This window comes from Bacillus rossius, chromosome 1 (assembly GCF_032445375.1).
Source record: "Bacillus rossius redtenbacheri isolate Brsri chromosome 1, Brsri_v3, whole genome shotgun sequence".
Lineage (NCBI taxonomy): Eukaryota > Metazoa > Arthropoda > Insecta > Phasmatodea > Bacillidae > Bacillus > Bacillus rossius.
In genome coordinates this window covers 111051774-111123862 of record NC_086330.1, presented here as the reverse complement: position 1 = coordinate 111123862, position 72089 = coordinate 111051774, and the positions used below count along the sequence as shown (strand labels likewise).

The 72089-nt window shown below is 39.5% G+C and overlaps 2 protein-coding genes across 2 annotated transcripts; both read left to right on the top strand.

Moving 5' to 3' along the window:
* Positions 1-30798: 30798 nt before the first annotated feature.
* LOC134542145 (uncharacterized) lies at positions 30799-57274 on the top strand. The gene is made up of 4 exons (XM_063386162.1): positions 30799-30941; positions 47919-47983; positions 51767-51912; positions 55411-57274. Exons 1-4 carry the CDS (start codon positions 30908-30910, stop codon positions 55631-55633), a joined length of 468 nt encoding a protein of 155 aa, XP_063242232.1. The 5' UTR covers positions 30799-30907; the 3' UTR covers positions 55634-57274.
* Positions 57015-64722, top strand: LOC134534022 (uncharacterized). Its single transcript, XM_063371972.1, has 4 exons — positions 57015-57034; positions 57429-57663; positions 63089-64335; positions 64716-64722. Exons 1-4 carry the CDS (start codon positions 57015-57017, stop codon positions 64720-64722), a joined length of 1509 nt encoding a protein of 502 aa, XP_063228042.1.
* The last annotated feature ends 7367 nt before the right edge of the window (positions 64723-72089 follow it).

Here is a 72089-nt window from a genome sequence, read left to right as displayed (position 1 = left end):
TTTTTTGGTACAAAATATTTTTCAAAAATTAAGAATATTATCTTTAAATATAGGTATAATCTAATTTAATTCTGAAAAATTAAGCACAGTGATAAAAATGTCCAGACACACATTAAGGTTGCAGGTTTATTCTCAGTAGCATAAAAATAATAAAGGAAAGGCTTATATGTGATTTACGCATGTATTCGGCGCCAAAATCACAGTCTTACTGGTGACTGGCAAGCCGAGCCGGGTGGTTCATGTTGCGGCGGGCGGGGATATTGTTGCCTGGCTACGGCGAGTCTAGGTCACGCGTCGCTATTCGGTTTAGTAGAAATCGCGCGAAAAAATAAATACACGTGATATCTCTCTACACCCCCCTCCACCATTGTGATATTTCGTGATTTCCCCCCCCCCCCCCCCCCCCTTTTCGAGCCACACGTGATTAATGGACGATCCCTAAGACTTAGATCTCGTAACTTGTGCTTCCTTTTTGCCTTTTTTTTTGTTGATGGAGCTTCCAAATGTGCTTCCTTATTCGATGGTGCTTCCAAAATGTGCTGCCTTTATGATGGTGCATCCAAAATGTGCTGCCTTTTCGTTGGCGGTGCTTCCAAATGTGCTGCCTTTTCGTTGTCGGTGCTTCCAAATGTGCTGTCTTTTGGTTGTCGGTGCTTCCAAATGTGCTGTCTTTTCGTTGTCAGTGCTTCCAAATGTGCTGTCTTTTCGTTGTCGGTGCTTCCAAATGTGCTGCCTTTTCGTTGTCGGTGCTTACAAATGTGCTGCCTTTTCGTTGACGGTGCTTCCAAATGTGCTGCCTTTTCGTTGATGGTCCTTCTATTTTTAATGTTGTTTTGACTCTAGTATTATTGTAGATGGTTCTTGATTTGACGAGCGTATTATTCCATACGGTGCATGTATATAAGCGAGTCCTAGACAGCAGGACGCTCAGTTTGTTACTGATGTCGGCGGTGTAAGGATCACCTAGTTTGTTTAATCTGGTGCATAAATCGCGTAATTACCTGTTCTTGCGAACTCGATGGCATCTTTACCGACCTTAACGTCGAACTCGGAGGTTTTACCATCGACTACGGGAACCTTGACGACAGCTACGACGGAGAAGGTGCAGATCCCGTTGGCAACGACGACGACGTCAACATTGGAGGAGATTTCAACAGACGTGATACCACCAAAAGAAGAGACTACAATGCCGGTAGTGCTGACTGTACAGGAACCCTCGACGAACGCTGTTTCACCCTCGATGGAGACTTCAATGGATGGCGAATCGTCAACAAATAACGAACATCGATGTCGTTACTGTGACAAGATTTTCTCAAACATCAGCAATGCTCGTCGACACGAGAAGAGAGAATGTGCCAAGAACCCTTATCGTAGAATGTTTGGTTGTATTAAGTGTCGCAAGCAATTTACAAGAAATGCTAATTGGAAGCAACACTTGGAGACATGTAAAGGTCCTGCAGTGTGGCGGAAAGTAAAGGTTTCTATACAACAACGATGCATTGATGTGCATAAGAGTATGCCTGGAAATGGTACAGTTGCAGTAACAGCGACATCTGGTTCGGGTTTGTCTTCAACTAGGCATCCTTGTGGCTACTGCGACATGACGTTTGCATTTTTCCATGATGCACGAAGACATGAGCGGAGCAAATGCATGAAGAATCCTTCTCGCATGAAGTTTCGCTGTGACGAGTGTCATAAATGGTTTACTCGAATTGATAATTTGCGCCGACATGCGATAAACTGTAAAGGAGAAGTCCGTGCGCCTACTGCTGAACTACCTGCAGCAATTACGACTCCTGAGTTTAGATTGGTGACTCGTGAGCGTACAAGTAAAAAAACCGATGTGCAGCAACCGATTACTCGTGGCATCTGAACATGAAAATAAACCTAAGACTGTGATCGGAGCATTACAAGTGAACGATAATGGCTTCTACTTGGCGCAGTCTGCATTTCGTGGAACATTGAAAGACTACTATTATCCAAGTACGTTAAGTGAGTCGAAGGACATTTGTAATTTTGTTGATGATATCAGACAGGACATAATCAATCAGCTTACTGATGACGTAGCAACAAATGGACCTTTGAAATATAACTTGTGGTTGGACTGTATATATGGAAAGCCTTATCCGTTCGATGACAAAGTGAAGAAGTGTGCATTCATGACATCGGCTGCAGTAATTTACAGTTCTAACGATGTCAAGCAAACTGTTAAACAAGGTATCCAGAAACTCTGTCAAGAAGAGGAGTACTATGTCTGTAAAGGATTTGGTTGGACTCTGTCTTGTATAAACCGATTGGAGCTAAGAATTAGTCATTTCACACCGATGCGGAATTAAATGATTGATTATAAATTTGCTGGCTTTCGTAAGTGATCCTGTAGTAGAATAGAAATTATGTAATAAATATTATGTTTGTAAAAGAACTTGCAGTGTTTAATTCCTCGATCCTGTTACTATTATGTTAAATTGATGTTATATTTAATTTTTTTTGCATCATCCTAGATCGTACCAAGGACCTTAGTCGATCTAATAAATCAGTATATTGATTGGAAATTTATTTAATGATTTCTGAACTTTTTCCCGAATCTCTAGCACTATAATTACGAATTTTCGTAGATGGTGGTGTTGATGGCTTATAGGATGATGACAGTAGATGTTTTAAAGTCTCTTTAAGAATGTTGAACATGGTTTATTAAAATTATTATTTTTTAGATAAAATTAAACATTATTGCATCGATCGGGTATCGAACTAAGGACTGAAACTGATCGAATCAATATGTAAGTTAATGAGCGATTTTTTTGATGATTTTTGGATTTTTTCCCGCTTTTCTAGCTACATTATTACACGATTTCAAGATGGCGCCCAAATGACAAGATGGCGGGTGTCACAGCAATAATAAATGATTACTGCACTCTAGCAGGTGAGAATTCAACTAATATGGCGTCGGCGCACTCTAGCAGACGATACAATGATGATGGCTTCCAGCAGACGAAGACATGATGGCGGACATGACATCATACTAGTTGACCTTGTTATTGGTGGTAGGTTAGTCTGTAGGTGACTTCCGTGGAGGAAGGATCGGTCGCCATTTTTATTTTTTTTGCCCTCACCGGGTTCGAACCGAGGACTCCGAGCTCCGTGTCTATAATGTTTGTTTTTTCAATATTTTTTTTACTCTAATTTTATTAAGTGAATTTTTTTATAAATTTTAAATTTTTTTTCTTTAAAATCGGATAATAAATAAAAAAGTTAAAGATGGCGGCCGTAACGGAAATTGCATTGGTGACGTCATAATCCATGATGACGTCAGAGGCTTATCGTAGGCTGTAGACATGGATGCTTATGCCTACATATGGACATTTCTTGCTGGTGGGATTTTTTAAGGACTAAAAACGGGAAATTTTCCCTCGAAACGGGAATTTTTCCCTCGAAAAGAGAATTTTTTCCCTCGAAAAGAGAAATTTTTAATTTGTGGAATTTTTTGAGAATTTTTGGTGGATTTTTTTTCCTAAGAAATGTAAATTTTGGCAATTTTTGAGGAATTTTGGGCAATTTTTGCCCAATTTTGGCGTATTTTGAGGGTCAATGGTCTATGTCCTACTTGTCCCGTTACGCTGTGTCACGTTACGATCATCCAAGATGGCCGCCGTGACGTCACAGATGGACGTGACGTCAGAGAATTGGCTCGGCACTCGGCACCACACCCTTAACCCTGTGCCCGGACATACATTCCTATACTACTTATCGCAAGGAGTATATGTGTGATAATCATTGTAATGCCAGTTTTCTTAGATATTTTAAAACTAGAGATTACTTTTGCTATGACTATTTTAGTTCGGCAAATATATTCCGGGGTAGTTTCACTATCATAAAGTTTCATTTGACACACCAATACGTTTGGTATGTTCCCTAATGTTTACGAAAGTGACAATATACGGGTATATGTTGCCACACGTGGGTCCAACATCTTTGTGTCACATTTTCTTTCATCGACTTCCGTTGCATTTTCATCAAATTACCCCTACAAAATATCGAATGCAGAGAGATAAGATGTTTACGCATAAATAACATCGTCTATTTCGTTGCTGTGGGGCAGATTGCACCTTCCTCTCACCTGCTGCCATCCGGTGGCAAGTCCTGCTCGCTCGCCTTCGCGCCGAGCATCGAACCATAACAGTTCCGTGCCTCCAGGGCAGGTTATTAGACATGCCACCATGTCTTTTGTGCCTTCATTATGGTACGCGTACCAGTATACCATCAGCGTGGTACGTGAACCGCTGTATCGTGGCACTTGTATGCCATCACTAAACCTGGTGTGCCAAGCACCGTTGTGAAGCAGCCGTGGCTCTGCATATGTACCGTTATTTGACTGCAGCGTAAACGACAATGACGGTATGTCCTGATGCAGAGTGGCCTCACGTAACACCGCTTCGTGGAGGCCGTGACGCATCCGTGATGATTCTGCAAACTGCGATGGCTCGGCATTGATTTCTGTAGTTGTGAAGATAGGAGGATGACTCGGCTGGGGATAGAACCTAGGCCTACGGCTCACCAGTCAGAAGCTGTAACCGCTGAGCCATCACTTTTATTATTTTTTTTATTACAATTTTTTTCCAGGGTTAGTTTTTATTTATAAAAATTTCATAAATTTTACGAAGACGATAACAAATTCACACCCATGCCTTATTCGGGGCTCAAACCCACACCCCCTGCACATTCTGCGCAATTCGGACGTTCTAAATAATAGTTACTGACAGTTTTTTTTTAAGTTCATTGAAATAATGTGCACGAAAAAAAAATGTTTTAATTTAATCACCGGACATAAATCAGACAAGAAAATTATTTTTCTATTGATTTTACATTTTTAATTTTATTAATGCTTTGTCACACTCACAAAAGGCAAAAAGGAAACTTATTTCCTGGAAAATGTTTTGGAAGCACAGGGACAGATAAATTTGCTTAGGATTTCACTTATTGTCGAAATATAGCAAGTTATGCTAAGTAACTAAATTGTTGCCTTTTCGGTAAAACGTTAATTGCTTTCAATTAAAAAAATATCTGTTTTATATCAATTCCTTCCATTAAGACTTATTATTTGTAGATAAAAAACAAATGATGCATATTTAATACTCTTTTATAATTAATTTTGCTATCGGAATTTGTTACTTAACTTCACTTCCGTCAAGCGAATAGCAGCTTGCCACAATATACTTGAGAAAGTATTTATTATTCACACTACAACCACCTTAGCAACCCACAAGCTACCAAGTGACGTTTTAAGATTTAAAAGAACGGTCGAGTCGCCATCTTGCAATTTCAAATATTTTGAAATAAAGCTTCAGTACTTTTTGTTTTGTTTAGCATGACATAGTACTTAGCTTTGGATACTTGTTAAAATCAACAACACTTGTGAATTAGTGTGATTATTATAATAGTTGTAGTCACCCAAGTGAAATATTTTTTTGTCCTTGCGGCGTTTACAAACTAGAGCCTGTTAGTAAATATATGGTCGCAACAAGGTATAGAGGGTCTGGCAGATACAATTTATGCTCTGACATGCCAAAATTTTGGATAAATAGTTAAAAACTAGAATTACTTATAGCAAAAAGGTTTGAAAATTCCAAGATGGTGGGCCTAATCCCCCTTAAACGAACCGGTATTTCTGTGGAAATTCAACATCGACACCCGTCAATTCGGCGGGTCTTCTCATGGTATGGATGCTGTCTTCGGCCGCTCTCTCAGGTGGTTCGTGTCAGAGCCCCGGGCAAGCCGCACATCCGTCCAGGGCGCGACCAGCCCTGCTCATTGTTATTAACCTTGTTGGGCCAACATTAATTGAAAGAAAAAAAAGGAAAAAAAAATTGAATTGTTGCATGAAATGGTCAAATACATTTAGATTCAACAAGTTTTCATGATTTCGCATTAGAAAAGAATCGAAGTTTTTATTGCCTCATACAATACCACGATTTCATCGGAATTTTGTCGTAAGCAGCATAATAAAACCAACCCGAGAGTAGGATAAATAAGCAAAACCATCGGTGAAATTTTTTGGCTTAAAATCATTGTTTCAAAAAGAGTTTGGTTTTCAAATTTTCCGAACTTTTCATCTTGGGACTATTCCCTCGGTATGGCCCCATTCCAAAATATAAGGCTCCCGCAAAAATAAATTTCCCAAGTTCCCACAAAGTTCAGGGCTGCCACTGATATGTACGTGGTTACTTTTTTTCTTTGTAAAGGGAAAATAAATTTTCATGTAAAATTACAGAGATTTGTAGATTTGTACATTTATTGAAAACAACTGTATCATTACAAAATAGTGTTCTGAGTAATACTGGTTTCGGATTCTTGTATAGGCATTTATGCTTTGTGTTGTCTCAGTACCTTCAAAAGTTAAATATATTTGTAAACCGTTCCCTGAATAGCTTTCCAGTATTAACTGCGCACATTAATAAACATAATGAAACAAAATAAAGTCCAAGAATTGAATATCTGAGTATCTTATCCAAGGTTTTTTAAAAAATACATCAATAATAATATAAAGTTATGCGCCAATTTTCGTATTTTAGTAATATCTCCATAAACATATTTCAAGTAGACTATATGCAAAAATAACCATAGCCATGTGTTGTGCAAAGTTACAATTTCTTTCGTATAGTATTACAGAGTAGTTCTTGGCAACTGGTTTCCAAAGGATTCTTTTGTAAAAGTGTATAAAGAAGTTTTCTGTGTGTATTCCTTCGACTCTTTATGTTGTCCACCAGCTGGCGCCTCCCCTTTCTTCTCTTCTCTTTTCAATCAGTCAACTCCCTTAGGTCCCTTGGGCTCAGTCACGGTATGCTCTAGTGACAAGGGTGGTGAGTTCGATCCCGTCACTCTAACACGACTCAACTCAAGGGGTCAATACAGAGAAAAAAATTATCGGTACTTGTACGAAAGATTCCTTCGATTATCAGTTGCTAAGAATTATTTTGTAATACTACAAGAAAGATATTGCAGATTTGTACAACAGATAAGGTTATTTTTATATGAATTACGTTTTTCGAGATAATTCTGAGTATTTCTTATAAAAACGGCGTTATATGATACTTATTTATGTTTCATGAAGGCAAAAAATTCTAAACCATTAAGGGATAATAATTCGATTAATTAAGTTAATGAAGTTAATATTGGAAAGCTATCTAGAGAACGGTTTACAAGTAACTTGTAACTAGTGGAGGTACTGGGACAACTTAAAGCATAAATGTCCGAATGAGAATCCGAACCCAGTATTATTGCAAACATTTTTGTAGTGATACGTTTGTTTTCATGTAAATATACAAAAATTTTCATATAATTATATGAATGTTTACATTAATATTTCTGTTCCACTTACAAAAAAATATATACTGTGTAGGTTGTACGTGGTTCTGGAGTACAGTATTATGGGTAAAACCCTACCGTTCCTATCATTACCTATAATAATTTTGTCATATCTTCTTAAACCGGGGCAAACACGAAGCTACGTTATGATTGCGATGTTCGCTATGTTCGCTGCGCCAGGTGGCCAGACATTATAGTCTAGTTCACGATGCCAGAGAGATGCATGCCGTGGGATTCTAGTGATGGTTCCAACGATGATAATATTCTGCTAGCTCTCTCAGTATGTGAACGAAAAAAATAAATGGGTTAAAGAATTTAATATAAAAACATAAGGGTTTGAAGAATTTCATCATTTGATGAAGAAATGGCTTGTGATGACGAAACCAAATTTATGGTATGGACTATTTCAGGATAAATTCAACTCAGTTTGATAGCATTCCCTTGGAATCAAATCCCAGACATTGTCCTGCATGTCCTGCCTTCTATATTCTTCCTTCGATTTATTCCACAAACATGGATATTTTGTATTCTTTTAATTAACTTTTCCGTCGAATTGACAATATAAAGCACAATACTGAGAAAACTTCATAAAAAGCAAACGCATAAGTACAGCACATTTCCGCGCGAAACAGATGCTTTTGTTTGTCCGCGCATGCGTGAAGCCAGCGACGTTTTAAACAAACAGCCGAGAACCAAACACCTGGCGAGGTAGCCAACATAGCGAACACAGCTAACACAGCTTGGTGCGGCCAGCGACACCTGAGATGCAGTTGGCTACATTTTACTCGCGTAGCGTACTTAGCGAGCATAGCGCCCTGTGTGGCCGTAGTTTTATGCATTGTCAAATACAGCTCATCTTTATTTACTTGATATGTCTACCTAATATCACTCATTCTAAGGTGCAAGTATTTTTCGCGAATAAAACTTACATCTTATTAGACTTCAAAAAGGTAGCCTGTGCTAGCGATTGTAATTGGCGACCGTCTGCTAGAGAAGCCATTTCCTTATTTGGCCTGGCCAGTCAGGATGTGTTGGCTTCCTTACTGGATTACCATGATTGGTGTTCTGACATTAGACACGTGCCTGAAATAAACCCAGTCAAACACAAAAACACAGACAATTCTATGGAATTTTAACACACAGCTAGTTTAGAAATCTTTCCCCGTAAAACAACATGGTCCTACCCATACATTTTTCTTATTCATGTTTGAATTTCTGAATCAAACGCTGGTATGCGTGAAAGTTACCGCTGGGCATATATGTATTCTGAGGAGGAAATTCCACTGTTTTAACATTGCTTCCGTGACGTTGAACGTGCTGCGATATCATGGTGTTGTTCCACTCTTGCACGACGGGAAATGACCCAATGAACCAGCCTCCAGTCCTCGCACGCAACTGGAAATACTGGCTTCCCCGCAAACCAGAGCGAGAGTCCGCGTCAAAGCAACGCGTGACGTCATAATTGTAATAACAACGCTTCAACAGGCAGGAAAACTAATATATGTATTATTTCCAAGTTCCGGGGAAGAACATGGACGACGCTGGCTGCTGCGGAACTCGACCGGACATCCTGGAATCCTGAAATAGCAGTGCCGTGAATCAGCCTCTTCTGCCAGTTGGACGCGCCGAGGTCGGGAGTGCCGAGGCGGATACGAGTCTCGGCCCGACTGCCAAGTGATCTGGTAGGCAGGATACGAAATCAAAAGCGTCGTCTTATTCTATTCCACAGTCAGCGCTTACTGATACAAGCTTGAGCGAATATCGTAATCATTCACGTCAGCAAATGATTCAGAGTTGTCGTCGTACTTTGTCTTTGTTGCTTTGATTGCAGTAGGAACACTGCTAGTTCATGACACAAGATGACAAGAAAAGCAATTTCAACCTTATCGATTTTTTCTTCGAAATCATACTTGCCTGAATCAAACAAAAATAATTTCATTTTTTTAAAAAATAAATACAAACAAATACAAAACTTGTGAACTATTAATTTTCAATTTTTTTGAGTGAAAATGTACTTGAAATTCGATAGTTATTTAACAAACATTTATTTGAAATTTTTTAAAGTTAGTTACTGAAATTTCCGTAGTTTAATTCTTATTTTTACGTTAAATTATTCCTGATGAACATTTTCAATAAAAACTCAAACACGTACCTACATACCTTCATCTTAATAAAATTGACCTAGAAAATTATTTATTTCATTACAATCATCTGAAATTTCAAAGTTTAGTAATAAAGTCTCATAAATTTTGCCATCAGTTCACGTAATTGTGGAAATCGTCAAGAAGATTCAAGATTAATGGTAAAATATCTGTACCGTTCACATTTCTAGCTATGCATGCACTAGTACGCGTCACCTCATGTGGCGAGGGTGATGGGTTCGATTCCAACGGTTTTGCACGTCTCAAATTCGCGAACACCGAATCGGCACCGGATTGGTTGGGAGCTCAGTATAATCCTGAGGTCCCGTCACATTAATCCTGGGCGCAGAACCAAGTGACAAAAAACTTTATCAAGAAAAAAAAATGTTAGCTAGTCTTTCAGTACTCGCCAGAGATGTGTAACATCTAAACTCATAACGAGCAAATTCACGTGTGTCTGAGAGCTAAGCTGTTACACATAAAAAATGAGCATGGTAAGTTTCCGAATAATTTCTTACGTTGTACGGTTGGTAAACAATTGCTTTGCATGGCCGCTGAGCGCGCTGGAAGTGAAACCTCGTACTCCAGTAAGCCACTTTAACGATAAAACTATAATATTCTATAATTAAATTTAACGATCGACTGGATTTTCACTCTTGAGGTTTACAATATAATAAGAAAATTAAAAAAAAATCGAAAAAAAAAATAATAAGACGCGTTTTTCAAACTTCTCTCATTGTTTTTCGCAAGAATATAGCACGTCTCAAACAATGGCTTTTGAAAAACGATAGGGTAAATCCAGGAGAGCTGGACCACCTTTTTTGAAACTCTTATAATTTTATTTGTCAAGATATTGGTGAAGTAAATTTCGCTATGATAATCTGGTGAACTATGTATATGAAAAGCAAAGGTATATGTAGAAAATTTACGTTAACAAAGTGAAGAAAAATTTTGAAAAATGTTGCAGTACTGGTCCATCTATACCATATACCTAGGATTAGATGGACCAGTTTATATGGGAGAGATGGACCAGCATAGAGAAAGCTATTTAATCATTTATGACTAACTTTAAATTCAGATTTAAGCACTCAATTAAACAAAAATCGTTTCTGACGTACAAGTCTACAGTGCCTATACATTAACCTGATTTACAAGGTCTTTCTTCTTTCAGATGTAGTTTTTTAAAACCCGTAAAGATTTTAGTTCTTTTTTTCCACACATCGCACTTATTTTCGTAGTTTGTGCAGTTCTCATGCAACCAACGGGAACACACTGTGCATTTAATCCAGTCTTCTGTACCTTTTGTATTATTGTAGTCCTCATTACACCCAACACATTCCTCTTCGTCCCAGTCACCATCATCACTGTCATCATACAAAATTGGCTGAGCAAATCCTTTGGTGTTTGGTTTCTTATGTTTGGTAGTCCTAACAGTCCTAGTTAGGATAGCTTCTTCTCTCCGTCTTTTTCTTTCTTCTTTTTCTTTTATTTTCTTCAGTTTGTCATGTTTTCCTTGGGTAATACGTTGTACATTATCCTTAGAATTTAGTACTTTCGAAACACTTGCACTCTTACCACGGGCTGTAGTTTTTTTTGTTAAGATTGGAATAGGTGAGATGTTGTTCAAAATTTTTGTTGGCGTGGGGTTATCGACCTCTTTGACTCCAGAGACACTGGTGGGCCCTGACGAAATTCCAGGAGTCACCAGGCATTCATCACTGATAGGATGTTCTAAATGTCTTATAGGCAGAGCAGATTCGAGTGGAGGGGTAGACCCATCGGTGACTATGGTTGCTTCTTGGTTTGATGTCAAACCAATGTCTGGAGAGTGTAGTTGAACTAAGTTCGTTTCAGTAGCTTCAGAAAGTGACGTTTCACTAGAACCTCTTGTGTCAGGGGTGATGATTGTTGAATCTTCGCAAGGTGTCAGGTAAACATAGTCTGGTATTGCAGACATGTTTAGCGGAATAATTCCACCTGCCTTGAAGCCGGAAACTGCATTTTCTACAGTCACTGATTTGGACCAAGCACATCCTAGCAACTTGCCAAATTGCAGTCTCGTAATCTGCCGCAATTGGTTGTTCCTCATGAACACATTACATTCTTTGTTGTAGTTAGACTTCAAAGATTTAAAAAAGCTTCTGTCAAGTGGCTGCAAGAAATGGGTCGTGTGACTAGAAAGACTAAGCAAAATTATATCATTTTAATCAGCGAATTCAAGCATTTCCACACTTCTGCAATGGGAGGAGTGTCCGTCAAGAATCAACAGTACTTTTCCAGCAGGCTTTCTTTGCAAAAAGTGATGTTTCAACCAGTCGAAAAATAATTAAGAGGTTATGTAAGCAGATTTCACGTTCATTGCAATCATGGAACCTGGAGGCATGCCATCAATGAACTCCTGTTTCTTATTCTTCCCTTTAAAAATGCAATAGGCAATAGGAAGGAATGTAGTTGCCCTCGCCATTGAAACAACATACAACGGAAATGGTTTCACCTTTTTCTCCAGACGTAACAGTGCTGACATTTTTTGATCCTTTTATTGCAACAACCTCTCCTGATTTGTTGTTTAGTTGCAACCCACTCTCGTCTATATTATAAATGTGCCCAGGCTTACCTATCAAATCATTTTCAGTCAAAACTTTTTCTAGTAAGTCAAAATACTGTTTTACAACTGTGTTATTTATTCCGAGAGCTCTATTCTTAGAAATACCCTCTGACTTTCGGACTGAGAGTTCAGGATTACGAATCAGAAACGATTGCAGCCAATCATAACCTGCTTTTTGGGCGTCTAGGTCAAAGTTGTGTTTAATTTTCATTTGTTCGGTTAGCTGGAAAGCCATTGACCGCACACAATCCCGCGATGGTGTAAAGCCATGTGTTTGCAGTTTCTGAATGTGAAGTACAATCTTTTTTTCAATTTCCGTGCCCAACAATGAGGGAGGACCAAGAGATCTTTTCGAAAGGTCGTTCTTCTTTAGCCTTCTTTTCAAAGTTGTTTTCGGGATGTTAAAAGTATTTGCAGCCCTGTTTACTTCCATCACATTTTCTTTTACGGCATTCACCGCTTTATTTAGGTCATCTTCGCCCCAGTTACCTCTCGTAGAGCCCAGCTGTCGTGTGTATCTTGTTGCCATTTTCTGAAAAGAAAACAATAGGCCTCTAAACATTACCAATGGTTAAAATAGCTTGCTCTCAAACTACAAGCATAGGCAATTAATAAAGAAATAAGGCAGCCCTGCCGAAAAATAAACCTATATCTCACAAAAATGTGGTAGATGAACATAATTTTGTTATTGTAAATCTGAAATTACATGCAAAAGAACGGCAAGATGCCTAAATAATTTAGGAAATTATCAATGCAGTATGGTGGCCACTTAATCGGCAAAAAATTTATAATAAATAGTTAGTACAACAACAAATAAATAGAATTTACAAAGTTTTGTTATTGCGAATAATGTAAGCTTTTTATGTTCTATTTATGAACGTTAAAAAAAAATCATCAGATGCTGGGATCGTACCTTCAAACTCTGCCTTGTCATGCGGACGTGCTACCCACTAGACCAATAAGTCTATTACTGCATGTGTACTTTTAAATAAATTTATATCAGTACTAAACAAAGGTCAACATAATAGGCGTATTGATCTTCAAAATCAAATTTACATTCGAATATAAAATTAATTTTTATTCACAAATTGACTGCATTAGATTTCAAATGACTACAAAAAGTTGTAAAAAATTATTAAAGGCTGTACGAGGTAAAGTGAGCACTTCGCAACTTTTAAATACGGACAATAACACGCGAGTAATAAGAATACTTCATGTAATAGGCTCATAAGCGATTATTTATATCCTATTTAAAAGTGGCCGAAAGATAATAATTTGATCGAATGATAAAAGTAACTATGGCCTCAAAAGTGCTCACTTTACCGCATACAGCCTATATTGTATTTTTGTTTTTTAAGTAGGCCTAACGGAGAGAAGAATTTACCTTAAAAGTTTGGAAATTAACCTACAAATTACTTAATATGTTTTGTGACTATTTTTTTTGTAGAAACGACATTACAAATCTACAGCCTACTCATTAATAATACGTAGGCCCATTTAAAACGACGGTCCATCTCTCCCACGATGGTCCATCTCTCCCACTTTATTTTGGTCCATCTATCCCGATCGTTAGGGAGAGATGAACCAGGCCACCATTACGTCCCTGTTGTGCCCAGCGTAGCTACAGAACACTAGAAAGATACGTTTAGCTTATTTACATGTTGTAAGGAATGATGGTTCAAAAATATTGCAAAATACTGTTTCTACGACACAATTGCGTTCACATTAACAAAAATTTTGACCTACCTGTTTTCTATTTTCTTTAATATCTTCTCAATTTACTCATACAAAGGAACTAAAACAACACAGCACGCGCAATACAGTTGCCACGACACATTCATATCAACCATGGCGCTTTCTATTAGCAGGTTCGTGAACTATGCCACCAGTCCATCTCAACCGGTGGTCCATCTCTCCTGGATTTACCCTATATATAATTTTTTTTGCTTGATCGCAATACAAATCAAATGGGTCTGCCACATTTAAGATAAATCTTCTCGGGACTATAATTTAATTTTCCATACCTTCGAAGGATTCATAATTCTTGTCAATAGGATCCTTTACATTTCTCCAAATATTTTGCCATCTCTGAACAACACGTGGTGACTATGCAATCCTTATGGGTGAAAATAGTTTTAACCATTACCAGTTTAATTTCAAAACAGATTTTTCAGAATAATCAAATTAATGTTTTGCCACGTGCAAGCTCATACGAAAACTTTTTATGTGAAAAATTACTTATCAAAAAGTCAACTGTTTCGTTGCATTCGAATAAGCTTCAGACCAAATTAACATTACAAAGAATAACCTGCCAAGAGTATCTCAGTGGTCTTACATTCTACTTTTTTTTCGGTATTCCTCACCCTCCTCCAGAGTATTGCACTTTTCGATACGCCAGGGAAGGGGGGGGGGAGGTACCTTGAGGTCTGGACTTGTACCTTCCGGGATTAAAAATAAGAAGAAGAAAAAAACAAGTGAAGACAATAAGAAAATTGCTAGCTACATAAGGTCACAGTAAAATAATTTTTAAAGGTTTATTATAATCCTTAGTGGGCTACAATAATATTTTTTTCCCCCAATATAGTCCGACATGCCTCATACACAAAAGCGTCAGTAATTATGTTTCCAAGATAAGTAGTATATATATTAATGCCAGTTTGCATATGTGTTATTTACTCTAAGCATGTCTTTCAAACGATCTTGACATGTGTGTTTCATGAACTTAATAACATTAATACATTTATGTATTTATGACTTGTTTGAAAAAATCATCAAACTGACCTAAGAACAAAGTATTTAAAACAATTAAATAAAAACATATATAAAACGTTCAGTTTTCTTTTTGTAAAGCAAAATCATTACATAAATTGGTATGTGTAGACGTTGGAACTCTAAAAGTAGGTATACTATTCCATGATACTTCAGCGTGACAATCAATTTTCTTTTACAATCCAATCACGAAGAAAACTTACATTCTCCTTCACAAAATCCTGGCCACGGGCTTGGCTGCGCTCCGATGAGTGGTCCCCGCCGGCTGCAGCGGTCCCGCGCGCCGCTGGTTCGGCGACCTTCGCGCGGGCGAGGGGCGAGGGGCCACGCACTGGGTCGCGTCCTCGCACTCGCCTTGGCGTCCGGCGCGGTCCTCCCTGCTGGCTAGCCTTCTCGCGCCGGGAACCAGGTTTACATCTTTATCGTGCATCGATAACACCTAACATCGTAGCTCTCGGTACACGGCATTCGGCAGCAGTCATTTCGTGTAACCACATTGCGTAACCACTGTGCTGCCATCTGTGGCGGATGGCGCGGACCAAAGTTCACCAAGCCAAAGGGAAATTCTGTAGTACTATCTGTTTAATGAGTTTTAACAAGATGTGCGGTATTTTAATAAAATTGATACGCCCCTCGTGCCCTAAAATTATATTATTTTAATTTAATTAAAAAAGGCCTAGGAAACAGCTGAGCAAAATTATAAGGAAAAAACAAGTATTAACAGAGGGGCCACGAGGTGGTGAACAAGGCAATTTTATACTCCCTGCACACAGGCAACTTGGGAGATAGTGGATCGTTTAAATAGATATAGGTAAAAGATAGATAAATAAACACTACATAAGTAGATTGGTCTATAGTCTTTTTGTTTTCCCTTTGTTTTGGTTTCACAATAAATTGGTATTAATAAGTTACAAAAGGAGGGCCGGCCCGATAGGATTAACACACGTTATACTATACTGTTAACAACAACAAAAATTACATTTTATAGCAGGTTAGGTTCGTCCACTCATTTCAGTAACAATTTCACATTTTCTTTTTTGATAAGTTCTCTATGGCACTGCTCGCTGGTATTCGTTTAAATAATTTGTTTCGTTGGCGGTAGGGAGAAGTTATATGTTAAATATCACCCGGGGCTTCAAGTTGGACATCTGGCCGGGAGGAAGCTCTTATTAGAGAGAAATGAAGCTGGAGGTCCTGCACAACATGATGGGTGCAATTTCGGCGCCCAAATGTTGGACCCTGTCTGAAACACAAGCAAAATTCCAACGAATTAGACCTGCTTCCAGACAGTCAAACACAGTCGGCGCGAAAAGGCCAACAAACGACAATTCGGGGAGGAAGTCACTCACCAAACAGAGTGTAGCTCCTGGGCTCAGGAAATGTATCGCGCCGACATCAGAAGGGCGCGGACCGAGAATTGTGCAGATGACGCGGGAGAAATAACCATTTAGTAAAATTAAAAAAAAAATTAAAAATTTAAACTAAAACATGACTTGTTTTCTAATCACTACTACTGACTGGCTACTACTGAATTTTGAAGCTGGGATCACATCCCTTAACACAACTGACTACATTCCTTATTCCCACGAGTTCGTCGTTGCCACGGAAAAGCCTCTTAACCGAGGTGACGCCGAGATGACTCGGTAAGTAGCCGAAGTCAGAGTACTAAGTGCCGCAGTGGCGGACAAAACTCCTAATTAAAACGGGCAGTCGGCCCTAGGGAAAAAGAGGGGGAAGGTTCGGCTCTGGACCGAACACTTCCAGAGCTGACCGAGTGGTCGTAGCCACGACTTCAGTGGTTTGCGCCGAAGGGCGACTGCTGCGGTCTCTACCGGCAGGCACAGAAAGCAACATACAATCGACTTTTACAGGCCGCGAGGAGGAAGCATAGGGCCTTATGGTGTAGCCGGTGTAGCACTTTGGCGGCCTAAAGGGGACAGAAAGGGGGAGTTAGCAAGATCGCCAACAGGTGTCGCGGGGTCAGCTCCACTTGCTGTCGCCCAGAGCAGACGTTACTGTTTCTGCCGCTAGATGTCGTGGGTGATCCATCCTTGCACATATTTTTCCTATGGAAAATCGTCCTTGAAGTCGGCCAACGCTTGGCGGGGTTCACGGCAGGACAATGATCCTGGGCTAAATTCTTAGGATCAAGGGGGGGGGGGGGGGTGGAGGTGGAGTAAGGGGGGACAGAAAACGCAACCAGGCTGGGAACGAGCCTCCTAACGTGACTTTCGAGGAGAGAACCTAAGACGTATGCGTGACGGTAAAAGCTATGGTAAGCTCGTCTCTGATAAATGGTAACAACTCGTCGAAAGCTGTTGTATGCAGTTTTAGTCATGCAGGGAAATAATGTTACATGCCGGGAGCATGACTGTAAGCGGGAGAAATGTCATATGGGCTGCTAACGTCTACATTTGATTTGCAAAAGGTCATATTGGTCCCTGAGAAAAGGTGCCTCGGTCCACTGGCACAAAGTTTAACTATGTAGAGTACACTAGCCTAACAAAGTGTAAATAACCCTTTTGTAACTAAATTATATAGAAAATAAAGTTTCCAAAAATAATTTAAGATTATAATAACAATTAAAAAAACGTGCCGAAACGTCTAAAAATGTCTAAAATCATATCCAAAGTTCGCTTTAATCGGAAACGTTTCATTATAGAGTTTAAAATTTCAGTCTGCAAATTGAATTAAAATTCTAGCGGTGGGTGATTTTTCGTCCAGAAATGTAGTTGAAAACACAATTTTTGTACATTTATCACGCCCGGCATTATTTTAAAGAATTCTACGTTAAATTTCGTGTCCGAGTTTCGTATTATAAGTGTATTTGCAACATGAGAAGACATGAATTTGCTCGTTACCAGGGTTAGATGTCACACATCTCTGGCGACTACTGAAAGACTCAAACACTTTTTTTTCTTTCAGTTAAATCATTTTACGACAGTAACATGCTATTTAACAATGGATTTAATCCAGAGGCTTATGATTGTATTCAGAGCCGTCTTTACAAAATTAACCACTCACCGAAAGGCGTTGTAATATAAAATGCTCGGCAGAGATGCCTTTCGATTGTTGATTGTTTGACTGCTGGCTGAAGGAAGCCAACCTCTTGAAAGTGAATGTGGTCTGAAGCTCAATCAATGCAACGAAACATTTGACATTTTTGATACATAACTTTTCACTTAAAAAGTTTTCGCATGTGCTTGTAAATTCTAAAAGCATGTTTACCGCATGGAAAAAACATAATTTTAATGTTCTGTAAAGTCTGTTTTGAAATTAAACTGGTACGAGTTAAAAATCGTTTCACCCATAATAATTGCATAGTCATTGCAGTGTAGGGATGGCAAACGATTTGGAGGAATTTGAGGAATCATGTTGAAGGGAATTTTGAATTTTTCCAAGGTCTTAGAAATGAAATTTCAGTTCCGAGAAGATACTTTTGAAATGTGGCAGACCCATTTGATTGTATCGGGCTGAAGCATTAAAAAAATATATTTTCTCAGAAGCCATTGTTAAAAACGTGCTTTATTCTAAGAAAAAAACATTTGGATAAGTTTAAAAAACGGGTCTTTTTTACTTTTTATATTTTTTAACCAAACAAAAAATAACAGTTTTATTATTGGAAGTAAAAGCTACAATTTTAGGTCCCGTATCCATCGTCACACAAGTTACATCTATCTTCAATGAACAAACATGCATGGTATTTTCGGCGGGACACACGACAAAATACAATCGAATACTTTCTCACACGCATTCTGAGCAATGTTGCCAAATCTCTGCCGTAAGCGGATGGGAATAGGCTACCAGCTGACAATCACTCAAAATGCATTTATGAAGTACGAGAGGTGGGACAACTCTGGTGAATGAAAGTTGACTGCGCTTTCGAAGGACTACTCTGAATTCGGCACTCATAGGTCCATATTAAATATTTGATTTTTATTTGTAGTAAACCAGTTCCGATCTGGCTTCAAAAGTTGTATACCAGCGTTGGGAAGCAATTCAGATCATAAGTAGGGACCGGAAAAATTCGCGCATTCATTTCAAGATAGACTACAATTCAAATACGTATACCTTTGTGTTGCTTTTCTATTGGTTCACAGGTTATCTCGAGGCCTCTGGGGTTAATTAGAATTCATCAACCAAAGAAGTATCGAATAATGGACAACCAGTTGTGAAGTCTCACATGTCAGCAGCCAATGAGCAGGGGATGTTTGTTCATGTATGCATAAGACTGAGGAGTTCATCCCAGAAGTAACTGAAACGGCGAAATTTTCCAATTTATAATCATAAGTCGTATTGACAATTTATGTCGGTCGAATTTGACTAATCGTGTATATGCCTCAGCGAGAGTCTCGCTCATCATAATCTCTCACGAGCGCAAACCCCCGCTTTGGCTAAAGGCTTCTCTTTAGACCGGTGTCAAAACTATGTGGGTGAACCGGAGCGTTTACCTGTTGTACTCGGCGATTTCTTCTAGATCAGTTGCTTCCAAGTTCAAGTTTGGTGAACTTACTGGGTGCACTCTTGAGAGACAGACATTGTGCGCTCTAAGAAAATCGCTCGAAAGAATATACAGCCGAATTAACGCTGATGAAGTTTTAGCCGCACACAGAAAAATATTTTCTGCGCTTTCACAAAAGATTCTGTGGAAACCAATTGCCAAGATACTACAAGAAAGATAGTGTAACTTTGTATAACACATGGCTATGATTATTTTTTCATATATGAGATACTTTTTACGAGATAATACTGAGTATTACTTACGAAAATTGGTGCGTAATTTTATATTTTTATTGATGTTTCATTCAAGAATAATGTTTTAGAACACGGTAAAAGATGTTCGGATATTCAGTAATTAGACTTCATTTTGTTTTATTATGCTTATTAATGTGCGCAGTGAATACCGGAAAGCTATTAATGGAACGGTTTACAAATAACACAAAGCATAAATGCCCGGGCAAGAATACGAACCCAGTATAACTGCAAACACTATTTTGTAGTAATGAAGATTACAAATATCTGTAATTTTACACGAATATATCTTTTCCATTAACAAATTTTAAAAAGATGCAGTGCAGCGGCAGAAACATATAGCGTGCCACGTCAGTTTCTCTGTCAGGTCCTGCCTCTGCAGCTCGCCTGGTCGGTTGGGTCGCAAAGACGGAAACACGAGTGTGGCGTTCAGCCTCGGCGAGACACCGGTGACCGCGATCAGTGGAGGCGTGACGTCCACACGGCGGACGAGGGTTCGATACCAGTCTAATTAATCATCATCGGATGTTTCACTTCGTAAAATTTCGAATTTAAAAAGCAAAAAAATTGTTGTTGAGTCCGACGTGGCGAGCGAGGTGGAGCCCGATAAATGTCGTCCTTGGTCCTCGTTGGATGACCGGGATGACTTTGTGAAAACAGGTTGAGCTCGCAGTTATCTAATGGGAGGCGCTGGCGAGAGAGAGAGAGAAAATAAACGCTGATCCCGTAGAGGAGGGTGGAGGGAAAGTACTTGCAGTAGTGGATAAGTGCAGACAATTATTGATGGATCGTGATGGAACATTAACCACGGGAGAAGCTCTCCGCCTGTTCTCTCGACGGCTGCCCGGGTCGCCGCTCGCAACCACGCGCTGCTCCGAAGCTGAGGTCACTCTGGTTCAAAATACTTCAACTAGTGGACAGTTGGCAAGGTTAGGTTAGCTACATTAAAATTACGTTATTTAAATAATTCATGCAATGAGGAATTTAGATTTAATACAATTTCTTGGACATGCGCCATTGCAGTTTTGCACTGTTTGTCATGGGAAAAATGCAAAAAAAAAAAATAATAAAAATTGGAAACATAAACTCACAGAAAACAAGCCTAAATCAGATGATGTCAAACAGATAAACCCTACTTGCTGCGTTGTCCAGGTTTTTTTGTCTGCATTTACTCTTATTGTTGAAACTGTCTCGTCAGTTAGTCCACTGTGTTCGTCTGTGCTGTAATTTTTTTTTCCATGAATAAATTCTTTCCACGGAATCCTTGTGCTGTCTGATATTTACGATTGAATGTGTTCGTCTGTGCTGTCGTCATTGTGTTGTCCATAATACGTGTTTAGTTTCATTGGGTTTATCTGTTTGACATTAGCTGGTTTAGGCTAGTTTTCTGTGGGATTTTTTTTCATTTTTACATTAAAAGTTGTTAAAATAGTTTATGGTTGGTTAGGGTAAGATATTACGTTACGAATAATAATGGTTGTTTAGGCTAGGTTAGCCTATCTACATTAACAATATTGTAAAATTATTTTAGTGGTCGTTTAGGTATTACCAATTTAAAAAGTGCAAAAAACAAACTGTAACAGTGCAAAGACTGGCGGTAGTAGTTTATTTAATAGTTCGAAAGTAACGTAAAGACGCCACCATGAAGTGAGAATTGTTAAGCAAAGATTTTAACAAAACATCTCCAAGGAATTAGCGTTAACTTAATTATAAAGATTAAAACAAATTTTTTACATACGCAATTGCTGCTTTTTACTGCATGTCATAAACTACAAGTATACAAGATTATGAATACACAAACACAAAGAAATAAATCCCTTTCGGCACAGTCTACAGGCGTAGGTAGATTAAGAAGTACATATTTTATCTGGAACATTCTGGAAACTTAGATAACTTCTCCAGTATTCAAAAATGATTGAAAAACATTTTATTTTATTCCATTCAGCGAAAATGTTTTATATGTGTTTAATTCAATGCATTTAGCATTTAACAACTCAAAACTGATTTTATACTATATATGTCTACTAAGGTATTTATATTTATTTGGACTTTCTATCACATTTCATCCCTGATACTAATAAGTGATCATTTAAAAGTTATTTTTTATGTTTAATATAATAATTAAATTGCTTAAACTAAGTTTGAATAACGAATTTGATAGTGTGCGTATTAAGCAAGCTTAATGTTTTTTTTTTTTTTTTAAATTCAAATGCCTATGTTTTTAAACCCCTTGCAGTAACAGTTAATATAATCAAAAACGGTTTCAGCCAAAAGTTTAAGGTAATGTTTCGTTTTTTTACAATAAATTGTAACAGATAAATAGGTTTTTTTTTTTTTTTTTTTTTGTCTTTCAACCCTCCTCACTTCTACCCCTACCAGTAATGGTTGGTTATAAATACACACATTTACTTCAGTAAAAGGTTCAAATAATATTTAGAAGGTTTTAAATAAATAATAACGGATTCGATAATGTAGGTGATGAATTTTTATTAATTTCTACCCCAGTTTTTCAACCCCTTACTGTAGTAGAGATCCTCTAATCAAAATTTCTTCCGCACAAATATTTTAAATAATATTAATAATTTTACAATAAATTTTCGCCAGCTTGATAGTTTACCTAATAATGGAGCTATGATTTTTTTGGTCCTTAATTCGTTTTTTTTTTCACCTTTGTACAAATGGTTGGTTTTATCAAAAAAATTGTTCCCGTCAAAAGTTTTACATAATATTTAAAAGCTTCAGAAACAATTTGAAAAACTTGATAGCGTGCATACTAAGGGAATTATGATTTTTTTTTGTCATTCAACCCCTGTTTTTTTTTTTTTACCTCTTGCAGTAATGGTTAACAGTATAAACATTTATTTCAGAAAAAAGTTGTTGATAATATTCAGGAGTTTTACAATAAATAATAACGACTTTTATTACATACATAGTACGGATATTATGATTTTTGTTGGGATTTTAACCCATGTTTTTTTTAACCCTTACACTTATAGTTCGTCTTATCAAATTATTGTTTCATACAAAAGTTCATAAAATTATATTTATTAGTTTACAATAAATTTGAACGGATTCGATGGTGTGCCTAATAAGGAAGTTATGCATTTTTTGTCCTACAACACCTGTTTTTCCACCCCTTGCGGTTATAATTGGTCATATCAGAAATGTATTTACACAAAAGTTTTTGGTATTACTCTAACGAGATATCTTAACTTCATATTGATGGAATTCTTTTCATATTAGTGGAGTTATAGCGATTTTTCTGTTTTTAATTATTTCTCCATTTCTACACCTTTTGTCGGATTTTGCCCATTAACGAACTCGACTGAGATGATCCATTCCTATATTCTATGTATCAATTTGTAACTGATTTGTACAAAATTACGGCAGTTTTCGTTTACATAAAAATGTGATATATATATTTATACTGTATATATAAATTTTAAGTTGACGATGGTTTTGGGGTCTATGGACCATGAAACAAAAAAAACTATGCAATATTTAAAAAAAAAAAAACTTGTGACGGCTACAATAAGAAGAGTTTCTTCGAAATCTACCTATTAAGAACAAATCAACCTATGTCAAATGTTAAATTCATGGACAGCACAGAAACATCTGCTGATTTTGGCTAGTTATTCCTTGGAGTGTGTATTCATCTTTCTTGTACATTCTTGTGGTTTCCCTATGACATACAGTGAAAACCAGCAACGGTAAGTCCATTAATAGGTTTCAAATATACCTATATTCCCCGGTGCATGAATCATCCAAAGAAATAACCCACTCATCAATTCCTTGCTTCACAATGGAGATAGACTGATTCTTATCTTCGTGTACGAGGCCGCCACTCAGAACTGTCAAAATCAGCTGAAGCGAATAAAACCACTTGCGTATGTTTACTAATGGTGCTGAAAACACAAACGCGCACTTTTGTTAGAACTATTAAGAGTAAAGTAGTGATATATCCGGATATTATTGCTGTGTAACTCGGACGTGCAGACTGCGCGAGGATATGTCGTGAGCTCGACAGAGCCACAGCTGCGCCCCCCACGACACGTTGCGTGGTTCCGACCGTTCAGCACGTGGCCACACGCGCTCCTCTGCGCCAGCGCAGAGAGGGGCGCTCCTGCCCACGTCACGGCCCGCCGCGCCGTGTCCGCGAGACACCCTCGAGCGCCGCTGTTGCATCGCGGAAACTGTTCCAACGGATTGTGTAGTACGGCAGTGGCTTCTTTTTAACGACGGCAATTGTAATTCACACCTACGAGTGGTAACAATCATAGCGTAGGACCATGCATTTACAGCCCAGCTCTGCAGTGTATTTTTGAAGTGAAAACTTCTATAGGAAGGTTTGGATAGGGAGTAAATTCATGTAAGTCGTCATCGACATGGTCACGTGACGTGTATGTATGTATGTATGTATGTATACACACACATACACACACTTAGCGGTGCGCGCGCAGCCAGTAGGCCTACGCGTCTTCAGTCCCTGTATATCAGTGCTGTGCATATGTGAATCGAATGTGTGTATACAGTGTTCAAATTTCAGAACTCTATTGAATGTGTACAATCGAGTTTCTTTATTAAATTTACATGTTTTTTTTTCTTTTTTGTTTAATTTTTATTTTAAATCTTCAGTATTCGATTACTGTGCAGTAAAAAGTGAGTATAAAATATATTAATATTCTCATATACCTAGATATATAGTTTTAATAACGACGAAAACGGAGTCTTTGTAGCAATATAACCTAAAAATTAATAACATCATTATTTATTCTTTAATACCTACAATTACTATGCAATGCGTATTTTATAGTAATTTAGGAGTTATTTTACTAACGTGGTAAACGAATTTGTTGTGTGATAATATTTTTTCGTAACAATTGCGAAAAAGTCTCGGATTTTTATCAAAAAATATTTTCTTATGTTACACAATCATATTTTACAAAGTTAGTATTTCTTATTTCAAATTATATTTGTATTTTCTTAATTCTATTATTAATATTAATAATAGTTTCTTATATTATTATTATTAATTCTAACATTTAAAGTTTAGGGGAAAATGTTGTGTACATTATATTGTTATTGTCTCTAAATATCTATTATTAATATTTTTTTAGATCCTCGATTTTGTGTGGAAAACGGAGCTTTGTAACAATATAAGCTAAAAATTAAGAACATCATTATTTATTTATTTTAATACCTACAATTACTATGCAGTGCATATTTTATAGTAATTTAGGATTTGTTTTACTAACGTGATAAAACAAATTTGTTGTGTGATAGTATTTTTTCGTAAAAATTGCGAAAACGTTTTCACTTCTGTCGGCAGTCCTCATGACTGCTTTGAAATTATTTTTTGTAAATGGAAGATTATAGATGTTTACATGAAAACAATTGTACCACTACGAAATAGTGTTCGCAGTGATACCGGGTTCTGATTCTTACTCGAGAAATTACGCTTTGTGTTGTCCCAGTACCTATAATAGATAAAATTATTTGATAACCGTTCCCTGCTTAAGTCCAATTATTGAATATTAGATTATTGAATATTCCATGGTTTAAAAAAATATATCATTGAACGAAACATCAATTAAAATATTAAATCATATAATATCAAATTATTTCTAAAAAAAGTTTTCATTTATGCAAAAACTATAGGCTACATATCCATGTGTTTCATAAAGTTACAATAACTTTCTCTTAATATTAAAGACTATTTCTTGGAAACTGGTTTCTAAAGGAATCGCTTGTTGAAGTACAGAACAATTTTTTTTTGTGTAGCGTTTGCATTGTGGAAACAATTTAATGGACTGTATTTATGGCAGTGGCTTTTTTCTAACGATGGAAATTCTAACTCATTGATATGAGTGTTAATAATCATAAGGTAGAAAAAAATTATTTATTTATATTTATTTTTCATTGATATGAGTGTTAATAATCATAAGGTAGAAAAAAGTTTTTATTTATTTATTTTTCGTGAAAAGTTTTTGAGCCCAGGGTGCTTATTCTATGTTTATCGTTTCGATAAAATTTGTCTTTGCCTATCGATTACCGTTCGTTCTCGACAGTTTCTCATAGTCTATAACTAAAATTTATCTTTGTTCTACCAACAAATAGAATTTTTATTATAAAAACCATTTAATTTAATACAAAACATTTTGATTTCAGAAACAAGCGTTTTATTTATAATACTTAAGAAATATAGAATTTGTTTTTCATTCGGTACGTTGCCGCTGTGAAGTCATGCTCACTCTAAAGTCTCAGAGAGGAAATTAATTTTGAGAAACCCGTAATTACCCGAGCGACTGTAGCGTCTTATCGATTTCCTACTAAGAATACACCTTACTTGCTCTCGATATTTTCTGTCTTTAGAAATCCTATCGAGGGAACTCAACGTCGAGAAGACTGGGTGGCTGTGACGATATACTCAGAATAATCTCCCAGCCACGTGTTAAAACAATTTAGCATCGACTATATTTCGTGATTGGTTGAGTTTCTGTAAGGCACGTGTTTGCCTGTCGGCACACGAATCGCAGCCATCCAGTGCGGAAGCAAGCACGCCCTGTATGGCCCGGCCAAACAGGACACTGACTTCTCTCGCAGTCGCCCGCCAATTACAAGAAAACACTCGCTAGAGCGTGCATGCCCTCTTTGCTGTCTAACGAGTGATCAGATTTATTCGCGAAAAAATAACTGCACCTAATTATAAGGTGGTGGTTTCCAAAAAAAAACATTTACACAATGTTTTGGGTGTTTAAATATGTTGACTGCGAGGTAAGAAACTGACTTCAACTACAAGCCGTAGTCAATCATTGTGCACAATGTGCAAACATATTCCGCACTGCTATACCAGCTGAGATCAAGTATTAAGGCATGTTAACACAGCCACCAACTCTAAACATGTCATTACCACAGGCTGTTGTTAATCTGTACACAGAGTTTGCACAACTATCCGTACTGCTTATGTCACTGCTACAAGCTGAGGTCAAGCTTTAAGGCAGGTAAAAGCAGCCACCATCCATAAACGTTTATATTGCCACAGGCTGTATTCAATATATATGTGTGTGTGTATATATATGTGTGAGTGTATATATATGTGTGTGTGTTATATATACATATATATACACATATACATACAGTGTGCACCAGCTGAGGTGTAGCATCTGGCAAATATCTAAATATCTTTAGTGAGTCAAATACATTTGCACTTTTTATGGTGATATCAAGCAGAATATAGTAGATCTTAAGTAAAGGCATGTATTTTTGGCGAAATAATCTGATTGCTCATTATACTGTAATACGGCATGCCTGCGCTAGCGATTGTTCCCTTGTACCTAATTGCAGGCCGTCTGCAAGAGAAACCACTGCCCTATTTGGCCGGGCCATTCAAGACGCATTTGCTTCCGCACTGGATGGCTATGATTGGTGTGCCTAAAATAAACCCAGCCCACCACGAAACAAAGACAATTCCACAAAGTAGTTTTAACACACAGCTGGTCTGGGAATCTTTTCGCAAAATTACACGGCACTGTACATTAGCATACAGATGACAACTCCCACTGACCCCGTGGATCGTGCTGTTGGTCATTGTTGGGGACCTCGAGTGTTCCCCTGCGCAGTCTGTGCCCACACTACAGGCAAGTCTGCGCGCGCAGCAGGATGCTACACCAGCGTGACCTTGCAGTGCGGGCACTCGAGTTGGCCGTGCGGAGGACAGCTGGCCAGCTGTCGCGCGGGTATTGTATATCCCACAAAAAAGTGCACTTGTGCTGACGTGAGATCTTTTCTTTTGGAAACTCTGAGCAACATTGAGTTTTATTTTATTTTTATTGCGTTATAAAGTATCGTCAGGCGGTTACTCCATTTTGCATGACCACACAACCGGGTGGAACTTTTTTTTTTATCATCTCATGGCCTGCGCCAATTGGTAAGACACTCAAAACATTAGCATTGCATTGATAAAACATTTCTAAATGAAAATATTTCATGGAAGTTTCTGTGTATAACGTCAGAGATTCTAATTCATACTTACAAACCATCATCAGTAAAGACCTGAAATATTCGCGTAATCATTTCGCGATAGGCTATAATCGAAATACGTTTGACTTTTTGCTGCTTTATGGATTTGGGCCTCAGTTTATACGAATTACTCTAGGCCAATGAAAAACCTTCAACAAAAGAAGTATCGAATCTCGAGCTTTCTATTTAACAGGTGTCACAAGTCATTTAGCCAATGAGCAGATGTGATTTGCCTGAGTGCATAGAGGATCATAAAGTCCATTGTATAGGTCATTGAAATCGCACAATTTTCTGGTCTCTTAAGTACCAGACAAGTTCAAGGACCATTTTCAAATGTTTTGGGCGTGGCAATATTGGAATGGTGTGGTAAAAATGTGACTTCAACTACGTCACAGCATGCTGTCTCCTGACAATTCCTAACTCTATAAGTATCATTGATAATGAGGTAGACTTTACATTTTATTTAACATAATTATATTCTCTATAAGGATTCTTATTTTAGTAACAACAATATATTTATGTATAATGTTAAACTTTTTCTTCTTTTAAAATATATTTATTTTACTTGAACAGTATTTTTTTGAATCGCAGAAATTATTTACCCATAAGTCTAAAAATGAGTTTTATATTGCAAGTAAGGAACTGCCAGACTCATCACTAAAATATGTTTTAAGTTATACATAAAATAATCACGAATAAATTTCATGATGCTAAAATATTTTACTAACATGTTATTAATTAACAATTTCCAAAAAAACTCAAAATACAAGAATTTTTTCGTGTGAAGATAACAAATGTTCAGCACTTCAATTACTACACCTATCTTTAACGAATAATTTTATGTACAATTTTTATACAAAACCATATTACTGTATTGGATTTTTATATTTAATTTTACAATGTCGTTTTGTTATTTCTAAATGAAAATCGACATAGCAATTTTTTTTTTAATCTTTGGGTTGTGACATTATGGACATGTCTGTTGGTATTTCATTAGCGGCTAAAAAATTCGCAATCACAAGTATGGAAATTGTACTTTAATCGTAGATATACTGATTAATATTACACATCGATTTCACTGAGAATTTACACACAGTAAATATTCTCCAATTTTTTATTTGTTTTAAATAAAATATATTTACCATTATGGAGAAATAAACATTGTAGTGGCACAATATACACACACTTTATTCGTATAGTAAATAATTGCACTTAGGTAACAAAAGTTGCAGAGTATTTTTGCATGTTCTGTACCACCGGTTACAAACTTAAAAGGAAACATTCCTGATTCGTTGACAACTCTATTCCTCAAAGTGTTTCTTCTTTATTCTTATGTAGATTCAAACGGGAAGAACGCGAGAATGTATCATATCCATGCACTGTATTTTTTTTTGTTAATGGAACAGAAATATTCGTGTAAATTTACAGATATTTGTAAATTTGTACACTTACATGAAAACAACTGTATCAATACAGAATAGTATTCGCAGTACTACTGGGTTCAGATTCTTACCCGGGAATTTATGCTGTGAGTTGTACCAATACCTCAAATAGTTAAAGTTATTTGTAAACCTTTTTTCTTGAATAGCTTTCCAGTATTAACTGCGCACATTAATAACCATAATAAAACAAAATAAAGTCAAACTGTTGAGTACTCTATTATTTTTTCCATTGTTTAAAAAAATTGAATTGAATTATATAATTAAGTGCCGTTTTTTGTAAGAACTACTCAGTATTATCTCGAAAACGTATTTTATATAGGCAAACATAAACATAGCCATGTGTTATGAAAACTTATAATAAATTTCTTGTAGTATTACAAACCATTTTGGCAACTAGTTTCCAAAGGAATCTTTGGTAAAGGTACAGAAAAAAATATTTTTTTGTGAGATTGAAATTTGTTGAAATGATCCCCGCGCATAGGACCCGATCTGAAAACCCCGCTCCGGCCATCCCGACAAAACGATCTCCTCGGTTTCCCGTCACCAATTGTAGCAGTCGCGGATATGGCGTTCCTCGCGAAGAGGCCCATCTAGTCAGGGGTGTATCTGTGTCAGTGAGGCGGGATGATGATTGCGACGCTCGCTGGTGCTTCTAGCGCCGTGTCTGGCATAGGACTGGCGCGCAGTCATCTCGTCGTGCATAGCACAACTACGAGATTTTAACTGTAACCATGACATTAAATGGCAGAGATATCAAGATATGTGCAAAATGCAAGTCTTTTGAGTCCTTTGAAGAATCTTTACCAGGTTCTCTATGACGAAAATGTATTCTGAAAACACGAGATCTATTCATTTTTACTCTTCTTAAAAAACAATTTAAACACGAAATACGGAAACAGAACAATTCATTTGCCCTCAGTGGTGAATTCTTTCGCATAAATTCACCACTCATACATCTTGAGAAGTTTTCACAAGGCGTGGTTGTTTCTGAAGCTCTGCACACCGCATGCGTGCAGGGCGGGACCCTTAAGGCTTGTGGGTCGACGGACGACAAGCCTCAGGGCGGCGGGCGCACGCTGCGTGGAAACAGCACGAGGTCGCATTTCAGCGGTTCAAGAGTACGTTAGGTCCAACACCGAGCGACTCGAGGTATGCCAAGCTACCTAGTGAGCCAGCGATTCATCCAACCATGCCTCTGTCAGGAGGCGTTATCCTCCGGGTTAGGGTGGGACCTAGGGGCGTCTCTGGCCGGAGCCACGCTGGGGATTATCCATGCAAGGAAGGGTCGCATGCATCGTGCGCTTTGTTCGGGGATTCCCCAGCCACGGCAGCGATTAAAGCCATGACTAACTCTCCTATTTTAAAAACCCAGATTAAAACTATGTTAAGTTGGGCCCAGGTAAACCCCTAGGCTCAGACATGTGGGTTGGAAGAGAATACGGGAGACAGGATGGTCTGGATGAAGAGTTGAACAGAGTTTGGGAGCTTTTACATTCCAATCCAGAGCTGGTTTTTGTGACCAAGCACCCTGGTGGCGAGTGGCTACACTGACCACTCACGCCGCTGCCACGGGGTTCTCGGCGGGCCACCGGCGCCCCGCTCAGAAGGCGGCGCCTCGGGCGGGCTCGTGACGTCAGCCCCCCCCCCTCCCCGCGGCACGCTGTATAAGAGCGGCGCGCGGCCGCGGCCGACCAGTCGCGCGCGATGTGCATGGACGACGAGAAGCCTGCTCGACCCCGCGACAGCCCGCGAGCCCCGGACCGCCGCGCGTGAAGGCTCGGGGATGACCAGCGACCGGCCCTGGGACGACCCCTGCCACCATGTCCGTCGCCGCCGCCGCCGTCATAGTCTTCGGTGAGTCCCCTTGCTCGGACACTCGTGCGCAAGTGAGCTGGACACCGATCAAATACTATCTTAGGGCAGTTTTTCACCCCGCTAAACATTTTGCGGTAAGACTAAATAACTTTGTACCCTTTTTGGTTGTATAATTTATATATATATATATATAGGTATATATATATATATATATATATATATATATATACTGATAAGAAATTTTGTGGACATTACAATTTTTTTGTCATCACGAACTAATGGCCAGGGCTAACACAAAATCTTCACGGCAGCCGCAGATGTGTTTATTTGTTTCCCCCTCCTTCAGTGTTTTTTTTTTCTATAATTAAAAAATTAATAAAAATAACATGCGATGTCAATAGCCAGAATATTATGTCTGCAACTTCCGAAAGAACGGCACGACTATATTCAGCGAGTTTCGTAGCTGCGAGGGATACACAGGCGAGTAGTTGGTAACTCAGCCCAGTGAAATAGATCGTATGGTCGCGATAAAACAGCGGAAGTGTGACGAGGTGTTATTAACTTCTTGTTTCTATCACGACCTCGTCCTTCGCGGAACTCAGTGAAAAAAGGGGGAGGGCATTTCGCGTATATTCTGGCAGGAACAAACAGACCAGCGCCGGAGAGTGAATCCAGGAGGGTCGCGCATGCACCACGGCCGATAAGCCGCAGGATACCCGCCATGACATGTAACAATCACTACAAATATTCCCCATCATATTTTACCTTGGTTTTGTTTATAAATATTACTGAAGCTGTTTATTTAGATAAATTGTGTGTGTTTCAGAAACGCAATCAAAGTATTTTTAAGGTGAATTAGTAGGAGTTTAACCATATTAACCACATGTAAGCTATTTCAATTCCTAAGGGTGATATTCGCCCTTGAAAATCGGTTTGAGCTATGGTATTTTTGCAAATCATTAAGACCTTCTTGAAATTAAACTGAAATTCGTGCGTCAGTGTCTTAATCCAATGACTTCTTCATCCTATTAACAAACTCTGCCATTAATCAAAATAATAGAAGGCGGCATCACCTTTTTGAATAAAATCATTTGTATTTTTGTATGGTATGGATATTTGACACTTTTTAGTCGCGAACAATGACCTAATGGAAAAAAAATTCTGGTCCTATTGTTGCAACTGCCTAGGGCGCGCTGTCCCCACGTTCAGTGCGTGATGCGACGCCTAGGACGTAAGCAACACTTCTTGCACGCAGAGGTATGCGTACGGTATCCACAGCAGGGAAACCGCACACCGACTGATTGTCGCCAGAAACAGACAACACGGAAACTGCGCATTTCTCGTATACCGTCCGTGTTATGTGAATTGTTCACGATAAGGTTATACTTTTTTTTTTTTTTTACTGGTGCTGCAATGAACTTTCGTGCCTTGACAGCTGGATGTAGTGACGTAACCAAGTAAATGAACAGAAATTAATTTAGCAAAATACTAGTTAATCGTGTGACAATAATAATTTTATAAAATTATATATATGCAACCACCAAAGCATGAATGTTAATTGCAGCCCCCATCTAAACAGTCTCACCTTAGCGTGAACACAGTGTAGAGAGTTCCCAGGCTGATGTTGCGTACAACACGTGTCATGCTTTGTATCATGGCAGCTAAAACATTTGCATACGTTTCACGTTGAAACGACGTGTTTTAGGCAGCTGCAATAAGGTAGTTTTAATTCATTTGTTCATCTTTCTCAATTATACATCAAAAAAATCGGTAACAGTGGAAAGCGCAAATGTTGTGTTTAAATGGAAGACATTCACTTCCAACATTTGTTATTAAGGAAATGAGATACTATCAAAAGTGTTCCTTTAGTGGAGACGTCTATAACATAGAACACTGTCCAATAAATTATTGTTAAATTTTCAATGGTTTTAGATTCTATACAGAAATGCAATTTATAAACCAGATTTTTCAACGGTGAATTCCAACCTTTCAACTGAGCTGGACTGTGACCCCTTCTGAAACCTTGAAGTGGTGGCAAACGGGGGCAAATAAAGTGCTGTGTAATCAATTTTTAGATAATAAAACTTTTGGAAATTTAGTTGTTGCGCCCCTGTCACTTAACACATATACATCCCTGCCTAGGCGATCCCTGCGCGGTATCTGGCTCCGGACTAGAGTAAAGTCTTCTCGTTGTGCATAGGACAACTATGAAATTTGTGACCGTAACATTATATGGCGAAGAAATTAAGATAAAGGTGTAATGCTTTTAAGAATCTGAATCATCCATTTCATGGCTAAAAATACAGTTTAAAAATGAAATACGGAAACCGAATTACCCATCCCATTCGTATATGTTTTTTAGTAAACAGACCCCACTCAGATTTCTAAAGCAGTTATCAAATCGCGTTGTTTTTCCTGAAGCTCTGCGCACCGTATGTGGACCAGGTAAGAGGGGCCCCCAAGATTCTAATTTGGATCCTGATTGGACGTGATAGCAAACACGTAACACTCATGTAACGAGGGTCGAGGGTTTTATCATAAACCTCAACATGGCTAACATTTTTGAGCTTTAATCTGCAGCAAACAGTTCGGAACACACTTTAATACTCGATGTACCGTCACCTTCAGTCTTCGTGTTTGAAGAACTGTCACACTCTCTACTCTGTTCGCAGTTATTTTTAAGTCACTGTGAATATTCAGTTTTTGGAAGATCACTTACAAAAAAAATTTCAGCGGAAGCATTATATTGACGTGAGTGCGTATATGTGCGGGAAAAATAATAGACAAACGTCTAAAGCAGACTAGAAAATAAAACTTTTTTTTTCTAAATTCATGCGGAATTTCATATTCTCTCGGGGACAAAGCAGGTTAATTAAAACATACGTGCCAGTTAAAAACCACCAAGTTTTCAGCCTACGTTATAAATCCATACATGAACATTATTTTCACAATATAGATAGACTTAGTAATAATATCTCAACTTAATATTTTTGTATGCCTAAATGTTTATTTGTTTCAGCAGCACTTAAAAACCAAACGATGTATTTTGATGAAAATGATCACGATAATATTTATGTTAAGAAGTTACATCAAGGTCACTTATATCCCGATAAAATAAAAACCTTTGTGTTTGCACGATTCACTCTAAAACTGTTCAACGGTATTTTTTTTAAATCCTAAGTGAATTAAATTGCTCGCTCAGCTAGTGTTCAACTTGTAACTGTTCGGATGACGATCCTATAGCTAATCTATCTCCTGCCACGCACATTCCAAAATATCAACTTCGGTGAGAGCAACTGCATCCATGATCCTTGGTAAAAATTTAAGTAAACACATTTTTTTTAGGAAGTATTTTCGAAAAATGAGTATTTTGACGTGTAATTATGCTAACACTTTTGTCACGGAAAATTCTGGTGTATTTATTTTATTTGTTTAGCGCGATTATATCTTTCATTAGAATTTGCAGAATGGCAAAATTTCCAAATACTTGAAGGACTGTCTAATAAAAAAAGGTCTACTTTTCAAAATTATTTTAGAAAATATATCGTTAAAATATGAAACTGCTAGTCCTGATATTCCACCAGATAAAATTAGTTGCCCACCTACTAAACGATGTTTAATTTAATTTCTTTGGGTTCATGAATATGTATGTCTTAGCGTTCAGACTCGCTTAAAAATCGGTAAAATAAATTATGATGCACCCGGAACTGGCATACTTCCAGAACGCTGAGCGTCCAGGAAATTACGCGGCAACAAACATAAGGAGGCAGCGAGCATTAGGAATGGTTGATGGTTCAAAGGTTCCACGGAACGTTTTTCACTTATCTCTTAGCGGTGAAGACGACCACCGAACACGAGGCCGCAGGATGGCGCAGCGCTAAGGCACTGGACTCTCCCTCCAGAGGACCAGGGTTCGAATACCGGTCCAGCCATCTTGGCTTCGATCTCCCGAGATCACCACAAGCAACCTGCTGTTCCCTTCCCTAACATTCATGGATTGTATCGAAGAGTGTTTCCGTCACCTTGCTGTCAACGAGAATTAAGGTCCCAACACGAAGAGCAACAAACTCCGATGGAGCAAAATGCTGCGAAGAGAGTGTTTAGCGCCGCCGCTGCCCTGTGTTGTGGATGCTGCCGGCGACCTTGCGGGCGGACCCGGTTCCAGCGGTCACGACTGAGGTCTCCCCTCCCCCTCCGGCTGCACAGCAAGGCGGGTGACTGGAGAACTGGAGCACGTTGCGTCAGCGCGCCGCCATCAGCCCGCAGCGCGCTGGTTCCGGCACTCCGCGGGGACTGGGGGTAGCCGCGAGGTCAACCCCCACCCGTCGCTTTCTCCCCGAGACTTCCCGACCCCTCGCACTCGCGTGTAGTTCTGATCAAGTCCGAGCGCGGCGGTAGCCCCTCCCGAGCACGATTTCATTTTTTCTTTTCTTTCTGGCTACTTAAATACTTCAATTCACCAAATGTTTTATTAAACTATTAAGGTTCAATATTTGAGACCAGGAATCTGTAAATATCCCAAGACTTATATGATGTCATATCCTGCCTCCTTTCTTTGTACGATAGCCCCTCCCTTCAAGTTATCTGGATCCGCCCCTGATCAAGTAAACCCGTATCTCAGTGGCAACCGTTGTTATGACGTCGGATTGTATTATAGATTTTTCCGTCGTTTGAATGTGGATATGTTTCTGGCATGCGCGTTTCCTTATTTTCTGAAAACGATTGACTAATCGGTTAAAACCAATCAAATGTTTCCTTTATAACATTAAGCACCCAACGGTGTGCAGAACTCCGGGTGTCAACATGCCTTTTACAAACCGCATATCATGTATTAAAGAAGCGTGATTACGAATAGCATTTAAGAACAACTGCACTTACAATATACAAGTTTCTTGTCGTGGTTTCGTCTTTGACAAGTGTTTCTTTTACAGCTGAAAACGCTCAAAACGAGTACGATAAATTCTAAAAACAGAATTGTAAGTGGTAAAGGTGCGTGCAAGGCCACTTAATATTTAATATTCCACCAAGAGCTGACGGGGTCAACCACTTAAAGTCGCCACAGAGGTGCGTCGTCGACGAGAAGACTCCGCGACAGTTCTGTGCGTGGTGCGTAGAGGTGAGGAGCATGCGGGAGCTTCACACTGTAACAAACAAGCGACGGAAAACCTCCAGAGTCTCTTGCAGTTGTCTGACTCTATGCTTTATTCATTGTTCCCCCTCCACCTGTCCACCCCAGATAGCATTGCATTTGTCGTTACTCTCTGGTGACATCTTCGCCTCGACGTACCTACCCTCCGACTGCGAGTTAAGTTTCACTTCAGAAAGCAGACGCACGTGCAGTTGGTGGCAGTCAGCAGGGCAGGTTCGTGTGGTGAGTGTAACTGGCAGAAGTGCTGCGGTGCTGACGGCGTAGTCGTCGTTGTCGTCGTCCAAGAGGCCGTCTGGTTGGTCAAGTGGCGTGGGCAATGCGCTGGAGAAGGTGTGTCAGCAGCGTCTTGGAGGGCGGGCGTCTTTGCCGCGAGGAGGGGGGGGGGGGGGGGTGGGTCAAGGCCTGCTGTCGACAACTCTCTGGCACCCGGATGTGAAGATGAAACTCTTCTTTACTCTCTCTCTCTCTCTCTCTCTCTCTCTCTCGGCAGAAACTAGCTGCGCGCGCAGTGGACAGTAGCTACCTACCACCAAGTTGTTTCGAACATCAGACAACGGGAATCCGCGATTGATTGTCTTGTGTGTACGGAATGACACATCTAGATTGAGATCGAGTTTAATGTTGTCATTGTGAAGCGATGATGTATCTCGATGTGTTCGCTATTGGCTGTTCGCTTTGAAGTAAGTGATATCGGGCTTGCTTAAAGGTTCCTCGGTGTTGACGTTTGTAAATACATGGACAATATACACGTATTTATGTTTCACTCATATATTCAAGTCGTCTACACAGAAGACCTGAAGGAAAAATCACTTATGTTGCTGCCCGAACAACAGGCCTATACGTCCAAACTGTTGATGTGTTAAGCTTTTAATCGTTATTCCTTTAAGGCCCCCGCCTGCCCGGGCACACATACGGTGTGCAGAGCTTCAGAAGAAACAACGTGATTTGAAAAATTGCTCAGGATATCCGAGTGATACCTGTTTACGAAAAGCATTTAAGAATGCTCTGAGAGTGAATGGGTGGTTTGATCCCGTACTTTGCTTTTAAACTATATTATTTGAAGAGTGAAAATGGCTCAGATACATGCCTTTTCAGAATACTTTTTAGCCATAAAACGGCCGTAGGAGTAGATAATCTGCGAGGAGTCTATGAAGAATCTGTGAAGACTTGTTGAGGAATTGGCAAGGAGTGTAAGGGGAATCTGCGAGGAGTGTGTGGGGAATCTGCAAAGATTTTTTGGAGAATCTGCGAGATATTTATTGATAATCTGCAAAAAGGATACGGGGAATCTACGAGGATTATTGTGGTATAGCCTATACGAGGAGTCTATGAGTAATATTTGAATAATCTACAACAGTAACGATTTACATAATTTTTTTTAGGAAATGAAGGACATAAGTGAGGGTTATTATTCTGTCCTTCCGACAGCACAACCGGAAGTAACGCCCTTGACTCTAGCAGACGCATGCCGGTGGAGGGACTGAAGAGCGACTGTGCGGCGTCAGAGCAGACTGGGCAAGTTACAGACGAATTAGCTCCAAAGCCTTGACACGCCGACCCATGAGAAGCGAGCTGTGACCTTGCTATCGGGAGGTCTCTGAAGAATCGAGCGGGACAGGCTGATGTGGATGGCGAATGCTGATCCGAGAGTGGCGCGTGTTGTCGCTAGTACTGGCCACCTGTCAGTTGGCGCTCAAGACGATGCACAGCACGAATACATGCCAGGGCACTTTGGTCACCACTGATACAAGTCAAATTAAACATAAAGGTGTAGTTTTATAACTAGGACCACTCTCCAGGTACTATAAATCTTTTATGTGATTATTTTCTTGTTATTGCAGATTCTACAGCTGTTTTACTATGTGATCACCAGATAGTCCTTTTTATTGTTAATTTTGGTGCCTTTATATTTGCACGTTATCAGATATTTGTAAAAAGACAGGAAATTATTTATAATGAATATCTATGCCTGATGAATAGCATCATGGTCAGTCACGAGATATTTACTTTCTGTGTTTCCACAGCTGAATCTTTACATATAAAATAGCATGTTGGTATGTATGACCTCGATAAACTCCGAAACTGATTGACCGATCGCCATGAAAGTTTGCACACTGAAGTGTTTTTTCACGGAGAAGTTTTTTATGCTGTTTATTTTACTTTAAGTCGCTGATAGATGGTGCTGCGGTACATCAGCTTCTGCACCGTTCAACCGATCACCATGAAAACACGGAGAATATTTTCGCGATATCCATTTTGCCATAAATCACTACTTCGTGGCGCTGCAGCACATTAACTTCTATCCCGTTCATCTTATCGCCATAAAATTTGGTATATGGTGATTTTTACTGTCCTTTATATTCAATAACAACAACTAGTAATTGTGATTAGTATTTGGTGAGTGAGTTTAAAATGGAATACCATTTCAAATGAAAATTTTTATAGAGTCTAGATTACATACAAACCATCAATTTTAGATATACCTATAGAGGTAAATAAATAAACACTAACAGTACAACTTCAGCCGGTTTCTGCTAGTACTGTATATAACAATACTTCTGCAGTCCGATTTTAAGTTAAACCTAGTCACAAAAGTAATTCAGGATCATATGTGCGTGAAACAGACTCCGCCGCAGAATGAATTTGCGAGATTTTCAAACCACTACCTAATTGATAATGACTTGAAGGCAAATGAACATTGGTACAGAGTTTTCAAAAAATACATATATAAATATATTGAAGAAACTGGGATTGAAATTTTAAAAATAATGCGTAACATCTGTACAATATACACTATATAATTCGTTCTTATTTGTTTTAAACATTCTAAATTTTGTCTAAATTTTTCTCTAAAATTAATTTTTGTATCACAACCCATTTTTGTAAGGGCTGAAGGACAAAGACTCTTTAAATAGGTGTACAATCAAATAATTTATCTAAAATGTTATCCAACATTTTATTTGAATTTTTTTTGACGAGTTTGACTATTTACTGCAAGGGTTTGAAATTAAAAATATTAAACTTCCCTACTACGTAGACTATCAAATTCGTTTAGACATTTTGTATACCTAAACATTTTCTTAAATTTTTTTACTAATACTTATTAGTGTACGAGATGAAATACAGTATTTAAAAGTAACAAATAATCCATAACTACCTTAATAGGCATAATATAACATTCATTCGAAGAATTTTTGCTGCATAGAATATGAGAAAATGTTTAATCGATAATTTGGAATTCCGGAGAACATATGGGATGTTATGTACGTAAGTGCTCAAAATGTTGCAGAATTATTTTGAAGTTTCCAGTGCGTTTCAGACGAAATAGGTACTTTGAAATCTACCTGTGCCTGTAGGCTTTGTCGAAACGGATATTTAAAACTGTATTTTTATGAGTGAAAATGGCTAAAACTCATATTTTCAGACCAGATAATCTTGAAAGCACTAAAGACACTTGCATTACTATTTACCATAATTTATCCGCCATATGATGTTATGATTACCACTCAAATCCCATAGTATCCCTATTCTCAATACGCGCTTAAGAGCCGATACCGTGCTAGAAGCACCAGCGAGCGTCGACCTTATAATTCCGCCTCAATAACACAAATAAATCCCTGAATAGTAAGTTAGCTCAGTTCTCGCAAATTTCACAAAGGCTTAAGTACATTTATTATCACCTTATATGTACTGAGTAAACATTTTTGTAGTTAAGTGGTAGACAGGTTGACGGCACGCCTAAACTTCGCCACATAAAAAAAGTCAGTAAAATAAACCAAACTAAAAATATAATCTCTGAATAATTTGTGACCATATCTCTTCGTGAATTTAACGATAGTTTTTTTTAACAGTGTAGAATGAGCGTTAGTCGAGGTGACGCCTGAAAGTTGCGACTTCAGATTCTTTCAGAGATAGGGAGTTAGCTGTCGGCCTTAACGCCTGCTAATCCCTCGGTTCTGCAGACCGGCCACATCTGGCATTCACTTCACAGCTGTGTTGTTTGTAACCGTCAAAGAAAGATTTATCGCGCAGGAAGCGATGGTGGAGGAACTTTATTCATGACGGTTTATTATGACAAATCCTTGTCGCTCAATCTCCGAACACGGTCGTTGCTGGTTAGCGTCGGGCAGCGGGGAGGGGGGAGTAGGGGGGATACGTGACTCGCGGGAAGCTTTCATAACAGGGTGATTCTGCGGTGGTTTACCAATGCCTTCCGTAGTACGGAGGCGAAAATTGTGCACGAGTGCAAAATCCCCGAACGACCCGAAAATATAACCCGCTGTCGTGTGTCCTGACCACTAGCCCAGACGGCCGGACCTAAATATGTCAAATAATCCCTACTGATATTATAAATCTGAAAGTGTGTTTACCTGTTTTTCTTTCATTCAAGGAGCAACGAATCAACGTATAGGCATGAATTTTTGCGTATATTTGCGTATAGGTAGATAATTTATGGGCCGGAGAGTGACAGACTACATGTAATTATGAAATTCCATCCGTTTGGGAGTGAAAAAGTCGTAAATTGAGTTTTATAATATAAAATCATAGAAGGTAGGTCTTATACACACAAACAGTGAGTTTGTGTCATTTCTGTATGCCCGCCAATGTTCATATAGTAAGGTCTGGCAACTTCGCGGCTGCTAGGGAACTAACGGCGCTAATAGCAGTTTAGTTTATAACTTTGTCGATAGATGGCGTTGCCTTAAATTTGTAACGCGCTATCGTTTAGTGTGTCAGTCACGTATTGCCTAGGGGTTACCTGCCTTCCTACAATCTGGAGCTGAAGGTTTCAGTTACGGATTTGTTGATGCATAGACTTGATGCACCGAGATTGTGCAATCAATGGGTTTTAAAATCAAAATTTACCGTTTTTCAAGTGTAGGTACGTCCTAGAGACTTGAAACTCGGTAGTGATGTTCCTTTTATTATGATGTGTTTAGCCCGGGTAATGCCGGGTACTTAAGCTAGTTCATATATATAGTTATGTGTGTGTATGTTTGTGTGTGTGTACACAGGCCCTTTTCACACGCCCCTCCTCGTGGATACGCCAATAATGCGTCTCAAATGAAAAAGAAATATCTAACTTTGAAAAAAAATTATGGAGAAAAAAAGTGTTGTATCTAATATAACCGAAAGTAATACGTTAATCAACCAGAGACACCACCCTGGATTCAACCGTTTTCAAGGGACTTCAAATTCACATTTACTAACCAATCTTTGTCAATATGATGGCAAAGATAATCACAGAAAGACTGCATTGATATCCAAAAGTGAATAAAGCTTCAACAAAGTAACAGTCATTGCTAGGAAATTATTAGTAAAAAAAGTGGTCAAAAACCGCTAAAAAAAGAACTCTAAAAAACCTAATTAAATTTCGGAAAAATCGTTTCGAGAAGCAAACTTAACTCTACTGGAGAATATCTTAAATTTCAGACTCTTGTCCTTTTCGTCTTCACGCTACGAGAACTACAGAAAAAAATTAGAATATTTATTTTAAAATCATAGTTCAAAGCTGATAACCAAGCAAGCAAGAAAACCTCATTAAATGTGTAAGTTATTTGTGTTAAGATATATTCCCGAACGGCTGGAAACTAAATCTTTCGTGTCAAACATTCATATCGCCTGAAAAAATGTTTGTAACAAGTCAGCAATGTACGCTAGTCGTGGGTTAAAGCAGACAAAAGGTATATGAGCAAATACTTTCATGCGTGCAAAGAGTCCTCGTGTCCAAGCAAGATGTGGCTTAAATGAGTTACCTCCAAAGGCCTACGCAGGGGCGAAGGGGGGGGGGGGGGATATATCATCCCCACCTCCTGAAATCCTACAAAATCTATCATTTCACCAACAAATGGAAAGAATTTCAAAGCAAACAGCGGGCAAAGTGGTTCTATCCTCCCTTCCTGAAATTCAATTCTGAGTACGCTACTGGTACCTTCGGGTCAATATTTTATCATTGAGGAAGAAAGATGAAAAGAGAGAAATTTCTAAAAAGTTTATTTGAGACCTGACGTTGAAAAACCTTCATCTATTCATATTTTTTTGAAGGAGTATCTTGTTTCCGAGATGTTGCATTTCAGAGAATACTCACAACACAAATCAGCGTGGGCAGATTAAAATGAGACATCAATTTGCGGAAATAACTGTGACGCGGCATCATGCATCTTGATCAGATTTCTGATGTACTTTAATGACTAGCTAACATATTTTCTGGGATTCATATAATAAAATAAAAGAATCACTGTAAATGAAACATTCAGTTATTGGACGAATATAAGCAGAATACGTCATTGCATTTTTGCAATGTTTGTCATGGAAAAAATTCAAGAACGCAAACTAAGTAAAAAAAATTAACACATATAGCCACAGAGAACACATTCACTATTCAAACAGATAAAATAATATATATAAAGAGGTATTATGTACAACGCAACGACGACAGCGCAGACGAACACATTCAAACTTAAATATCAGACAGCACAAGAATTCCGTGGAAGGAATTTAATCTGATATTTAAGTTTGAATGTGTTCGTCTGTGCAGTCATCGTTTAGTTGTCCATAATACTTTTTTTTATGTACATCGTTGAATACATTGTTTATTCAGGCTTCTTTTCTGTAAATATGTTTTTTTCATTTTTATTTTTTTTATTTGCGTTCTTGACTTTTTTCTACGACAAACAGTGCAGAACTGCAATGGGGTACGTCCAAGAAATTGTATTGAATCAATGTTCCCCATTGCATGAATCATTTAAACAACATATAAGCAGAATCGTTTACTAACATTTATATGCAATGTTATTTCTTTGGGGAACGATGTTGAAGAATGTATTAGAGAAAAAGTTGTTATTAATAGTATGGTTTGTACATATTCAATTTTTTTTACGTTTTTAAAACTTGGTAACATATTTCTGTCACCATTTCTAGCTTTTCTCATCCTTGCTTCTTCACGTTGTTATAATTTACTAAGTTAATGAAAAGAAGGTGAAAAGATTTGAACTATTGATTCATGCCCTTGTTGATTTGTCCATAGTTTCTATTTGGATGATATACTCAAAAATTTTGAATGGCAAGGCGAGTTATGAAACGGAAGAAACAATGTTGGATTCAACACTTTTTTATGCCGTCAACAGTTTTGTATTGTTTATTATTATAAATTTGTCTTCGTTGAGACAGATTACAAATCAAAATAATTATAAAGTACAAAGACTTCAACAAAGTGGCTATTGACAGATATTACAGTATTGTATTGCAATATTTGCTTCGACTTCAGAAACAGACACACACTCCATAGACTAATACCTCCATGCTATTTGCTGTGGTGTGGGTATCTCCTTACTTTCTCTAAGAACTGTATGAACAGTAGGAAGGTAAGTATTTCAGCCTCGTCTGAATATAACATGCTAACTGGTTGAAACCAGTTATCAGTTCATGGCCTGCGCCATGTTGATTGGACGCCCAAAAAAAAATGGCTCAAGTGAAGTAATTTATTGAAGTGACTGTGTTCAACGACAGAGATTCCGAGTCATACTGAGGTACAAACCATCGTCAGACGTGGTCATGCACCATTCCCGCAATGTTTCAGGCGTGACAGTTTGGTGACGGCGAGGTAAAAAGGTGACTTCAACTAAGTCACAGCATGGCGTCTCGTGACAATTAGGTACTATCCTCACGCTAGGAAGGGATGTTGGTAGAGGAGTCACATAGGAAGGAAACATTTCAGTACTTCTTTCTCGAGTGCTATTCGGGAAACCTGCCGAAATGAGGAAGGGATTCTCGAGCGAGCGAGAACGCGGGATGTCGACGTTGTTCAAAGACCCCCGGCTTGTCGGTAAAGGTCGCCGATCTGACAGCTGGTGTCTCTCCTCCGGGACCAGTTCCCGCGCGAGGCTGCCGGCAGTGAGAGAGAGAGAGGCGCGCAGCAGGATGCTGCTCCCCCCTCCCCGCGATCAGCCTTGAGGCGGTCGAGTGAAGATGAGGCTGGCGCGCAGAGAGGAGTCCCCCCCCCCCCCCTTCCTGGACGGTAGCGCGACCCGGATGTCCGGCACGTTGCGAGACGTGAGCAGCGGGCCCCCTCGCGTGCTTACGCAAACAACGCACGCCGCCTCGCCGCTACGTAAACAACTGCCCGTCGGAAAGGACACTCAACCCGGATGGTCCTCCCCGGGAGTCGTGACAGGTGCACGGGCCCGGAGGATGGGTCCACTCGACCCAAACGGAGTTCACTTCGATGGACAAAGCTCTCCGCCATCTCGAATTTCTCAACTATTGATATTAAGTTTTATATCTTATGGCGCCCCAGGTATAGGAACAAGCTTGGGCACTTATTAAAGTCCATTTTTGTGAACTAGGTTATGATTATGACATTAGTTGATATGTAACATCTTAGCTCAATGGAACCAAAGTCGCATGAAACGGAAATGTGTAACCAAGGTGACGAATGGCGCAGACCAACATTCACAAAATACAAAGAGAAACATATAGTACTAACTGTTTAATAAATTTGAACAAGATGGGCAGTATTTTAAAAAAATTGTTTGTCGGAAATCAATTCCAAAGTCAGTATTTATTATTTTTCAAGCCTTCTTTTGCTTTTATCGGAGCTGTCTCATAATGTATATATTATATAAAAAAGGATGTTGGTGTGTATGACGTTGATAAATTCTGACACCGTTTGAACGATCGCCATGAACGTTGGCACATCAAAGTGTTTTTTTTTTTTTCTTGGAGAACGTTTTTATGCTATCCATTTATATGTGATGGTGCTTCAGCGCATCAACTTCTAAACCGTTTAACCGATTCCCATGAAAATTGGTGTACATATAAATATTTTAACAAGGAAAATATTTTCGCGATATCCATTTTATTATAACTCTTCACTAGATGGCGCTGCAGCGCATCAACTTCTGCACCTTTTAACCGATCGCCATGGGTAAACAAAAAAATCATAGGTCATAGACACACAAACAGCAATTGCGTGTCATTTCTCTATGTCCATCACACTGTCATATAGCGCTATCCATTTTGCTTTAACTCGCGGACAATATATCCTCTTGTTTTCAGCCCGGGCAACGCCTGGTACTGCAACTAGTATATTAAAATATTTTGCTCTGCTAATCAAATGATTTAATAGTCAACATAGCTGCTCTGGCAAAGAATTTTAGCAGCGAGTTCGGAAACTACGTGTCATTCACGTCAATAAAGTAGTCTAAAACACAATTTGTTTATATAATTAACACGCTCAGCATTTTTAAAAGTTTAAATTTCTTGTCCGAGTTTCGTATTAAAAGTGTTTTGCAACATGAGAACACGCGAATTTTCTCGTTACCGAGGGTAGATGTTACACATCTCCAACTATGAAAGACTCGCTCACATTATTTTTTTTGTGTGAAATAATTAGTTCTTTCTCACGGTGGTTATATACGTGTCACAGACGGAGAAATTAGCATACAGAATGGTCGGAAATTGCTAGGTGGCAGGGATTGTCGAAACAATATTTATTTTTGTGAGACACACTACGCCCGGAAACCAACCCTGACGAGTTGGCGCGAAAGGTAGCGAGCAGAGCCGAGACCCCCGCGCGCACGAGGCGTCACCCCGCGGTCCGAGTGGACGCGACGCCCCGGCGCTCCGCAGGAGGCGCTGGGGGGGTCCTGCCAATAAGGACGCAGATCGACCGCAGCGGTGTTTAGCCTCTTTGCAAAATACACTGTCTCGAAAAAAAACTGATTACATTTAAGAACCGTCGCCAGTTTTATAAATAATTATATTCGTCTATTGACTTATTTAACGTGTTGTATACAGAAGTGGCCAAAGACTTTGTGGGGCCCTGGGCCATTTACTTCTTCAGGGCCATAATGTCTAGGACAGTGACTACACCAAAAGCTCCACCCCCCTTTTTTGTTAGTTATAAAAGCCCTCAAGGAAAAAAAATGGAATCCCGGAAATATTTGGAAAATAAACTTTAAATCAACGTTTTAAAGCCAACCATGAATTTAATTTTGTAACAATGGTTATGTTAAGTTATTTACATGTAGAAAGTACAAAAAATAATAACAATAAAGATGAATTTAGCGTTATTAACATCCGAATAACTTATGTTTGCGTAATGTAATGAATATGATTCTACAGTTTAATGGGTCCAGTAAAGAGTGGCGTGTACCTGGGCTGTTTCCCGAGGTTTGCCCGAGGCTGCAGCCGCCCCTGGCTGTGGGACACGGCTTTTCGTATATACTTGTGCACACTTGTACACACATAACATCTAACTGACGTGTCACACAGGTTTAAGCTTTTCACGGACCAATGAAGCATCTCTTGCAAGTAAACAACGCCACTTATTGGAGCGGGCGGCATTAACACCAGTCTTCAAGAGATTTTCAACGAATAGTTTCATACTGCCCATGTTGCGTTTAGACGATGCTGTCCATGTCATGGAATCCTAAATATGATTCATATCTACAGCTACGATTATTTAGCGGGTTCGTTTCACTCCAAGCTAGACTAAACTTGCCTATAGGCTACATAATAAAGCCTTTTTAAAATGCTCATTGGTCGATAGCGAGGTCACGTTCTTTGGCGGGTTACGCGTGATTGGGTAACCACTTCTTCTCTTTGTCTATAAATGGCTCGAGGTCGTCAAAGGCGTGTCAAGAGCGCTGTGGTTCAAGCTTCAAGTCTACTTGGCTAACCAATGAAATAATCCGCTAAATAATGGTGGCTCTATTCATATCCCCTCGAATATAAATGTTGTCAATACTTCTATTGCTATATGTGCTGCCTTATTTATTTCGACGCTACGTATTTTTCGATATAATGCACTTATCAACAATATCATTCTTTCGATGAGCGAACAGTAACAGAGTGTCCAGAGTTCCGTGTGGTTAACGGTATGAGTGGGTCAAGCACACTAACACGCAAGGCAATATTCTGTTTTATCTTAATATATATAAATCTCGTGTCACAATGTTTGTCCTCAATGGACTCCTAAACCACTTAACCGATTTCGATGAAAATTGGCATTTATGTGTAATTTTTTCCAACTTGAGAGATAGGATAGTTTTTATTTCGATTAAAGGTCTTAATCTGATAATTTTAGAGTTTTCTAATGTGATGTATGTATGAGTTGGCAGAAAACCACCACGGCAACGGCTGTAGCATTGTTGATGCTTCATACGTCTCCATGGCAACGACTATTTCATTGTTAGTGTAGTCCTCATCACTCATTAAATACAGACCACCAATTTTTAGATATATACAGGTAAATAACTATACACTGGTAGAACAAAGTCGGTCGGGATTTGAAAGTGATATAAATTATTCAAATTAAGAAGACAATTACTAACTACATCTGATTTCTAAAAAGGTCCCCTTCACCCTGTGTTCAGCCCGGGCCTGATGTTTGTTTCCAGTGAACTCTTCACCAAGTCAACCGATTTCGATGAAAATTGGCATTTATGAGTAATTTTTTTCCAACTTGAGAGATAGAATAGTTTTTATTTCGATTAATGGTCTTAATAATTTATAATTAATAATAAACTCACTATCAATGTTGATTGGTGTTTAAGCCCGGGAAACAGTGGGTACTTCGTCTCCATTACAACGTTGCGTGCTCAAGAGTCGGGAAACCATCGGTGCTATTCGTTTTTTCTTCGGTACATTACAAAGCATTGTATTAAGTTTTTGTCAAAATTAATTAATTTTCATTTTATTTCCTTTATTATATCTGTAAATAAGAGATTTGGTCTCATTTCCTCCCCCCCCCCCCCCCCCCCCCCCATTAAAACAACCGTGCGAAGCCGGGTCGGGTAGCTAGTCATTTATAAATAGTTTTTGAAATGTTGTTCGCTAATTTTTTTGTGATGGCTTTCTTTCAGGTGTATTGCCGTTGATAAGCAGTGCTCCGGAGCTCAGAAGATTTCCACGTGACGGAAAAACGTTGGTTAGTTTTCATCAAAAATGATTAAATGTTAAGGGAGAGAGATAACAACGGACAGACGCCATATTGTTTTCAAAAACCTTTTTGATCACAACAATTGTTAATCATGTGTTGTTAATTTGCCTTTTTTAAGGAAGAGATTTCACTTTAAGAAACTTCATGACGCTATTAGAAGTATTGTTACAGTTGTATACATTCTAAAAAAATTAATACAATGCTAAAAGCCAACGTTTTGTTGTAGCCAGTCTTCATTAACATCAGTCACTATAATGAGCTCTCTACTATGGTTTAACGAAACTAAGTGTTCAATATTAAACCTAGAGGTGGGTTGTTACAGCAATTTTCGGTATCTGTTCCAACCTGATACTGATACAGTAATGTACCTAGTTACAAGTCTCTGATACTTTTGTATCAGAGCAGTAGTGGTCCCAGGAAGCGACAAGGTATCAGCATTCTCGTTACAGGGTACACATCCTCTGTGCCGTCATCACCAGCGTAAAAAAGTATCGGTGTCTCTGATACATTATTTATCACGCCCGGTAATTCTCTACCTCTGTTGCTCTCATGCCCGCCTGATACAGCCAGTATCAATCACCACCATGTACATTGTTGCGGGCTGTCATGCTTTGTAGTTAGTATCTTTATAGTGAAATAAGGAATGGATAAGTGCAGGAAAAAGACTTCATTTGTGTGGAATTTTTTTACGGAAAATAATGAGTTTGCTAATTGTAATTTGTGTAAACAAAAACTGAGTTATAAATCATCATCGACTAATCTGAACAAACATTTGAAACGTAAACATTGATATAGTATGCTCACTAATGTACGTATCTGTTTTTTTTTATTTTTAATTTTTGATAAAATCGTAATCTTTTAATGTATGAAAACACTAGTTACTAATTGTTTTAGGAAAAAAAAGTCTATATGTTGATTACATCTGTTATTAGTGTCAACTGAGAATTTATTTGAATTTTCATAGCTGTTAGGTGCACAAATATAAATATTATATCTTGTATTAATGTACTTTTTAATATTAAAATTTCATTAGTTTTATTATTGAACGAGACTGTGCACACACTGCGCACTGAGCGTACTTTGATGTGGGAAAATAACCAAACGACTCGTAACAATTTCGCTTTGCGCCTCTCCTTCAACGTCTTCCCCTGCGCTTCCTCCCCTACATTATTTCCCTTCTTTATCCCTTATTCGTCGTTCCTGCTCCCTCCCCTTTCACAAGCTCCGCCCAAGTGACCGTCATCTGCGATCGGGTTCTGCGCACATTGGCCGTGGTGTTGTTCCAGGCGAATTCTGAACTGATACTAAAGTACTTGATACTTTTCAAGTGTACTCGTTTGCCGTTCCTGATACAGGCGCGTATCAGTGCCAAAGTATCAAGTTGATACTTTTCGACCCACCTCTAATTAAACCTGTTTTTAAATGTTATAGGCATAAAACTGTTGAAAAACAATATGGCACCTTTTCATTCCTATCTCTCTGATCAACCAGAAATTAACTTTTTGTTATTTTACGTGGATCGTTTTTATGTCTGCAGAAGCTCAATAAAATCCACCGAGTCGCCTTTTGAACGAGACAACAATTGCGAACTTTCTCAAACCGCACGAGGCAGAAGCAGGCCCGGGGGGGTCAATTATTTTGTCAGACTCCTTCCCCACTAGGTACTTAACATACAATTTTCAAACTCCACAATAAAAATAATATTCCATGGCAATAACTGTAAACGTGATCCGGAAATAATTGCACAACTTGTAACGTTTCCAATACATTTTATTAGCAATATATTTGTAGTTTTTGTCCTATCAGAGAGTTTAAACCCCACCCCACCTTACTAATCCCATCCCTCTTCTTGGCGGCATTGCTGCCTTCCCTGAAAACAGAGATTAAACAATGACATGACTTAGAACTGAAGTATATAGCCACATAACAATGGAGTCGAATTCAGGTTTTGGTCGTCGGGCCAGTGCTGACTTGGTTCGGCTTACGGTCTTGCTGGCGGCGAGGTAATAAGAGACGGCAACACGCCAGAGATGTTGGGGAAGGAATAGCCCGTGGCCCGTGGCACATCCAGCCACAGGGAAGATGAAAATGGGGGAGGGGGTGATTTAAAATACTTTGGTGAATAAGAACATACAATTTTAAAATGTCAATCAGTTGACGTTAATTGCCCCGAGCGTGCAATATTTCGCTTAATATTTTAGTGTTATACTCGCATTAAAACACTATTTTGATTAACTTATTTTCAAAAATCCCCTGGGTGAGGATCCCCGGACCACCTTGAGGATACTATCAAATTAAGTGTCTTGGGTAAGTATCTATTATTGGGGGGGGGGGGGGGGGGGGGAATTGTTAGTTTGGAGGGGGCAGGGAGGGTTGGGAACTCCTGGCACACAGTTGGCGATCCCAGAACTTTCCTGGAGAAAATTCGAGAAACCATGAAAAATCAGTATTCAAAACAGCAGCACTGGGGTCCCAACCTGGGGTCACTGATATGCGAGTCGGGTGTCCTACTACCTCACTCCATCCGTTTCCTTTGTCATTGTGTGACTAACCGTCTGATCAAATCAGAAAAAATTGCCTTCGAACACACTTGAATTGTTTTGAGCATACGGGTAGACTTATCACTAGAGGCAAGATTATATGGCGAATAGCGGTAAAAATGAAATAACAGCGAAATGCAAGGCAAAACACAAAATTCACCGTAATTCACTCAATTACCTTATTTCGTCAATTTAAATATAGAATTAATTCCATTACTTATTTCAGTATTTTATTAAAAAATGTAAAGTAATATGTACTAAGTAAAAATATTTAGTTCTTATGTATTTTTCTAAATTAAAGTTAACACGAGATTGAAACAATAATACAGTAGCAAAAACACCATAAAATTTTGGCTCTACTTATATAACACATTAAATGATACCCACAAAAAATAACACCCATATTTTAATGGCGTACTGTGGATGGGTCTTTGGCTCTTATTTCTGACACCATCAGAGTAAACTCTGATAGAAGGGTGATGAGGAAGGAGGTTGGTTGAAGGTCAGGACCGTAGTGGGCGGAGTTCTGATCTCGGATCTTCGCACTTGTGTTATGAGAGATGCTCAAAAACTAGTCCATGCTTGTTGGGTTCCATACACACGCTGTTTAGTTCCTCTGCACGGATCTGCCCTGTCACTCTCTCTAGCGTCGAACCGGAGATCCCCAGCGTGCGCGACGCGAGACTATCGCTATATAACTGCAGCTGTAAATCTCAGCGGTGAGTCTCGCCGCTCGACCACGTGGAGCGCCTGCGCGCTGCACAGTGGCCAGCCTCTCGCGGGAGGCCGGGGCTGCCCAAACACTCTCCCCCCGCGGACTAACTTACAATTACTCCACTGTTAGAATGTTAGAAGTCCCTTACAATTCTAACAGTTACCTATAATATTGAATTTTTTTTTTTTTTTTTTTTTTTTTTTAGCCCCAGTGGCGCTAATATGCTTGGGTGACCTAAAACGTTAAAATTATATTTCGTGTTGAATATTAATTTCATGTTGTTCAGAAAGGGTTGATCCTCAATTATACACATTTGCATTCCTACGTATGACTGTAAAGTACGCATGCTCATTGCTTATTCATACTAACGTAATATTTTACTGCAAGTAAGATTCATGGTTTTGAAATTTTCATGTAAAAAATTTGGTTTCAATTTAAATACAAATCAACTAACACTCTCTACTTTTCTCTGTGTGGTGTTTTGCATTATAAAGTTTTTGATCTTGCTGCGAGCAGGTCGTGGACGAGAAGAATAGTTCTGAAGTGGCCACACTTGAAGAATCAGGGATGCTGATCACGGCGGACTCTCGGCTTCAGTTCTCTTGCGCAGACAGAGAGGACGGGGCTTACGCCGACTCCTCGTCCAGCAGAATTTACTACAGGTTAGTTGACCGAATTCTGATTAAGAGCATGAAGAAAATAATGACCCAATTTAAAGGTAGTGGCCATATTCGATGGAATGTAGAAAATTACATTATGTCATATTCTTGTAACTTTAGGTGAGGAGTTAGAAGTGACTGAGAAAACGCACAGAACTTATTCAGTGCCACAGTTGTAGAAGGTAACCACTAACTATTCCAAAATGGCTTCTCCTAAAATCGTTAATTTTATGATAATGTCTGGGAAAGGCAGGTTTAACTCAACAAGCTATCTAAGCGTATAGTGGGCTCTGCACCACCTTATATGCGACTCTGTGGTCCCAAGTTGAATCATGTCGAAGATGGGTGCGACAAATAGCCGGTTTGGTTATCTTCGTGAAAGCATTATGCCTTAGTCCATCACATGAGCACAAATCGACCTAAGGCGGCGGTGAGCAGTTCGTACTGGCCAGTGGATCTACCGGTAAACATTATCAGAGAGACGACGTAGTATAGTAAGAGTTATGCACAGAGTCTTAGGTCAATAAACTCAATCAAAGAGGGTGTTTTCTCTCACTTTGCACTCTCCCTCTTACACACTTTGACTCACTCTCGAATGAACTGAGATGTTCACTTTGGGTGTGCCCTCGGATAACTACATGTTTCAGCACAATGTAGTTACTTGAATTTAAAACTGTTTTACCGGCGTCAAAAGTATTTCAGGTCTTTTAAATGTACTGACTCGTTCGTCCCTTTTAATGTAGAACACCAGAAATTGAAATTTTATCTATATCAAGCCATTAGTTACATATTTCAATTTAGGTGTAATGGTTCACTTCTTTTTAATATTCATAAAGTAAGGTCCGTTAGATAATTTTGTAAAATCAACTCTTGAAAACAGATTTTTATTAGCAGTTTTAGTTTACTACATGACTACTTCATTTTTCCACATAATCTCCATTCATTTTCAAGCACTTTTCATAACGCTGCGCCAGATTCTTTAACCCCTCTGCATAGAAGTTCGCCGCCTGCCTGGGAATTAAAAGTGCCAGGAAGCGCGGAGGCGAGTGAAGCGAGAAGTCCGCACACAGGGGCATTACATAAATGCACAAACATACACCTAACGTCACATAAGAATAATAGCCGTCTTTTCTTGCTTTAGACAAATTACAAACAAGGCTATTCAGTAATCAAACTAAAATGGCACGTCATATATCCTTAATGATCAAGTGCTGAATCATAATTAAATGTATAAATAATTTCCAACACGTACATTTTATTATCCTAAATTGCCTGTGATTAAAAATAATTAAAGACAAATGATACAAGTATATGAAAAATATTTTAGAATCAGGCATAAACACAACTATCACGTTTATGCACAATAATGTTCGGCACTTGGCCGCCTGAGTGTTCAAAGTTAGTAACACGTTGCTGAGCGAACAAAAAATGTTAAAGTTAATTCCGTGCTTACGGCAAATGACGTGTCTCACGTAAGCACTAGAGACGTAATAACGTAAACGCAACTTGAACAGTGTAAATGTCAAAAGCGAAGTCTCTCACTGCAGACGTCGGGCGAATAAGCTAGCGACGTCTTAACTACGTTTGAGGGCTAACGTGTGTGTAATCAAAAGTTTGAAGGCTCGTAAAAAACTTGATACTTGAAAGTTTACCAAAACCAACTTAATAATTTATCACTGTCTGATGATTAGCCTGAAACAAAAAAATAACCTGCACTACAAAATTATTAAGTGCCAGTCAAAGTTTCATAAAATAGTCCTAAACAATCATCGCGTTTTTACACTCGTACGTTGCTTCACTGGTGAGGTTCAAGGTCATGTGTGAGTTCACACTGGGCGAGGGCAGAAGATCCGCGCTAAATTGTCGCGCGCTGCCTGGCGGTCAAATTGCACGCAGTTCTTGCCTACGAAAGTTACTGACAAAATTGTAGGTTATGTCCTGCAGGAAAAATGTTTCAATATCTTGAATTAAGTAAATCTCTGCCAAAGTTACACGTTTCACTGCTGTAACTTCAGTCTTTCCAAAGAGGGTGGGTGGGCCAAAAGTGTATAGAAATTAGACCAGAAAAGACTCACAAGTTATAACGATGATTCCTGGATCCACTCGGAGTCCAAGCTTCTGCACTCCACAGCTGTTGCCCCCGCAGGACGAGGAATTTTTGTTTTATGTTTGGTGCTTACGTGAGACACGTCACGAGCCGTAAGAACGGAATTAACTTTAGCACTTGGTACATTTTTCGTGTACTTGTATCACATATATCTTTACAAATCACAAGCAACTCAGAATAAAGAACTGCACGTATAGGCAATTATTTGGTCATTTAATTATAATTATCACATGATCGAAGCTGCCCCGAAGACCCAGTAGAGAACCGCTGCTCACAGCGCCGCGCCTCAGCAGGTCTCGCGGCGACCGGGCAAAACAAAACACGATTCGGCGAGCAAAGGTGGTCTACAGACAACTTCACAAAAAGCTTTTAAGCAGTATTAAAAATATCAATCAAGGATAATATGAATAGCTAAAACTTAAAAGTTAAAGGCGTAAATAAATACGCCCAAACAGCTAAATCATATGACGAGAAAATAAATCTATATTAAAGCAAGAATATAAATAGCCAACCGAATAAAAAATTTAAAATTAAAGAGATTAAGAATATTTAACAAAAACGAAGAAAATTACAAAGTTGTGGTAAAGAGGCGACGGTAAACGCTTCAAACTATTCTAACCTCAATTACACAGCGTCGCTTGGTGGATCATGACATGACCTTAATGCTCGGTCTTACCTGCCATACTAGTTATTTAATTTCCTTGTCGTTACTACCATCTGAGAATGTTTCCTGTAGATTCATTACTATCGCGTTCTTGCACATTATTTTCCGTCTCAAATTTTCTTAACTGATATTTACTAAAGACGATATAATAAATGGCAATAAAAAGTCACGCAAAAATTCATAACTACACCCTCTTATGGCAACAACTGCATAAAAATCGTACATTAACAGAAAAACACCATAATTAATAACAGTGACAATATAAAAACATGCGAGCAAGTCTTTCAGTACTCGCCAGTGATGTGTAACATCTTATACTTCGGTAAAGAGTAAATTCATGTGTACCTATGTTACAAATACACTTATAATACGATATTCGGATACGAAATTATACGCAAACCGTATTTTAAACTACATTTCTGGACGCGAATCACACACAGTTTCCGCAGACACCGCTGGAATTCGCCACCGGAGCAGCTACATTGACTCATTTGATTATCAGACTGAAATTTTGAACTACATAATGAAACGGCTGCATAAAAGCGAAAAAAAAAAAAAAAAAAAAAAAAAAAAAAAATTGAAAAATTTACTTAACCCTCGATGTAGGTTTAGTTCGTGTTAAAATACATTGAACAGTTAATCGTTTGTCTCCACGCACATCGGTTGGCGCGACCCGCCACAGATGGCAGCACCGTGGTTGTTGACAAGAGCCGGGATGTGTGGGCGACAGGTGCCGCGGGGGCCGGCGCGAGGCGCGCAGCTGCGCCGCGGGCCGCGAGTTCAGCGCGCGCACGGCCCGCTGCGAGCCGCGCGGGGACCCCCCTCCACCGTGCGAGGCGCTGGGCGACGGATTGCACGCCGACCACGCCAGCGGCTGCCAGCAGTACTTCAGGCAAGCGCGCGTTGCAGGGGTCGTTACCACAACGCAGAAATACCACATCGGCGACAGCTAGAAAACTGCTGTGTACCACAACGCCGAAATAACAACTGAATGAATTTGTGTTTGTTTCTTAAGTGTACCTTAACGCCGAAATACCACAATCAAACCTAACCTTACCTAACCTAACCTAACCTAGCGTAATATAACCTAACCTAACTTAGCCTGACCTAACCTAACCTAACCTAGCGTAATATAACCTAACCTAACTTAGCCTAACCTAACCTAGCCTAGCCTAACCCAAACTAGTCTAACCTAACCTAGTCTAACCTAACCTAACCTTTGTGGCAGTCCTGCAATGACATTTTTCGGCGTTCGTGTATTTCGGCGTTGTGGTAATTCGGCGTTGTGGTACACAGCAGTTTTCTAGCTGTCGGCGTTGTGGTCAATTTGGCATTTCGGCGTTGTGGTATTTCGGCGTTGTGGTGCGTCCCCGCATTTTGCAGTACACTACCCGGCTTGTTAACGGCCGAGATTAAAATTCGTCCAGAATATTTTACGTTTTTATGTCTTCCAGTGCTCAAAATGATATGCAATTGTGGCCCCGGGCACGAAATTTTATTTATAATTCATTAATAATAACGCCCCTCGCGATAAACAAAGGAAAATATGTATTAACGAGTGCCTGGTTGTCGCGGAAGCGGGTAAATAGCGCGATTCGTTCGGTTCGCGTTCGTCACCGTAGATGACAGCACCGTAGGGGAATAATATTATTTCGTTTTTATAATACGATTTTATAACAAATACGCATCCCAAATACACTAAACTTATTTATAATGTGTTACAATATTTTTTTAAAACATTGTGCAAAAGATCCCGGGTGTAATTTGAATTATTATGTGTAACTGTAAAACACCACTGTTCGTACAAAAACGTATTTGAAAATTCAACATTACTTTTAAATAACCGTACTGATTGTGCTGGAAATCGGTGGACGATCGTTAAATTTACATAAACTTAATAATTCAAACGACGAAAACATGATTTAAAAGTCAAATCGATGGTTGTTCCAATAGAGTGGAAGAGAGATAGATGCGGCGCAAGCGTACAAAGAGCGTAACGGGACACATCGTAGTGGAACAATGTGCGTTACGGAACACTTTTTCGTGCGTGCAGCCGGCGTTCATCGATTTATTAGACGTTGTCACGTCAAAAAACAGAACTTGGAAGATCCTGTCATCAGAAATTTCGGCGAACTCTTCGTTTATTTCAGGCGAAATCTTCTTTGAAAAGTGATTTCCAACAGTGTATACTCAAACTGCGGCGTAGGTGTTGTCGTATTGACACTGCCATTTTTATTTGTGAGGTGTGCTGCATTGGCTTCCAACAACACAGAGATTTCCACGCGGGAACTAGCGCAACTTCAAACCTGACGGCGAAAACGCTCGTTTTTAGCGATGTCCATGCTTGTAAAGCGGTGATGCCGACTGGCGGCCAGCGAGCTTGTTGTGCACGCCCCGCCTCAAGAAAATATCAAACAAAAAAATACTATCGAGTAAACTGTCGTTCATTAGCCATATTTGTGTGCATGTGTACATAAGTTGTCATCAGACACTGTTATAAAATCGTGCTATTTTCATAGAAATTATGGAAAAAAAACCTACATATTTTTGTAATCCATATGATGATTCATGACATTATTAGATTGATTTTTTAATTGCGTATTTTTTTTTGTTTCCTCATTATAAGCCATATATTTGGTTATTTGACAGAATAACAAGACATGAAAAGACACTGGAAGGAGTGACGTTGGCCACACAGGAACGAATGGAGCAGGTTGTAAAGAGCGAGGGACGGTGTGGCGGTCGCAGGTGCGAGAACGGCTCGGCGACGCGCGCCTCGTGCGGCGAGGGCCAGCGCTTCAGCGCGGCGCGGGGGGCCTGCTGCCCCGCCGGCGACGTGTGGTGCGTGCGGCCGCTGTGCGCCGGCGACGAGGGCGCCTTCGCCGAGCCGGGGTCCCGCTGCCGCGCCTACTACCGCTGCCGCGCCGGCCGCGCCTCGCAGCTCGCCTGCCCCGCCGGCGCCGCGTTCAGCGCGCGCGACCAGGTGCGGAGCACGCCTCCTTTCTGTACACACATGGCAGTCGCATATTCACAGCGTTTCAAACCAAAATAAATTACAGTTTTTAACTCTGTAAAGTTTGGCCCTAAACCCCGGCCAAACCAAACAACTTCCGCAACCCGCGACACAGTAAACTCCTATATTGCCCCGTACCGCGAGCGCAGGTAAACCCAAAAAAATATTAAAACCCAAACTAATGGCAGGCTCAAAAAATACTAATAAGATTGCGAACAGTGAGAGGAGGCAGCAGGTTAAAAAGACGCAAAAAGTACATGGCCACATTTAATAAATATATATATAAGTATACCATAAAATCGTTTCATCACTTATCAGCGCATACATCATAAAATACATACCCTATTACTACTTATAAAAAAAATTGCTATATAATAATACTTAAAAAAATACTTTAACAAATCCCCCAAAAAAGGTATAATTTGGATCATATACTTCGGAGCTCCGAAAAATTAAATGTAATTACCGAAAAGGCATTAAAAATATATAATAACATATTAATACCAATACAAATATAGATACGCACCGGGCGTAGCACTACTATAAATACCAATTAACAGAATTTACCATCAAATAGGCGAAATCTAGCAAAAATTTGACACACATTAGCATCCAAATTAATATATCAAAAATTTTGCAAATTACAAATTATGGGTTAACAAGCCCTTCTCAGTTAAGTCATTTTCTAACGGTCGACGCCTTTTTTCTTCCACGTCGGGCAGGGATTGGGTGAACACGCTGAACGTAAAATCCCAGTTTCAGTGTTATTGGTCCGTTAATTAAAATCTCCAAAATCCACAAATTATAGTTTCGTCCCAGGGTTCAAAGGGGTCAACGGGGCAGTGGTACGGCTGGCACTTACTTGCTTTTTTGACGTCGAGACGTCCGGTCACCAAATACACCTGTTTGCTCACGAGTGTTTTTCATGGCAAACCCTTGCCATAACACGTTACTGTAGCTGCGGGTGATTGTACGTATATGACGAATCCTTCGCCATACCGTCTTGGAGTTTATTTTGGCGCACATAATTCATCCTTGGAAAATCCTCGCGACATTCACACACGCCACACTAACCACTCGCGTTTCATCGTACCAACGCGTTCTAAATTATATATATGAACCCCGTTCATATTCAAAAAGGAACACTCGTATTCAGATGTTCGACCGGCAAGTCACTTCGACGTGGAACCATCACCATGGCCAACCCGCGTTTTACTCACGTCCGCGCCCGCCCAGACCAACCAGGCGACTGCCGCTCGCCAGTCTCCCCTGACGTCACACACTCAGCTGTTCTGCTCGCGCGCCGCCTAGCGCAGCGATTACCAAAATATTCGGTACGGTCCTTGAACGTTCCAGACCAATTTAATACCTTAAAATCTTAAAATTAAAAATAATAAGACTAAACAAGAATTACAATTTTCTTTTTTAAAACAAAATATAACAAACTTAAATCCAAAATAACTCTTATTACCAGGGCATCCGAAAAGGTTAATAAAATAAGTTAACCATTTCTGCCAACATAAACATTATCAAAGGTAGAGGCTGTAGCACACATGCTACAAATCACCCTGCTCAAAAAAAAAACCTGCTGAAGAATTAAACAAATAAAAAAAGTTTTCCACACCATTTTCGTATTAGCGGTAATCGTCCTAGTACCTACCAGCCTAACCTTAAAAGGTAACAAATAAGAACAAATAACAGAGCAAGTAAGAACAAGGCTTAGGATAAAAACGAGAGAAATTACACAAACCCACATAACAAAGGAACAAAGTATTGACAAGATAGAACCAACAATTAACAAATGTACAAAGACGTTTACCGCTAAAACCAACAGTACTTTAAAATAAAATAAAATTAAATACCATAACAAAAAAAAACGGCATTATCTACAATGGCCTGCTGCGGTAAACGTAAACCAAATACTTTCAAGTTTAACAAAATATCATAAACGTAATCGCACATTATCTCCCCCTTTATTTGAAACCTAAACACTTTGTCCTGCACAAGTTGTAACTTACAACGCCGCGGACACAGGGGCTCCCATAAACCCTCATTTACTTCACACCAGCTAAGGTTATTTACCAATCCGTCAATAACCACGGCGCGAGCTACTCCCGAACATTTAAGTACGACACTCTTCAAAATATTATTATCGCTGGCCCATTCTTTAATTTCCCGCAATTTTTCCACCTCACTGCAAAACCGGATTAAGTCCTCAGGATTTCTATCTTAAGTAAGGGATATTCTTTATCGCCTCGAAAAACAATTTCTGATTCAAGTAACGATCGCTTTCAGTAACCTCCCCCTCTGAAATATTGCCGACGTTTCCATGCAACACGTATTCCATAAATGTCACCTGGAGTAATTCTATGTCTTCCTGTCCTTCTACTATTATCCCGGCCTTTTCCAGGTTGTTTATTAAGTCCGGGCGCTCCAAATTAAAAATCCAACTCACATTAACAACCATACTGGCCCGTATTATTCCAAGCACAATAAACCATATAAAAAATTACATTACCCCTGTTGCGCTCCAATCACTGCTCCAAGCAGAGTGGCGCACTTTGTAAAGTTTGGCCCTAAACCCCGGCCAAACCAAACAACTTCCGCAACCCGCGACACAGTAAACTCCTATATTGCCCCGTACCGCGAGCGCAGGTAAACCCAAAAAAATATTAAAACCCAAACTAATGGCAGGCTCAAAAAATACTAATAATATTGCGAACAGTGAGAGGAGGCAGCAGGTTAAAAAGACGCAAAAAGTATATGGCCACATTTAATATATATATATATATATATATATATATATATATATATATATATATATATATATATATATATATATATATATATATATATATATATATATATATATATATATATATATATATATATATATATATATATATATATATATATATATATAAGTATACCATAAAATCGTTTCATCACTTATCAGCGCATACATCATAAAATACATACCCTATTACTACTTATAAAAAAAATTGCTATATAATAATACTAAAAAAAAATACTTTAACAAATCCCCCAAAAAAGGTATAATTTGGATCATATACTTCGGAGCTCCGAAAAATTAAATGTAATTACCGAAAAGGCATTAAAAATATATAATAACATATTAATACCAATACAAATATAGATACGCACCGGGTGTAGCACTACTATAAATACCAATTAACAGAATTTACCATCAAATAGGCGAAATCTAGCAAAAATTTGACACACATTAGCATCCAAATTAATATATCAAAAATTTTGCAAATTACAAATTATGGGTTAACAAGCCCTTCTCAGTTAAGTCATTTTCTAACGGTCGACGCCTTTTTTCTTCCACGTCGGGCAGGGATTGGGTGAACACGCTGAACGTAAAATCCCAGTTTCAGTGTTATTGGTCCGTTAATTAAAATCTCCAAAATCCACAAATTATAGTTTCGTCCCAGGGGTCAAAGGGGTCAACGGGGCAGTGGCATGGCTGGCACTTACTTGCTTTTTTGACGTCGAGACGTCCGGTCACCAAATACACCCGTTTGCTCACGAGTGTTTTTCATGGCAAACCCTTGCCATAACACATTACTGTAGCTGCGGGTAATTGTACGTATATGACGAATCCTTCGCCATACCGTCTTGGAGTTTATTTTGGCGCACATAATTCATCCTTGGAAAATCCTAGCGACATTCACACACGCCTCACCAACCACTCGCGTTTCATCGTACCAACGCGTTCTAAATTATATATTTGAACCCTGTTCATATTCAAAAAGGAACACTCGTATTCAGATGTTCGACCGGCAAGTCACTTCGACGTGGAACCATCACCATGGCCAACCCGCGTTTTACTCACATCCGCGCCCGCCCAGACCAACCAGGCGACTGCCGCTCGCCAGTCTCCCCTGACGTCACACACTCAGCTGTTCTGCTCGCGCGCCGCCTAGCGCAGCGATTACCAAAATATTCGGTACGGTCCTTGAACGTTCCAGACCAATTTAATACCTTAAAATCTTAAAATTAAAAATAATAAGACTAAACAAGAATTACAATTTTCTTTTTTAAAACAAAATATAACAAACTTAAATCCAAAATAACTCTTATTACCAGGGCATCCGAAAAGGTTAATAAAATAAGTTAACCATTTCTGCCAACATTATCAAAGGTAGAGGCTGTAGCACACATGCTACAACTCTAGTGGCACAACATCCCTTCATTCCGATTTAGTAAAATTTCCACCTTGTACGAAACCTCCCACAGAAATTCGAACACGACCAGTTTACAAAAACTTCCATGAAAACGGCCAGCGCTCTGCTGATTCTTCCACAAATAACCATTTGTACCTGCCACCATGGAAGACCTTCCAAGAAAACTTGCATCGTGTGATAGGGCCTTTAGAGAGTAACCTTCTCTTTAAACACACAGTCGAACATTTTCATTAGTACTGTAAGTGAAGCGTCTATTTTTATGATTGTCAATTATTATCTAATAATTACTTGTTTCGTAAAAGCACTCAAGGCTCTGTCTCACGCGCTTTTTAGCGTCCCTTCCCCCCCCCCCCCCCCCGTTTTTTGGTCCTTGCTTATATTTCAATGCTATTTCTAAAATTTTAACTGATGCCTCCACCACCAAATATTTTCAACAGATATTACACAAGGTGAATATCTATTGAAAATATTTCTGGCAGAATAAAAACTACCAGGGAGGTATCGAGATAAAATTAGTAAAAAATAGCCTTTAAAAAAATTACAAAAAAAATCAACAGGGGTCCTTAGATGTTATAAAAATGCTTTATGAAGCATTATATATATATTTAATTACATCCCGCTGTCTTGGATGGTATTCTATGCCCCAAAATGATTTCTTTATGCTCATTTCGCCGCTATCATTTTTCTTTTTCTCACAAATCCTGCCTTATCCATGGTCTATACAATATTATCTTAAAATGGAAACAACATATATATATATATATATATATATATATATATATTAAAGTATCGTCGTCATCAAGGTCAATAAGGACGACTAAAGGGGATGAGATGCCGATGAAGCATTGGCGGAATGAATGGTGAGGGGGAACGACAGAACCCCGAGAAAACCCACCGGCCCGTTGCAACGTCTGCCACCTTTCCCAAATGCAAACTATCTTTATAACTGGGCCCGATACTTTGAGGCAGATACGTTGAGGTTGATGGTTTTAAAAAAAGTCATCGCTGATATCGTTGATACTGACATGTCCAAATTCATCGGCACTTTTATTAAGATGTTAAGTTATGAGGGCTCTCGGTGATCCTGATCGCTAACGCGGTGAGATCGTGGACTCTATTGTTCGATAGCCTAGTGCCCTAGAGTGTTGGTGGCCCCAACGCTCACGTTGAGCTCTGTGACACAGGAGTGCGTGGCCGGCGCGGCGCGGGAGCCGTGCTACGAGCTGCTGTGCACGGGCCGCGTGAACGGCGACTACGCGGACTCCTCGCACGGCTGCCGGCGCTCGTTCCGCTGCGAGGGCGGCGAGGTGCGCGCGGTGCGCGGCTGCCCCGCCGGCTCGCTGCACGACGGCCGCGCCTGCCGCCCCGCCGCCGAGGTGACCTGCCCGCCGCCGCACGCCAGCGCCGTCGCGCTGCCCGCCGACGACTGCGCGGGGCTGCCGGACGGCCCGCGCCCCGCCGCCGGCTGTCGCGTGTACCGCCTGTGCCGCGGCGGCCGCACGCTGGCCACGCTGCGCTGGGAGGGCGCTCCCTGCCCGCCGCCCGCCCCCGCCGACCCCTGCGCCGGCCGCGCCGACGGCCTCGGTCCCGACTACGCCTCGGGCTGCGGCGCCCACGTGCGCTGCGGGGGCGGCGCGCTGCTCGCGCGGCTGCGCTGCGAGGGCGCGCGCGTCTTCGACGGCAGCGCCTGCGTGGCCGAGGGGGACTTCTCGTGCGAGGGCCCCGAGCCGTGGCTGGGGTGCGCGGCCCTGGCGGACGGCCTGCACGCCGACCTGGGCCCCGACTCCCGGTGCCGGCGCTACTTCCTGTGCCACCGAGGCAACAGGACGCGACTGGCCTGCCCGCGCGGCCAGGTGTTCGACGGGCGGTCCTGCGTGCCCGCGGGCGACTACCGCTGCCCCGCCCTCCCCCAGGACGCGTGCCAGGACAAGCCGGACGGCTACTACCGCGACGCCGACTCGGGCTGCCGCTCCTACTTCTTCTGCTCCAACGGCCACAAGATAACCTACCTGTGCGCCGGCTCGTACGTGTTCGACGGGACAGAGTGCGTGGCCCCCGACGCTTACGAGTGTCCGTTCTCGTCCGAAGACTGCGTGGGCAGGGCGAACGGCTACCATGCGGCCGCGGAATCCGATTGTCGGAAGTACTACTACTGCCTGGACGGCGACAAGATAACGACTCTCATGTGTGACGATGACAAGGTGTTCGACGGGAGGCGTTGCGTCGACCCGTCTGTGTTCCAGTGCACCATTCCTTACAGTGCGGACGCGGGTGTGTGCCACGGCAGGTCGGATGGGTGGTTCGCCGACTTCAACAATGGCTGCCGGAACTACTTCCAGTGTATAGGAGGGAGGAAAGCAGCAGACGCCTCCTGTCCGGACGGGAAGGTCTTCGACAGTTCGTCTTGTGTGGATGCGCGGACCTACTCCGGGTGCCTCGCACTCGAAAGTTCCAATAACGTGGTTCCCAGTGTCGAATGTTCGAATACACTCAGTGGCTTCTACCAGAACATCACATCTGGTTGTAAGAGTTACTATTACTGCATAGATGGCATTAAGACGACATTATCGTGTCCTGGAAATCAACTATTTAACGGTCAACTGTGTGTAGATTCAAATTCCTATACATGTCCTGTACCTGTTTCAATGTCGCTACAGACAAGAACTTCGCATTCTATTGAATACAAGAGTGTGATTAAAAGTAATTATCAAAATTACGCCATTTTTTACATTATTTTCGTCCCACTGTTATGATTACCTCTAGAATTTATGTCACAAAGTTACTGTGGAGAGTTTTGGGCGATAAATGCAGGATGTAGACATTCACTCTATCAAATAACAGTGTCTGATATAAAAAAATACAATGTGAATCGGAACCTCGTAATGTTCACATATCACAGATCACTCAATGGAAAACACATATAGAAAAGCATTATTTCCTTTTTCATAGTTTTATTAGGTTACAAAACACAGAATAATTTTAAATCTAAGACTTTTTTTTCAATATGAACTGAATTATAATTAATGTAGAAACCGAAAGTGTGAAAGCTGTAAACGTGAACTGTATCGACAGCCATCATAAATACCTACAGTGAAAATTAAGGGAGAGAACGTTACAAGCTAAGAGTAACAACCATCTCCCTTCAAATCATTGGTTGGGTCGATGAGGAACATGTATGTGTACTGTGAGTAATGCTCGAAAAGAAATTAAATATACAAATGACATCTGTATGTTTTGTTACATTTATTGCATATCAAAGAAAATAGTGGGAGATACTGTAGTGGTACAAACTTAAAACCAATGAATCTTAATATCTGTATAAATTATTGTATTAATCTTGTTTACTATGTTAGTGTTACTTAATATAGTGTGCAGGGCCGTCGCGAGGGTTGAAGGCGCCCGGGGCGATATGTCAACATGCGCCCCCTTCCACCCTGGCCCGGGAATGCGTTTTTGTTGAGAACAAAAAAAGTTACCCTTTAAATCTATATGACACATCAGGGCACATTTTAAAGATTAGTGGATCGTTATCAGAGTTGCAATTAAATTAAATTGGGAACCTATACACCCATATTTTTGGGTAAATGATGTTTGCAAAAAAAAAATTAAATTAAACGAGTATAAAAATTATTAATACTTTTATTAGGTTTGAATATTTTATCAAAATCTGTTCAAAACAAAATATTTATACTAGCCTAACTTGCTTATTTGCTTTGAAATTTATAAAATTAAAATAAATTGTAAACAAAATTTAAATAAACCTTTTTTTATGCTAAAAAGTATCTTCCTAGTTTTAGCGTTTGCAAAAGCAGACAACACATTTGAGACGGTTAGAAGCAAAGGGGTGTAAGTGACAAAATCAAATATTAGGACATAAGTGCATCACATTGTAGTATAATATCCAATTTATTTGGTGGCAAAGGGATATAGGTGTGCGGGCTGACTGATTCTGCCTTCTAGTGACTGTTGGATGTACTACTTAGCAAGATGTGATTTCTCTGTGGAGGCAAAGGGATACAAGTGCACATACACCTCTTTGGCTCCAAACCGTTTTAACACACACTTTAATCTTAGTTTCAAACATCCTCACACAGACACGTGTTCTACATGAGATGTACTTGACAGTAAGATTACACATAGTGTGGATCCTGACATAGTTAATAGCAGCATACTTTACAAGGAACTTCATTTGCGTAGGGCAGAAAAAGCAAGGTCAGCAAAGAGTGATGCTAAACAGCTGGCAAAAGATAGTCCTACCACAACAAAAGCAATATGCTTTGATGTTCAAAAAACTTTGCCTAGCCCAGTTTTAACTTGCAATAAAGTATACTATCTGCGGCAACTACGGACATACAACTTTGCTAGTGGACATGCTATAATGTACATGTGGCATGAAGGTCAGGCATCAAGGGGCTCACAAAATTGGTTCATGTTTGCTTAAGTATGTGCAGCAACTATCTCCAACTGTGAAGAATCTCATTGCTTTCAGTGACAATGCAGGGGGACAGAACAAGAACAAAAACATCATTAAGTTCTGGATGTACCTACATCATAAAAAACACCTCTCTCGAGGGGTACACGTCGTTTGTCCTAAAATCGTTTGTCCTAAAGCCAGAAGCCAAACGACTTTAGGAAAAACGACGTTAGGACAAACGAAATTTAGGACAAACGAATTTTAGGACAAACGACGGAACAGCTTCAAAATATTTTTACTCTGAGTTTTAGGACAAATGACTAGGACAAACGACATTAGGACAAACGACTTTAGGACAAACGACTTTAGGACAAACGACTTTAGGACAAACGACTTTTAGGACAAACGACGGAACAGCTTCAAAATATTTTTACTCTGAGTTTTAGGACAAACGACTTTAGGACAAACGACATTAGGACAAACGACTTTAGGACAAACGACATTAGGATAAACGACTTTAGGACAAACGACATTAGGACAAACGACTTTAGAACAAACGACTTTAGGACAAATGACAATTAGGACAAATGATTTTAGGACAAACTACATTATGAAAAACCAAGATAGGACAAATGACTTTAGGACAAAAAACTTTGAGTCAAACTATTTTATTTGAAAACCACAGAGCATGTGAGAACTTACAGATAAAGAAAACGTTTGAAAAAATAATATTATATACTGGGGAAATACTTTACATTCTATGAAAAAAAATTCAGCGTTTACGATCGTTACAATTTTTAGACATCCAGGAATGGACGACTACGGTTTCAACGACCTAAATCTGTTTTTTCCCCGCCATCTTGGATCCCCATCTTGGATCCGCCATATTTAAATCGAGCGCCCCACTCATTATGATGAAGTTTTCGTCATGACCGCCATATTGAATTTTTCTGTTCCACTGGAGGCAGCCAGTTTGTTCCTAGATAGCGCCAGCATCGCTCTTGATTTTTTTTTTGTTCTTCTGGAGGCCGCCATCTTGGATACCGTTGACTTTGTTTCTGCTGTTTGTTCCTAGAGAGCGCCAGCGTCGCTCTTTATTTTTTTTTTTTTGTTCTTCTGGAGGCCAACATCTTGGATACCATTGACTTTGTTTCTGCTGTTTGTTCATAGAGAGCGCCAGCGTCGCTCTGATTCATCACATAAATTAAAATAATGTGTGATTTTTTCGGTGAATTTTGGAATTTTTCCCGAACTAATAAGTCAATAAATACAAATATCTAAGATGGCAGTCGTAATGGTTTAAAGGTTGATGGTAATAGATGATTTTATGTCTCTTTTAATACTTTGATAATAATTTATTGTAATTATTATTTTTTACATAAAATTATTTATTTTGCATCATCCATGTATCGAACCAAGAACAGGAATTGATATAATCAATCATTACTTTAATGAGTGAATAATTTTTTTTATGAATTTTGGATTTTTTCCCGAATTTCTAGCTAAATAATTCCACGATTCCAAGATGGCGCCCAAATTTCAAGATGGCAGGCACTTCAGTAATAATAAATGATTACTGCACTCTAGCGGGTAAAACTTAGACAATTATGATGGTAATGTACTCTATAAGACGAGTACATGCACTAGATGGTGTCCTCTAGCAGACGAAAACAAGATGGTGGAAATGACCTCTAGCAAGTGGTAGCTCCTGGAAGCATGTACTGAACGCAAAATGGCGGATCCATGATGGTCGTCAAGGTAAAAGTCAAATTTCAAGGTCAAGTTCAAAGTTCAATGCCAACAGTTGAGGACAAAGGTATGGTGAACAGAAAATTATACTAAGAAATGTATCAGCACACTCTAGCAGACGAAAACAAGATGTTGGTCTCCGGCGGATGAAGACAAGATGGCGGACATGTCGTCATACCAACTGACGATATATATACCTTGGTATTAGTGGCGGTAGATCAGTCTGTAGGTGGCTTCTGTGGAGGAAGTATCTGTTGTTTTTTTTTTTTTGCTCTTACCAGTTTCGAACCAAGGACAGGAATCGAACTAATCAAAGAATATTATATTAAGTAAATTTTTTGATGAATTTTGTAATTTTTCTCGAATCTCTAGCATTAAAATTACGGATTTTCATGATGTAGACCGTAACAAAAAGTGCAACGGTGTTTTTTTTAAGATTTTTATTATTTAATTCGATTGATTAATTTTTTAATGATTTTTAAATTTTTTCCCGATTTTCTAACATAAAATTACGGATTTTCAAATTGGTGACCGTAAGGATAATTGCAACAGTTACGTCTTAATACATGATGGTGGTTCTGTCTCGAACAGGTGGTGCTATTATTACTTCAAATCAAAACAATTACTAATAGCATGTTATTTTTATATATACCATATTTTATTTTCAGTCTGGTAAATGTCTCGATGGCCGTGCGGTTAAAGGCGTTTTTATTCCAACCTAGAGGTTCGAGCTGCAATGGTTCGAATCACAGCGCTTCCAATATATTTTGTTAAAAAGTTAAATTTAATATGTCGATAAGGACCATAATAGCAATGGAAGGTAATGGAACATCGACCTTATGTCATAAATCAGAACGACGCTGGCGTTCTCTATGAACAAACAGCAGAAAAACGCCAGTGGTATCCAAGGTGGTGGTCTCCGGAAGAACAAAAAAAAATAAAATAAAGAGCGACGCTGGCGCTCTCTAGGAACAAACAGCATAAACAAAGTCAATGGTATCCAAGATGGTGGCCTCCAGAAGAACAAAAAAAATCAAAAGCGACGCTGGCACTATCTATGAACAAACAACAGAAACAAAGTTGACGGCATCCAAGATGGCGGTCTCCAGTGGAACAAAAAAATTCAATATGGCTGTCATGACGAAAACTTCATCATAATGAGTGGGGCGCTCGATTAAAAGACGGCGGATCCAAGATGGCGGATCTTATATGACAGGAAAGGGTCAAGGTCAAAGGTCAAGGTCACGACCATCCAAGAGGGCCGCCGTGACGTCACAATCCAAGATGGCGGTCGGCACCAGGCACCACAGCTTGAAGCCTGTCCCCGGATGCCCATTTGTATACTACTCGCCAGAATTCCTCTGCGATAGTTGTGGCATCTAGTATTGAACTCTAAACTCACTGTAGAAATGTGTGCCTGTCATCTATCGGCGTAATGCTAAACTCATAGGACATTCGTTTATTCAAGATTTTAAAACTTACATTATTTAAATTATTTACTTTATGTAAACATTGAAGTCACATAGAGTTATTCAGGATTCTTAATTTACGTTGTGTGCGAAGTAATAGCCTTGTACAGTGCTACTAAATACCCAATATTTAGTTTTAAATTTTTTTAAGTAAGAATTTATTATTAAATATTTTAATTTTTTTCATAATTCAAAGCTTTATTTACAATATTATGTACATAACTGTTTTTTTTTTGACGTAACAACGTCTAATAAATCGATGAACGCCGGCTGCACGCACGAAAAAGTGTCCCACTACGGATGTCAGTAGTATATATTGGGGGCTCATGCGGCAGGATTCAGGATGTGGTGCCTGTGGTGCCGACCGCCATCTTGGATTGTGACGTCACGGCGGCCATCTTGGATGACCTTGACCTTGACCCCGGCGGCCATTTTGGATCCGCCATCTTGGATGACGTCATTTTGTTTTCTCGAACTTTCCGCCATTTTGAATTATGACGTCACCGTTGCATTTTCCGTTACGTCCGCCATCTTTAACTTTTTTATTTACTATCCGATTTTAATGATTTTTTTTTAAATTTATAAAAAAATTAAATTAATAAAATTTTATATATATTTTTTTTAAAAAAACGTACTTTTTAGACACGGAGTTCACAGTCCTCGGTTCGAACCCGACGGGTGCAAAAAAAATTAAAAATGGCGACAGGCTCCTTCTGCAATGGTGGCTGTAGGCAGACTGACTTACCCCCACAACTTTTTTTCATAGCACATATATATTCTCCCCCCCCCCCTCACCAACCCATTTTTTTTCATTATCTTTTTATATCGTAAAAAACCACCAACCACCACTACTACTGCTGATGTTCTCCCACCCCTCCAATAAAAAAATGAACACCCCTCCCTCCATCACTCTTTACCGTCATTCCCACCCCTACACTCCTCCTCCCCTAATTTGTGTAGAGTATAAATACAGCCATTGTCGGACCCGAGAAGCCGTCAGTTACCTGCAGTTCCTCGCGCGCACCAAACGTCTACGGAGGTGGTAATGTTTGCTTGTTGCGCCAGCGGAGCAAAGATCTTGTCGACCATCTTAGCATACGGTAAAGTGCGCACGCTTGCGGCACTGGATAAGGAGACGGAGTTGCCGTACTTACCTAAAGAGTTTCTCCTGGTCTACGCCCCACACGAGATAAGATACGTCTACAAGTTCCTGCCGGTGTACCTACAGCAAGACCCAGACATTTAAGACTGTCTACCATGCACCGAGTGCGACAGAGGAAGCTCCAACGTCCCCGACACACCGCACATGAAGTCATGGTGCAAGAAGCGGCGAGATGCATCCAGGCAGCAGCGGCAGCAGCAGCCTAGATCCTGAGCGCCGTGCCGCAGTCACCATCTAGGTGCCACTCCAGCCTCGTCGTACGTGTAACTGTGAGTAACGACAATATGACACTCTTTCTTGTCAACGTCCAGTGTCTTACGTCCCAAAAGGGACCCGTAGTGAAGCAACTGTCAGTGATGTCTATCATTGGAGGCGAAGAAACCAGGACTTACGAATACATCTTTAAACCTCCTTGCGACTGGTCGGAATTGGACAGATCCTCTCAACGCGAGAACCGTCGACTAACCTATGAAGTGATCGGGCTCTCGTGGAATGACGGTGATGTGGACTATGACCAACTCGTGTCTGTGCTATCGAACCTCGTCGAGCCTGAAGACGACGTTGTGTACGTTCGTGGTAATGAACAGAAACGTATTGTGAGTGATTTGTACAGTGGCAAAGTAATCGATCTTCGTAAACAAGGCAACTGTCCCGGCTTCAACAAACTGTTAAAGATGTACGGAAACCAAATTGAAAAGTGCGATAAATTTTATAATGGTTTCCACTGTGCACATTGTAATTGCCAGTTACTGAAGCTGTGGCTCTATGAACATCCTTATTACTACAGTGAAGATTAAATATATTTCTGATATTTGAAAAAATTTTCCTATGTAAATGTCTGTTGTGTGTGTGTAGAATTGCCGCATTTTATTTGTAAATAAAAAATGATTACCATTGTATTTGTTTTATTCTTTTTTTTCACCTTTAATATGGTTTTTTGTGAAGTAAAAACTATTAATTCCAAGTTTCAACAAAAAACTTAAGTATGCAAAAAAATAATAATCGTTTTACTCTTTTTGCAGCAATGTATGTTCTCAATCATACATTATAAATTTTTTCTCATCAAGAAAAAAAAACCAAGGTATTAGTACTATAGAAATAAAACACAAAGTTAAAAAATTTTATAGTTACATATATTGTCGTTAATATATATACATTTTTTTTTAAATTCCATGTGTGAGAGTGTTGATCCGCAGGTCTTTCTGTCAGCAGGCCACGCTCGTCCCGACGTCTCTCCATCTCCATCTCACCGGCTCCCTCTCCTCCTCACGTCGAATATCTCTCTCTTCATCGTAGCAACTGCTCACCTGCTAAATACTTAAATAGAATATTAGTCACTCAAACAAAAAGCTTGCATCGCAGCTCTCTGTGTTCGGAACGGGCTGGAGACC

What these genes read in the sequence shown, in the direction of transcription:
- LOC134534022 (XM_063371972.1), top strand. Translation starts at nt 57,015, where the DNA reads ATGTCCATGCTTGTAAAGCG. An exon ending in ATGTCCATGCTTGTAAAGCG is followed by an intron (nt 57,035 to 57,428) that starts GTGATGCCGACT and finishes TGGCGGTCGCAG; the next exon opens with GTGCGAGAACGGCTCGGCGA. An exon ending in CGTTCAGCGCGCGCGACCAG is followed by an intron (nt 57,664 to 63,088) that starts GTGCGGAGCACG and finishes TCTGTGACACAG; the next exon opens with GAGTGCGTGGCCGGCGCGGC.
- LOC134542145 (XM_063386162.1), top strand. Translation starts at nt 30,908, where the DNA reads ATGTCCGTCGCCGCCGCCGCCGTCATAGTCTTCG. An exon ending in CGCCGCCGTCATAGTCTTCG is followed by an intron (nt 30,942 to 47,918) that starts GTGAGTCCCCTT and finishes GCTTTCTTTCAG; the next exon opens with GTGTATTGCCGTTGATAAGC. An exon ending in CACGTGACGGAAAAACGTTG is followed by an intron (nt 47,984 to 51,766) that starts GTTAGTTTTCAT and finishes TGCTGCGAGCAG; the next exon opens with GTCGTGGACGAGAAGAATAG.